This window comes from Psammomys obesus, unplaced genomic scaffold, assembly GCF_907164565.1.
Source record: "Psammomys obesus unplaced genomic scaffold, mPsaObe1.curated_primary_1811, whole genome shotgun sequence".
Lineage (NCBI taxonomy): Eukaryota > Metazoa > Chordata > Mammalia > Rodentia > Muridae > Psammomys > Psammomys obesus.
Window position 1 is genome coordinate 9399933 of NW_026586589.1, and position 70110 is coordinate 9470042.

General features: G+C 49.3%; 2 protein-coding genes across 2 annotated transcripts; both read right to left on the reverse strand.

The window, feature by feature from the left end:
• Nucleotides 1-12104: 12104 nt before the first annotated feature.
• On the reverse strand, nt 12105-30279 carry LOC129672808 (uncharacterized). Its single transcript, XM_055602447.1, has 15 exons — nt 30171-30279; nt 28912-29128; nt 26924-27028; nt 25841-25972; nt 25166-25250; nt 25017-25080; nt 24530-24615; nt 23738-23920; nt 20945-20998; nt 20517-20669; nt 19336-19403; nt 19121-19166; nt 16666-16729; nt 14197-14276; nt 12105-12162 (listed from the first exon to the last, which is right to left on the reverse strand). Exons 1-15 carry the CDS (start codon nt 30277-30279, stop codon nt 12133-12135), a joined length of 1476 nt encoding a protein of 491 aa, XP_055458422.1. The 3' UTR covers nt 12105-12132.
• Nucleotides 30280-33529: 3250 nt separating this feature from the next.
• Bpifb1 (BPI fold containing family B member 1) lies at nt 33530-52595 on the reverse strand. The gene is made up of 15 exons (XM_055602366.1): nt 52481-52595; nt 50439-50577; nt 49704-49811; nt 48732-48881; nt 47988-48069; nt 43947-44010; nt 42202-42287; nt 40962-41141; nt 40389-40442; nt 39850-40008; nt 38671-38738; nt 37573-37618; nt 36574-36637; nt 35719-35795; nt 33530-33691 (listed from the first exon to the last, which is right to left on the reverse strand). The coding sequence occupies exons 1-15, from the start codon at nt 52593-52595 to the stop codon at nt 33659-33661; spliced, it is 1425 nt and encodes a 474-aa protein (XP_055458341.1). The 3' UTR covers nt 33530-33658.
• Between the last annotated feature and the right edge of the window lie 17515 nt (nt 52596-70110).

Below are 70110 nucleotides of genomic sequence, written 5' to 3' on the forward strand. Positions count from 1 at the left end.
CTTCTAACTTTGTGCTCATCGAATTTTCATTTTGGAACAGTCTTTACCTTACCACATGAAATCTTTTCTCATACAAAAGCATTTCTCTGTTCATTAACCTTTTTTTTCTTTTCTCCAAACCAAAACCACACTTAAAATACATGTTAGATCTATAACTCCCTTGTATCTTTTAAAAACTGAGTGACTTTTACGTCTAATTTTATTTCTAATAGTCATAAGTATGGGCATCATGTGGTAATCATTTGACCTCTGTAAAAGAGGACCTATTTTATGACATAATCAAACACATGGGATTGAAAAATTTAACATGTTCTAGTATAACTTTGAGCAGGTTGTATAGTTTTTATTTTAATTTTATCTATCTATCTATCTATCTATCTATCTATCTATCTATCTATCTATCCATTTATTTGTTGTTTTGGAAGAGACAGGCGCTCACTATGTAGTCCTGGCTGTCCTAGAACTCATGAATGTAAGCAGGATGGCCTTGAACTCGACTTGCCTCCCCAGTATGGGGATTAAAGGCATATGCCACTACATCCGGCATTTGTATAGAGTTAAAAATGAAATTGCCTCAAAGTACTCTATATACATGCATAGCAATGCCTATACATGGATACTACATGTACACAGCTTACAAAATAGGAGTGGTAATACTAGCATTAGTCATATTACCTAGCGGCTCTCAATCTTATTTAACTTTTTGAACATAAACTGACAAACAGATCACATACACGGATTACATAAAGCCTTAGTAGCACATATGACAGCTGGCAGCATATGACAGCACATCAAAATAGCATAATATGATTACATTGGTCATTGAGTGGGACAAAGGATAGAGTGAGGTTTTGAAGTCTGTTATGTGTAGTTTCTTGAGTTTTTAGAAGAGCTTACGTGTACAGGACAGAGGAATTCTGCCACCTAAGTGTTTTTTTAAATTTAAATTTAAATTTTAAAATAATTTATTTGCTTTACATCTCTATTGTAGCCCCCTTCCTCATCTTCTACCAGTCCCACCCACCTTTTCTCCTTCTTCCCCCTCCCCTTCCCCTAGTCCTCAGAAAGGGGGAATCCTTCTCCCCTGCCATCAGACCCCAGCCTATCAAGTTTCACCAGGACTGCCTGCATCCTCTTCCTCTGTGGCCTGGTAAGGCTGTCCCACCAAGGGAAGTGATCAAAGAGCTGGCAACAGAGTCCATGTCAGAGACAGCCCCTGCTTCTTTTGCTAGGGAGCCCACATGGAGACTGAGCTGCCTATAGGCTACATCTGAGCAGGGTGCCTGGGTCCTGTCCATGCATGGTCCTTGGTTGGTGCATCAGTCTCTGTAGGCCACCCTCGGCCCAGATTTGTTGGCTCTGTTGGTCTTCTTATGGAGCTCCTGTCCCTTCTGGGTCCTTCTATTCCCCTACTCTCCTCTAAGACACCCTGAACCCAAAGTTTGGTTATGAGTCTCAACATCTGCTTTTAACCCCTGCTGGGTGGAATCTTTCAGAGGACATCTATGGCAGGCTCCTGTTCTGTTCCCTCTCTTCAACTGCTTCCAGTGCCTATTCTATTTGCCCTTCTGAATGAGAATTAAGCATCTTCCCTAGAGTCCTCCTTGTTATTTAGCTTCTTTGGGTCTGTGGATTGTAGTATGGATATCCTGTATTATATTGTTAATATCCACTTATAAGTGAGTATATACCATGCATGTCTTTCTGATTTTGGGTTACCTCACTCAGGATGATCTTTTCTAGTTCTGCCCATTTGCCTGAAAATTTCATGATTTCCTTTGTTTATAATAGTGGAGTAGTATTCCATTGTGTAAATATATCACAATTTCTGTAGCCATTCTTCAGTTGAGGGACATCTAGGTTGTTTACAGATTCTGGCTATTATGAATAAAGTTGCTATGAACATAGTTGAGCAAATGTATAGTGGAACATCTTTTGAGTATATGCACAGGAGTGGTATAGCTGGGTCTTGAGGTAGCATTTTTCCCAATTGTCTGAGAAGGTGCCAGATTGATAGCCAAAGTGGTGGTATAAGTTTGCACTCCCAGCAGCAATGCAGGATTGTGCACCTTTCTCTACATCCTTGCCAGCATGTGCTGTCACTTGAGTTTTTGGCATTAGCCATTCTGATGGGTGTAAGATGGAACCTCAGTGTCATTTTGATTTGCATTTCCTTGATGACTAAAGATGTTGAACATTTCTTTAAATATTCCCCTGCCATTTGATATTCCTCTGTTGAGCATTCTCTGTTTAGTTCTGTACCCCATTCTTTAATTGAATTATTTGGTTTGTTGGAGTTTAATTTCTGGAGTTCTTTATATATGTTGGATATTAGGCCTTTGTCAGATGTAGGGTTGGTAGAGATCTTTTCTCAGTGTGTAGGCTGTTTTGTTCTGTTGACAATGTCCTTTGCTTTACAGAAGCTTTTCAGTTTCATGAGGTCCCATTTATTAATTGTTGATGTTAGAGCCTGAGCTGTTGGTGTTCTATTGAGGACTCCTATGCCAATGAGTTCAAGGTTCTTCCCCACTTTTTATTCTAGTAGATTTATTGTATCTGGTTTTCAGATGAGGCCTACATGATCATGTGAATGATATCTTTGATATATTCTTGGATTCAGTTTGCAGGTATTATATTGAGTATTTTTGCATCAATGTTCACAAGAGAAATTGGACTGAAATTATCTTTTTTTGTTGGGTCTTTGTGTGGTTTAGGTATGAAGGTGACAGTGGCTTCACAGAATGAGTTTGGTAATGTTCCTTCTGTTTCTATTTTGTGGACTAGTTTGAAGACTATTGGTAATAGCTCATCTTTGTAGGTCTGGTAGAATTCTAATCTGAAAGCATCTGGCCCTGGGCTCTTTTTGGTTGGGAGACTTTTGATGACTGCTTCTATTTCCTTTGGGGATATAGGAGTATTTATTTTGTTTACCTGATCATGATTCAACTTTGGGAAGTGGAATCTATCAAGAAAATTTCACATTTCATTTAGACTGTCGAATTGTGTGGTGTATAAGCTTTCGAAGTAAGACCTAATGATTCGTTGGATGTCCTCAGTGTCTGTTGTTTATCTCCCTTTTTATTTCTAATTTTGTTGATTTGGATACTGTCTCTCTGCCTTTTAGTTAGTTTGACTAAGGGTTTGTCTATCTTGTTGATGTACTCAAAGTACCAGTTCTTGGTTTCATTGATTTTTTGAATTGTTTTATTTGTTTCTAATTTATTGATTTTAGCTCTGAGTTTGATTATTTCCAGCTGTCTACTCCTCTTGAATGTGTCTGCTTCTTTTTTTTCCCTAGGGTTTTCAGATGTGCCATTAAGTTGCTTGTATGAGATGTCTCTAATCTCTTTATGAAGGCACTTAATACTATGACCTTTCTTCTTAGCACTCCTGTCATTGTGTCCCATAAGTTTGGGTAAGTTGTTCATTTTAATTGAATTTTAGGAAGTCCTTAATTTCTTTCTTTACTTCTTCTCTGATTCTGTTGTCATTGAGTAGAGAGTTGTTCAGTTTCTATGTGTGTGTAGGCTTTTTGTTATTTCTGTTGTTGTTGTGGTCTAGCTTTAGTCTATGGTGGTCTGAGAGGATACAAGGTATTATTTCAATTTTCTTGTATCTTTTCAGGCTTGCTTTGTGACCTACTATATGGTCAATTTTGGAAAAGGTTCTGTGAGGTGCTGAGAAGAAGGTATATTCTTTTGTGTTAAGACGAAAAGTTCTGTATATGTCTTTTAGGTCCATTTGATTCATGACATCTGTTAGTGTCATTATTTCTTGGTTTAGTTTTTGTTTTGTTGACTTGTCCTTTGGTGAGAGTGGGGTGTTGAAGTCTCCCACTATTAATGTGTGGGGATTGATGTGTGGTTTAAGCTTTATTAATGTTTCTTTTACAAATGTGGGTACCTTGGTATTTGGGGCATAGATGTTCAGAAGTGAGATGTCATCAGAATTAAGATGAGTATGAAGCGTCCACCCTCATCTCTTTTGGTTAATTTTTGTTGAAAGTCTGTTTTATTAGATATTAGAATGGCTACTGCAGCCTGCTTTTGGGTCTGTTTGGTTGGAAAACCTTCCAGCCCTTTACGCTCAGGTAATGCCTGTGTATAGCTGAGGTGTGTTTCTTGTATGCAGCAGGATGTTGGGTCCTGTTTACCCATCCATTCTGTTAGTCTGTGTCTTTTTATTGGAGAGTTGAGTTCATTGATGTTCAGAGAGAGTAATGACCAGTGACTTAATTTATTATATTTTGATGTTGGTTGTGGTAGTGTGTGTGCTTTTATAGTTGTGATTTTGCTGTAGTCAAGTTATTTTTATCCTGTAGGGGTTTTATTTATTTATTTTGTGTGTAGTTAACCTCTTTTAATGGGAGTTTTCCTTTTAGTATCTTCTATAGGACTGGGTTTGTACATAGATATTGTTTAAATTTGGTTCTGTTGTGGAATATCTTGTTTTCTCCATCTTTGGTCATTTAAAGTTTTACTGGGCATACTAGTTTGGCCTGGCATCTGTGGTTTCTTAGGGTTTGCAAGATGTCTGCCCAGGCCCTTCTGGCTTTTATGGTCTCTGCTGAAAAGTCAGGTGTGATTCTGATAGGTTTGCCATTATATGTTACTTGGCCCTTTTCCCTTGCAGCTTTTAATATTTTTGATTTGTTTTGTACATTTAGTGTTTTGATCATTATGAGGCAGGAATATTTTCTTTTGTGGTCTAATTATTTGGTGTTCTGTAGGCCTCTTGTATGCTTATAGGCATATCTTTCTTTAGGTTGGGAAAATTTTCTTCTACGATCTTCTTGAAAATATTTTCTGGGCCTTGGAGCCAGGAATGTTCTCTTTCCTCTATTCCCATTAATCTTAGGTTTCATGTTTTTATGGTGCTCTTGATTTCTTGGATGTTTTGTGTCAGGAATTTTTTAGATTTAACATTTTCCTTGACAGATGCACCAATTTCTTCTATTGTATCTTATACACCTAGATTCTTTCCTGCATCTCTTGTATTTTGTTGGTTATGCTTACCTCTGTAGTTCCTGTTTTTTTCTTTAAGTTCTCTCTTTCCAGGATTTTCTCAGTTTGTGCTTTTTTATAGTTTCCATTCCAATCTTCAGATCTTGAACCATTTTTAAAAAATTTTCTTCACCTGTTTGTTTGTGTTTGCTTGCATTTCTTTGTGTAATTTATTCATTTCCTCTCTAACGGCTTCAATCTGTTTGACTGTATCTTCCAGTATGTTTTTGTGGATTTTATTTGTTTCCTTAATTATCATCTTTATAAGCATAGGTTTAAGGTCATTTTCTTGTATTTCAGTTGTGTTAGAGTATCCAAGGTTGCTTGCCTTGGGATAACTGGGTTCTGGAGATGCCATATTGCTTTGGCTTTTGTTGATTGTGCCTTTATGCTGGCCTTTTAGCCATCTAGTTGTCTCTGGCATTGTCTGGTAGTTTCTGGTGCCCACTGGTGTCCGAAGTGGTGATGCAGGAAGAGCCCCGGGCAGAAAGCTGGATGTTCCCAAAGGAGCCTTCCTCAGATTGGTGGGTATGGTCTCCAACTTGTGGGTGGTTCTCAGGGAATTGCCACTGCTCTCCTCAGGTGTATGACCCTGTGGACTAACTGGACTCTTCAGGAGCCCAGCGGCTCTCCTCTTACCAGGGGAAGTCCCAGGGACAGCTGACCAGCCACTGGCTTTCTTGATTTGAGGTTAATGAGCTGCAGCTACCCAGACACTGTGCTCAGACACTGTGTTTGCTGTATATAGCTATCTTGGAGAACTAGCGAGTCCAGAGGTTTGGTTGGTGAGTCTCCCTAAGGAGACAGGTCAAGCTTTGGAGCTGCATCTGGGCATGCTCCCATCGCTCCCAGTCATTCGGAGGCCCGAGGTTGGAGCTGTATGCCTCAGCACTCAGAACGTATTCACTGGCTGGTGAGGGTAGTGTGCAAGTGTGTGGCTACATGCTGAGGCCTTGCCCTGGCGGGAACCTGGAACTTTTCTGGGGTTTAGTCCGGTGACCTGAGTTCAAACCTGCTCGTTTCCCTCACCGTGGGGTCTTCTCTTGACTGCGAGACCCACTCTGGTGTTTTGGGGTCCACAGTTCAGTTTGGGATGGTGAGCACAGCGTGCAAGTTTGTGGCTTAGATGCAGGAGACAGGCAACGTCAAGAACCCAGGAACTTTTCTGGGGATTAGCTGGGTGACCTGAGGTTGGAACCACTTGTAGGTTTTCTTCTCACCTGGGAAACAGTCTCTGGTATTTTGGGGATGAGAATTTCAGTCTGTCAGTCACTGTGCAGTAACTGCTGTCTTGCTGATCAGACACAGTGTGCAATCTGTGCCACCATCTTGGATCCTCTCTCAACCTGAGTGTTTTTATGACCCTCCCTTTTCATTCAGAACATCTTGTCTTTTGTGGCTTTGCTGAGAACTGTGCTGCAGTTGGGTGGGAAAAATGAGGGTGTGTCAGAGCTTTATGTCTTGGGTATGTGGCTTCCTGGGGTGCTAAGGGGACATAAAGAAGTGTGGTTAAGGCATTTCTGCAGGCTAAAGAATAAGGATCTACCATGTGGGTTTTATTTTGGTTTGGTTGGAAAGCCAGTGTTACTTTGGCTACTTGTCAGTCAGCTGTGAAGAAGAGGCAGGATAAAGGGTAGCAGTTTGTAGATGGAAACATAGTACTTTTTTACTGTACAAAGCAGTGGCTATGTATGCAGTCCTGCAGGCAGGTCTGGACAAAGCACCCACGTGGAGGGCCATGGGTCAGGAGATAAATGCTAGTGCTGGGCCAGGAAAATGGAGTGGTAAGCAGAATATTTGACTGGGAAGCGCTCAGAGTGAAGGAAAATCACACCAAGAAGGGAAAAGACCATTTCTCTGTCTCTTTTGTATCCATGTTGCCAATACATAATACCAAAGGCAATGATGGCTTGCCTTGACAAATCCAAGTGGTGATAAAGTCTGCCTGAGACCTTGTAACAAACAAAAGCCTTATAGTTTAACAATGTATAGACAAGTAATCTTGATTTGCCACGTTATATCACATATGTACTTTGGATAAAAAATGAGTTGATATCATTATTTGTTAATGTGGCTATACTTTGTGACATTAAGAAAGGACTTAAAGTGAAAGGGAACTAGTAAGTAGGAGAAGAAAATGTTAAGAAGGAAGTAAACAGAAAGATATTTCAGCAAAGAAGGGCTTTTTTGCTGAAGAACCTACATCAGAGGGAACCTACATCACAGAGGCTGATGTATGTCCAAAGAGAGCTGTAAAGAATGAGATCATATGTATCCATCATATGTCTATCATACATCATAGTCATGTACATATGGTTAGAGGATATTAAAATATCTGATCTCAAAGTTCAGTGCGTTGATGGCAAACCTTGATTTAAGTCAATAGAATTCTATTAAGTTATTGATCTTTTCTCGACAACATTTACAAAAGTTGGCTTGGAGAACAAAACCTGTGTGTCCAATCCAGATTTATTTATTTATTTACTTGGTGTCCTGTCTCTGCTTTATATAAGTACTACACGGCACATACCTGCATTTTAAAGCATGGTTTAATCTTCAAAACTGATGTAACTGACATGCCTATAGTTCTGCATTGGTGTGGACAGAGGAAATAAAATTGCTCATATTTTGGCACTTGCCACCTAACATCCACTTCAGCCATTCCCAGAGGAACATAGAACACCTCTCAAAGGGCCCCAAGCTCTGGCAAGTCAATTGTTCTCTCCATCTGAGACCCAGAGGTTACACATTCTGGAAAGAGAAGAGACAACAGAGAGGGCAAAGTCCTCAGTGCTTTCAGAAGAAGCCACGGGGGGGGGGGGGGGAGAAAAATCCCGACTTATCTGGAAATGGCACACTGTGTAAAAAAAAAAGTTAAGAGAACCACATGGGAAGATGGCTTCAGAGCAGGCAAAGGGGAGCAAGATGGAGGCAGCAGGGCTGCTATGTCCCATGGAGCTGAAGTTAGAGGTGTTTGTCAGCCAGCCAGCGTGGGTGCTGCAATCTAGACTCCATCCACATGATGGAGCACCAAGTAGCTCAGTCACTGAGCTACAGCTCCAGTTCCTGATTCAGACACTGAAAAATATCCTTTGTTTTGCCTTTTCCTGGCTCTCGTCCTAGGTCTTGTAATATTAAGCATTTGTTTGAAATCCATCTGTTTCCAGGTGGAGTGGAATCATTTCTTGTGCTCAAAGAGCACTTGTCTCTTTGCTTTCCTTACACCTTCTCCCTCACATCACTGTCCAGGGACCAAAGGCTTCCTTTCCTCCCCTCCCCTGGCTGTTACACAAATGAAACATGGAAGCACTGTGAAGGTCCCTTAGATAGGACCACTGGAGGGGTGCCCTGACTGACATGCCCAGTATCCTTGCTCAGCACAAAGACCAGTCATTGCTTGTGTTTTCTCGTGGCAGTTAGGGTTGCTGCTTCTGAAGGGAACGATGAGAACAGATGACTGAAATGGGTCAGGCAGTTTTGAAGGCAGAGATCTTGATTCTTGTCCTTGGCTGTTCTGGTTGGAGGTCAGAAACGCCAGAAGTATTTTGGGGCTCGAGTTCCTGATCTTATTTCTTGTTATCTTTCTTCTCCATCTCTACAGCTGCCTGGAAACTGTAGGTGAGGGTGTGGCCAAACCCCAGTCCAGATACCTTGGGATGGAGAGGCACATGGATGCCATATAGGTAGAACAACTGGACCAACCAATCCCCACAACCCCTTTTCTTTCAGACGTTATAGAAAAGCCTTGATAGTAGCAACTCAATGGCACCCCATCTCCAGGACCTTCTCTCGTGCTTTATAGGAGATTGGCTTGCTTCTTATTTCTTAACCTCTTACCTAGGAACCTATGATAAACCTATTTCTAAAAACTTGCCCTCATGAAATTCATTCTTTGGATTTGTGAGACAAGAATCTGGAGACACTGACCCAGTGGAAGGAAGTCTGCCTGACTCTTAGCTACCAGCCCTTAAATTCCTGAATTAAGCCTGCTTGAAGCTAGACAGCCTATGCTATACTCAAGGAACCCACTTTCTCCAAGTTTTAAAGGGATTGAGAGGCCCATTTGGATGGATCCTTGATAGAGATGTCATTGATGTATCTTTGTTCATTATCAGAAAAATCTCTTGTTAGATAGTAACCTTATGAATCTCTGACAGCCATATACTCTTGTCCCAATGTAGGGCCAAACATGCAGTTCAGATCCCATACCCCTTAAAAGAAGTCTTATGATGTAACAGATGAGAAAGAATTAAAGGGAAGAAAATCTATGGAAATAGCCATCTTTATCAGGAGGAAGTAGCCTTTCTGCGCTGTGGCTAAGAGCACTAGGTGCTCCATCATGAGGATCAGAGTCTGGACTGAAGCACCCACACTGGCTTGCTAACAAACACCTGTAACTTCAGTTCTAAGGGACCCAGCAGCCCTGCTGCCTCCATCTTCCTCCCCTTTGTCTGCTCTGAAGCCATCTTCCCACGTGGTATTTTAACTCTTAAGGAGGGTAAACTCTTAATGATACTAGTTCCCTCCTTTCACATGGAATTCCAAATTGCAAGGAGGAGAAGCTGCGGTACCCTTCCCTTCTTTAAGGAATATCAGCAGGGCAGCTGGGTTAGAAGGGAAGGCTAGAACAGGCCTCTGCCCTTCAGAGGGCAAAGGTAACACCCAGGGAACAGACTGCCAAGTGCTTGAGTATTTCACCAACCAACCTATAAAGCTTCAGAGCGAGTTCCTTTTAGGAGCCTGGGGAATGCTTTTCTTTGAGGTTGGTCTTCAGTCCATTTCCCCAGTCCTGACCTTGAATACATCTGTCTCCTCTTCCAATCTCAGTCTTGCCTGTGGCTAGGGTCTCTCTCTCTCTCTCTCTCATACACACACGTGCACACACACTCACACACACACAAGCACACACATAGACATATAAGTAAACACGCATACATAGGCAAGCATGCACACACACTCTTTCACACACATACATATACACATGCACACACTATCTCACACACATGCACATGTATGTACACACACATACATACACATGCATGCACATACACTTTACACACACTAACATACACACATATACAAATGCACTTTCTCACTCTCTCCTTCCCTCTTTCCCTCCTTCCCTCTTTCCCTCCTTCTCTTCTTCCCTCTCTCCCTCCTTCCTGCCTTCCTTCCTTCTCTCCTTACCCTTTCCCTCCTTCCTTCCTCCATTCCCTATAGACCCAGGTTCTCATAGAAGATGACAAAGAATCAGGATCCAGAAGCATCTTCTGGCATTCCTGGCAAGGGTGTTCTTTGAACTGTGGCTTTGGGTCCCTGCCCTACCAGACCAGTTTCCGTTTCCTGTTCTCACCACTGCTGAAGAGCTGAGACTCTGTTTTGGATCCAGGAAAACCTTCAAGGGGTTGTTTGTGGTCTTGGTTATCAAGCAAAACACAGCTCTCACCTTAAGGGGAATAAGAGATGGTTTATTCTTAGCTACCATAGCCTAGGAATATAAATTTGAATTGCCTCTTAAATTACACTTTGGAGTGAAAGTGATTAAATGATTTATTTTTTCCCCTTTTTTCTGTCTGTCTTCCTTTGTTTCTCTTCTCTTCTCTTCTCTTCTCTTCTCTTCTCTTCTCTTCTCTTCTCTTCTCTTCTTTTCTTTTCTTAAGACAGGATTTCTCTGTATAGCCCTGGCTGTCCTAGAACTCACTTTGTAGACCAGGCTGGCCTCGAACTCACAGAGATCCACCTGCCTCTGCCTCCTGAGTGCTGGGATTAGAGATGTGCACCACCACACCCAGCTTATATAATTTTTTTATAGTCATAAAGCAAAAGAAGTCTGTGGACCCAGGGATTTGTCACATGCATCAATGGGGACAGCAGGTAGATGGGTTACAGAAAAGGAGAGAAAACTCTTCTGTGGGTCTCAGACACTATCCAATGATAATCTTTAGTTTTGGAGTTGGAAACTCATGGTCTGTTATACATTACAAAGTTTTATCTGATAGTTGAAGAGGTGTTTGCTTAGATACAGAGGTAGGTAATAAATGACTACTAAGGGAACTATACTTTTGGCTCTGGATTTGCAGCATTCTTACTCCCCACAATTACAAAATTCTAATCAGCCAATCAGCTTTGTTGAATCTTCAACACAGGTGTGCCTTTTTTCTCCCTGGGAATTTTCTGGGGAGGATGCTTCACCCTTAGCTTTGTTTAGTTTTCAGATGCCATGTGGGAAGCCAAGTTCCCTCCCGTGACCTGGGTTGTCAGGGGATGTGGGAGTTTTATTTCAGTCTGTAGTGGCCTTCCTGCTATGTACAGGCTGTGCTGGGGCCGGGAGTGGGGGTCCTCTGCTGTATCAGTTCTTCTCTGGTATCCATGCCACCATTAAGGCCCTGAGAGTAGGCTCTGTTGTGTCCTGTCCAGGTCACATGGGCTAGAGGAGCAGGTGGAGGATGTTTCTGGGACCATGTTCCACAGCAGTCATTACTCTGTTGTCCACCACACCACGAGGTCAGGGCTTCTGTCGTGGGACTGTCCCAGGGCTGTCCACCTTGAGGGTTTTCACCCTCTCTCAGCCCCATTCCTTTGCACTCAAGGCCCCCAAAATGCCTCTGGGCTCCTGAGGGTCCCCTTCCTAGCCACTCCCATTCCTTCAGTGTATTTCCATCTTCCTTCTTGGTCATCCCTGCAGGGCCTGGCCTTTGGAGAGTCAAAGGCCTTTTTCTCTCTCTCTTTTTTCTTTCTATTTTCTCTCACCTGTCCTGCTTTCTGGCTGGGTCTCATTCTAATCCAGACTGACATGGAACTCACTCTGTAGCCTAGGCTGCCGCAAACACATGACAATTTCTCTACCCTTGCCTCCAAGTTCTGGGATGATGGGTGTGATGGGTCTTTACTTCTGCAGAACTCAGAGATCTGAAGGGTCATAGGAGAGCTAGAGCTGGGAAGGATGCCCTCATCTAAACATTTCAAAGCAGCTTCCCAACTGGCAGGAAACACAGCAAACTCAGATCCAGACTCCCAGAGGAAACATCTTTATTACAGCTTCGAACTCCACCGGCACTGCTCCTGATCATGGGCTTTGGGGTATTAAGCATGCGCAGCCAGGGGCAGGGTCTGGCCCTGTGCAGAGCAGCTACTCAGGAATGGTCAGGTGGATGTAATCCTGTGGACAGAGCAGAGTGTCTCTATGTGCTCCACTTCTCACACAGTCTGCCCTGACACTCCACAGGCGCCCACACCTGTGACCTGTGAGTGGGATAAGGGCGTAGAGCAGAGGGGAAGTGAAGTCTTGGAGTGTTTATGAGGACAGGAACACACTGGACTTTGGAGCTCTTTTTGAGGTATAGTGACCAAGAAACCAAGGGATGAGTGAACGGATGAGTGAACGGACGAGTGAACAGATGAGTGAACGGATGAATGAACGGATGAATGAACGGACAAGTGAACGGATGACTGAACGGACGAGTGAACGGTGAGCAACCAGGGCAGCCATGCAGGGATGCGTAGGCTGTGCACTGTCCAGCTCCAGGTGGCACTTTTTCCTCCAACCCACACTCTGCATGGTGCTCTGTGTAGTCATGTCACTCACGACCTGAACAATGGCACAAGGCGGCCTCGAGGCGAATCAGCAAGTGAGCCTTGCTTTTCACAGGTCTGGTTATGAGGCAGTGTTTCAGTGGCTGGTGGCTCCAGCTGTGTCCTGGCTCTGTTCATTCAGATCTGTCAGCAGGCCCCACACACCCTGTCAGCACCTGATCTGATGGCCCCAGGGCTGGTGGCATTATTTTTAGGGCATAAACAAACCCTGGGTTACCTGGATGTGTTCCTCTAGGCCTACTCAAGCAACTCTCTTGGGTCTCTCTTGACTCTTTAAGGTCTCTAGGCTGATGTCAGGGATGAAGAGTAGGCTGGGAGTGGGGAGTGGAAGACACTGAGTGGCCTGCTGCCCTTCTCGCCTCAGGTTCCTGAAGGCAGGCTTCTGTGGTCAGGAATGGGGACGGGAGGCCAGGGCCTAAGTTGGGCCAAAGCCCAAATTCATTCATATATATAGCCTGGAACTCATGATCCTCTTACCTCCACCTCCTGAGTACTGGGATTACAAGTATGTGCCACCACTTTGGAAATCTTTTCAAGGTGAAAGATAAGAAAATGAGGAGTATGTTTGAGCCCTACCCTTCCTACCAACTCCTTTCTCCATCTCCCAAGATCCTTGTATCTGTCTCTCTGTCCTGTTCCCCCCTCCTGCTCCCCATCTGGAGTTTATCATGGTCATGGTTGGCCTTCAGGAGACATTTCATTCTGGGAGATGTGCTCTATTAGCTTGAGATTACATTTCTGCCTTCCAACTTTTCTTCAGCAATTGCCTTCAAATATTTTTTTATCTTTCTAAAAAAATTTCTAATTTATTTTATTTGTATCTATGTATGTATATGTTTGCATGTCTGTGTGAGTGTTTGCTGTGTGTGCAGGGACCAGAAGAGGGCATCAGATCCTCTGGAGCTGGAGTTGTAGGTGGTTGTGAGCTGCTACATGTGGGTGCTGGGAACAGAGCTTGGGTCTTCTAGAAGAGCAGCAAAAATATTCACTACTGGGACCTCAGCCCTGGAACTCTCCTTAAATGAACTTTCCACCCTTGGGAAGAAATGGGAGCAGGACAGGCTTGTAAGCAGATCCCCAGGCAGCATCTTAGGGCTCCCCTCCACTTCCTTTCCTTCAGGTTGGCTGTCTGGTCTCCCTACCCAACCCCTGCTTCTCACCCCTGGATGTTTGCAGACAGCAGGCCCTGGGTCCAACAGCACTGTTTGTAGGTACCGTGAGTACATCCAGGATACCTCAGTTCTAGGGCAATTGTAGGTCCTGGCTAAGATCATAGACTTTGAGGTCAGATCAAGACCCCTGCTTTGTCACATTAGCCTTGCTTTTCTGCTTTTCTGAGCCTCAGGTCTCCTCTTGAATGAAGTGGGGAGATAGCATTAACTTTGTCTGTGTAAGGGGAGATGTTCCCCATGAGCCCTGTGCTCTGGCTTCCAGAGGCACTCATGTCCGTCTCCAAGGCCTTAGTCACCTATAACTGCAGCGCGACATCTAGCATAGTTGTGAGGTAATAGGAGAGGCAGAAGGATTGGAAGCAGCCTCAGCTTCTAACTTCTTGCCTACTTGCTGAGCATCATGGGGAGACCCCTCCCACTGCACCTACCTCAGAGAAGTTCGGTTGGGCATGGCTGAAAGAGATGCCCCTGATGTCGGGCAGTGGGAGGCCATGTTCTCTGAGCCACCCTGTAAGAGGAAGGCAGGAGCTCAGGGCCTGGTGGGCAGGGCTGACTGGCAGGTATGCTTGGGAGGTTTCCAGACCCTAGCCAGAGGCTTTCTGTAGCCAACCCCTTAGTCAGGCAGCCCTGAACAGCAAGCAGCCCAGGAAAAGCGGTGGAGGTGATGTCAACATGATAATGCCATCTTCAGATGTGTTGGGCCACATTCATAGCTACCCTGGGACACATAGGCCATGTGAGCCACAGGTTAGGTACTCCTGATTGTCTCCTGGTCCCCCCACAATTCGCTTATACTTGTCTTTTAAAGGAACATTAAAAAAAAATATACCCTAGACCTGTGAACACATTCTTAGGAAGGTATCCTTTTCTGTGGTATTTTAAGGAAGATTCAGTTTGTTGAAGACTGAAGACTTCCTGTGAATCTACTCAGAAAACACACCCTACCTAATTCTCACACTGAAACTGAAAAATACTAACATTCTGGTAGAAGTGAAACATCTCGAAAATAGACGAGACAGGAGTCAGAATCAACTTGAAAATGCTAGAAATTTGGCTCTGTTAGACTGTATCAAAGAAGGCAAGTATTCACTGATATGCTTGCTTGCCAAATATCTAAAAACTAAGCCTCAAACCAATAAATCCACAGAGCTGGCCAGTGCACAATTAGTGCTTCTGTGAACTAATCATTTGTCTAGCTGATTTTCAATAAACTGAGTTGTGAAAAACTGAGGGTCTGGCATGACCTTCTCCTGTCCCACCACCTTCTGCTGAGCAGCCGCACCCATCTCCTCCAGCCACTGTGGGCTCGGAGTGATCTGGCATCCTCTTGTTGGCCTAATGCTCACTTGGAAGTTGGGTGGTGGGAGAGGATAGAGGAAGAAGAGCCCACACATTTGTTCTCCTTTTTGTTCTCAGACCTCATTGGGGTCCCAGCCTGAGGGCCCCTCATTCTAGTCTTCTCCATGGGGCTTACCCATGTCTCCCCACTACTGTTTCAAATATCTCTCCTGGGTTTCCTCACTGGCTCGCACTCTGTCCTCTGGGTGGGGGTGTGGTATGAGCAGCACCCTATGGCAGTGAGCAGGCTCCTGGCCTGGAGTTTAGACCTTGTATGACCATACCAACTTCTGGGCCTGGCCCACTTCCTGGCTTGTCTCTTGACTCCTGTGGTGTTTCGGAGTGTGCCACACAAGTGAGTGCCTGTGGTGGGCACAGAAAGAATTGTCTCTATCTCCTCAGCCCCTTGCAGGTAGCATCCTTGCCTGTCTGACCTCTCTGGCTGCCCTGCTGGACCTCCCATTGCCCCCAGCTCTGTGCCCCACCAGTCTCCCTTTTTAAACAGGTTCGCTTGCTTCACGCCCAGAGCCTTCCCTGGGAATATGGAAGGAAGGAAAGATGGAAGCCTGGCCAGAATTTGAGTCTCTGCCAACTTCTCAAAGTGATTGCTCTCCTAATGTGACTCAGAGCGCAAAAGACCCCCAGCTGAGAAAGCAAGGAGTTAAGATCCTAGACTCAGCTTGGCCAGAGATTTGCTGGGTCACCTTGGACAAGTCACCTAACCTCTCTGGATCTGTAGAGTGGGCTCATCTAAAAGATGAAAAGGCTGAGCCAGATAATCTCTCAGGGGTTAGTAGGGCTGGACCATTTAGCTCATATATGTGTATGTGTGTGTGTGTGTGTGTGTGTGTGTGTGTGTGTGTGTGTATACATATACATAGGATATATTTATCTCCTATTATTCTATATCACTTGGTGTGAGTCAGTGGACAGATGCTAGGAACACAAGGAGAAGCACAAGGACCTGTGTCCCTGGGAAGCTCATCATGTAGTGGGGCACAGGTACTGACCGAGTAACCATCTTCCTGGCTCACCTCCCCAGCTGTCTACACTGCTTTGTCTCAGCATCTGGGGAGCCCAGGATAACACAGGGGGTTTTGGAAAATTCTGGATTCCTCATAGCTAGAGGTGAGGGTGCTGTATTGTGACATTCAGCTTTCAGCTTCTCTGGCAGGTACAAATGCCCACTGTACTGATCATGTTTACAGTGCGAGCTACCCACTGTAGCCAGCCTGCTGTCCTCAGCCCATCTAGCTTTCCATTGGGACCACTGACAGCTGGCCTCATTCTCGCTGAGGCTGAGTGGCTCCTCCCCTCTGAAGGCCCCTTCACTGTGACTTTACATCCTCTCTGCAGCTACTCTTCTGGCCACCTGCCCATGCTCTGAGCTTGCATCAGTATTAGCATTAGCAGCCTCTGCAACTTGTACTGCCTCCTGCTTTGCCTGGAGGCCAGTCTCCACCCAGGCAGCTGTTTGTAGCTTCCAGGGACATGCCTGGCGCCCCCTCCAGCAATGTACTGTGATATGTGGCCTGGCAGAGAAGTATATCGAGACTCACTGTTGTGATGAGGCAGGAAGTGCCTCTTCAGGACCGCCCAGAGCAAGGACTTCAGGTGCTCTTCCTGCAATGGGAAACAGCAGGCAGCTCAGTTCCTCTAGCTTGGTACATTCCAAGCCAGGCTCAGGAGATGCTGTCATACAGAGGCAGTGCAGAGTCTGGGGAAGTCCTACAGACGCCACCTTAAAAATACCCAAAGTCAAAAAAAACAAAAACAAAAAAAACAAAAAAACAAAACAAAACAAAACAAAACAAAAAAAAAACCCCAAAGTCTTTCTGTGTAGGCTAGGCTGGCTTTGAACTTGCTCTCCTCATGCTTTAGCCTTCCTAGTGCTGGGATTACAGGTGCCACCATTTATATCCTGATGCCACTTTTGAAGGACTTTGGAGCCTTTGGGTCAGATTAGTGAAGGGCCAGGGGAAATACAGAGGGGGCCGAAAAGGAAAAACCCCAATAGGCTCCACTTCTGCAGGAGAGCTGGGAAGGGAACAGAAGGGCCTGTGGGAGCCCTGGGTGCAGCTTTGCAGGGACCAACTCTGGGTCAGTGTGAGAGACAGACTTCTAGGACTGAGAGTTACTGGGACATCTTGAAACAGCCTCCGTCCCTAGAAGTGTGCAAGGTGGTCTTGATCAGACTGCCAACTCATCAGGACACAGCAGAAGACTCCCTCAGATCCCTTTTGTTTGCTGGGAGATGCTATTGCTAGACACAGAATTTTACTTGTCTGTGGTGTGGGTGGCTTATGCAGGATACAAATTGTCTGACCATGCGTAGTCATTCCTGGTCTGATGGATGCCCTGTGATATGACATAGAAGAGCTTCCTGACCTGAGAAAAGGAATCTTACTGTCTCTGGCCCAGATTCTACACAAGTGAAAATGTTTTGACAAGTACCATAATATTCTGTAGGGCAGGTCTGGGTTGTGGGTCACCTGCCAGGCCTGGGTTCCGGCCCCAGGGAACTCTCTCCCTACAGCATTTCTAGGTTGGGACCCTCACTCAGCCCCACCACCTGTGGCTTTTCTTCTTTTGGGTTAGAGCCGGTGTCACACAGGCCTACAAAGAGGACTAGTGGGCCATGGGGAGGGGCACCCTTCTTTCCAAGCAGGAGCATGATCAACTCTTGGGGGAATAGTTGTGCGTTGCATCAGCAGTGGCTTGAGCTCAGGGACTGAAAGCTGGCTAGTTCAGCCTTGTTGCCTAGCTCCCTGCACCCCTGTGTTCAGTCCGGACAAAAAGACTGGCCCTTAAAGACCTTGCCCCATCTTACATGACTCTCCACCTCCTTCACCTTCTCTGACCCGTCAGGGAATCCCACTAGCTAGGTCCACCTTCAAAACACCCGACTCTTGTGTGCTCAGCCACCATGACCTACTGTGAACCTCATCCACCTTCTGCTGGCTACACGCTGCTGAGGGCCCCATTGCCTTCTCTAGTGTTGCTTCTCCTCTGCCTGCACTCTCTCAAGAAGGCTTCCATCTTAGTCTGAGGAAAAGTTGTCCCAGTATGACTGCAGTACGACCTGCCCTGCCATCTCTTGATGTCTTGCTCTCTGCTGCAGAGCCCTGGCTCTTCCCTGAGCCCTTTGGGGCTCACTCAGTCTTCTTGGGCCTTTGGTTTATCCCTAGTCCCCCCACTTCTGCTTGGAGTCTTTGCTTAAAGCTTACCTCCACTGGGTGGCAGTGGCTCACGCCTTTGATCCCAGCACTCAGGAGGCAGAAGCAGGTGGATCTCTGAGTTCAAGGTCAGTTTGTTCTACAGAGTGAATTCCAGGACAGCCAGGGCTACACGGAGACATCTTGTCTCGAGCCCCCTCCCCAAACTCACCTCAATGCATCCCTCAGATTCCTTTAAAATGATTTATTTATTTTATGAACATTGATATTTTGCTTGCATGTATGTCTGCATGAGGGTGTTGGATCCCCTGGAACTGGAGTTATAGCCAGTTGTGAGGTGTCATGTGGGTGTTGGGAACTGAACCCTATCTTTTGGGAAGAACAGCCAGTGCTCTTAACCACTGAGCCGACTCTCCAGCCCCCAGACTCCTTTCTAATGTTGCTGATCCCCACACCAACCCTGCTTCTCACTTCGTGATGCTATCACGTGTCTCCATGCTGTATAATTTGCTTTGCTGAGGTTTATATAGGCTTATTTATGTCTGTCAGCCAAGTGAATTCCCAAAGGGTGCAGACCTTTGTGTTGATACTTGACCCATTTGTGTATCTAAGGAGGGCTAGGTACATAGTAGGTGCTCAATTATTAATTTTTTTATATACATGAAAGCATGAAACAGACAAGCCCAGAGCTCCAGATGCTTTACCTTATAGGATTTGGGGGCTCCAAGGTGAGATGGGATTATGGACAGAGCATGACTCAGGCTTTCAACTCTATGTTAGTGACTTGACACCATTTACTCTGTACATTTAGGACACAGGGCTGAAGGAAGGGACTCACCTGCTTCTCAATGATGGTGGGATAAGAGCTCAAGGTGACTACAGCGCTGTCAGAGGAAAGAGAGTAGGTCAGTGAGTGAACTGGGGGCGGGGTCTAAGTGCCTACCCTTCCTAGCCTTCCTCGGGCACAGCAGGGGGCTGGTGTCCTTAACTACCCTCTTTCTCCCCACCCACCACTGCCAGCTGTCTTATATTTCCCAATCCAAAACCCGTTACCTGTGTGGCGTAAACTGGAGTTCCAGTTTCTCACTCCTTGAGGAGAATGCAGCCTTGGAGAGGAGTTGCTGTGAGGGATTGAAAGCAGGCAGGGCAGAGTTGGAGTTGTTCCTACTGAGGGGGCATCTGGCCCCAGCCCCAAGTCTAGCTCCAGCTGCATGAACTTGTGTTCTGCCCCATGGTCCTTACCCTGTACCCTTGTCACTGTCTTCCCCACACGGTGCCTATATGGGCATCATTGTGAGAGGGGACACTGAGGGGCTGGCTGCTCCGAGAGGGGCAGGGGAGGCCAGGCCTGAGCCTGAGGCAGGCTCCATGTAAAGGCAGCCTTGGTCCTGGAGTCAGCCTTTCCGGAAACCGGTGGGCTCCTTACCTGTGGCCATGTTGGCACGAACCCAGGGCCTCACATCAGGCAAGGGCTCTCTCTACCACTGAGCAACAGGCCTGATTTTTTTTTTTTTTTAATTTTGAATGGATTCTTGCTATGTTGCTCAAGTTGGTCTCAGGCTTCTGAGATGTGATCAGGCTTCAGGTGATCCCTCTGCCTCAGCTTCTCAAGTAGCTGGGACTATAGTGTGGACCGTCACAGCTGGCTCCCCTTGATTTTGTGGGATTGTTGTTACACTTCTGTAACTCATATGTACAGGTACAGGGCTTTCCGACACCACTGAGGGATAGTTGGCGCTTGGTCATACAATGATGCCATCGAAGACCCAAGGACCCTGTTACGTCCTTAGGATGCCGTCCAGCACATTTATGGTAGAGTGACTCTTCTGGCCCCTCATTTGAGGCACTTTCCAATTTTGAGGCCAGGGCATTCAGAATCAAGAATGGGGGGGGGTTTACACTTCCCAGAATTCTCCCCAATGTTTGGGGTTGTCAGGAGCATCTTGGCTCTAAGTTTTCTTCCAGCTTTGTGACTCAGCCATGTCTAAGGGAGTCCTTTAAAAGTCCTAACTGCACCCTATAGGAGGGTCTGGAGCCGAAACTTCTTCATAGCCTAGGAGGTCCTTGGGGAGCCCCAGGGAGAGAACAGGAGTACAGGAACTAGTTACTGTCCTGGCAGGGGACAGCTGCCCACATGTAGACTGGTAGCAGATGGTGGTGGGACTGGTCACAGCTGTCCCATCTCCCTCCCTCAGTCTGCAGGCTGGGAACCAAACCCGTGAAGTTCCACTCACCCAGGCAACTGCACCAGAGGAGGCATTGTTGCTCCCCTGCAGTGCCAGTGAGCCCTGCTGGGTGACAGTGGCCCTGAGGCCATCCATGTGGACAGTGGGGGGGTCCGGGGTGCTGATGATCAGGCCCAGGCTCCCTCTGGTCAGATTAAATGTCTGAATGAAGTTAAAGCGAAGAAGATAGAGGGAGGGTTAGAAGATGGCTTCTAGTTTGGAAGGGCCTCCCTCTCATGAGGCAGGGGAATGGCTTTCTCTTCTACCTCTTCAACATCTTGCTGTTGCAGTCTTCTGACTACTTCCTCTTGTTTCACATCCCTGACACTGTAAAGGGGTGTTGTGACTTCTAGAGTCCATAGCAAAACAAGTGGACCATGTCTAGGTCCAGCCTGCCTAGCCCAGGGTGCTGGAGGAGGGGCAGGCACCATACCTACCTCTGGCTCGGACTCTGGATTGCTCAGGGACAGCAGCTCCCAGAGGTCAGTTTCCTAGAAAGGCAAAGATGGAGTCCTTTAGAGTCTGTGGAGTCCTGAGCAAACTGGGGCTCCAGGAGACATGCACTGCCTATACACAAGTTAGCCTCACTCAGGAGGAGTCACGTGTCCGGCTGCTCAGGGCTATTTGTCTGGAAAGGTTAACTTTTCCGAATTTTCTCCTAACATTTTGTTGTAATTTTTTTGAGCCAGGGTCTTGTGTATCATGTATCAACCTTGCCTCAAACTCACTATGTAGCTGAACTCTTGATCCTCCTCGAAAGTGCTGGGATTATAGGTGTGCACAGTGCCTGGATGGAAGCCAGGGCTTCATGTACGTAGGCAAACTCTATCCACTGAACTGCACCTACAGCTTCTAACTATGAAAAAAGTCTATAAACACAGTGAAATGAAGAGAGTTTTATAGAGGACATTTCATGCTCGACAGATTCTTCCGTTAACAATTTCTGGCTATTGCTTTATCATATTCTTGCCCATCCATCTCTGCTCTACTGATTTTCAGGGAGGGGTTGGAAGTGAACCCAGGGCCTCACACATGCTAAAATTCAGGACTGTGTGGACAGAATGCTCCCCACTGTTTGTACTCTTCTGTGAGCAGAAAAAGCCCATCAGGATATACTTCAAGATGATAGTTACCTCTGAGCTCTAGTGGGTTGCTGCTGCTCCACTGTGTTTTGCAAATCACAAATCCTCATATAGAAGATTATGGAAATGTCTGAAGTAAAATTAACCCAATTTCTCTTTCCTTTCCTCTTTGACTCCTACTCTCAGAGGTAACTATCATCTTGAAGTATATCCTGATGGACTTTTTCTGCTCACAGAAGAGTATGAACAGTGGGGAGCATTCTGTCCACACAGTCCTGAATTTTGTTAGTGCCTCTCGATGCCAGGCCCTGTGGAACAACCCCGTTCTTACAAGGCAATGTACCTTAGTTCACACTGACCGTAGTCTGATTAAGTTTGCTGGTTGCTTAGTGATGGGCCGTGAATCAAATTTGATTTTTTTCACTGTGTAGCAAGTGACGCTATAAAGGACACCCTGCAGATATGTTCCTGCTCACCAGTGTAAGAATTTCTTCAGATGCAGGGTTCATTTGTAACCATACCAGAGCTGTCACACCTGTGTGGGAAGAGCAGCAGGGGACCAGAGACCTTACCTGTAGTTGACCACACACTTCTCCAGGCCGGGAACTCATTTGTGTAACTGTTTTAAACAACCTCCTTTGTGTGATGTAAAGTTTCTGGATGTGGCATGTTCCACTTGTGGTGTCGTGTGGGCACTCAAAAATTTCCAGATTTTGGAGCCTTTTGGAGATCAGATCTGAATTTTGGTTGCTCAGCCTACATATACATACATATATACTTATATGCATACACATTTTGCATACATATGTGATATTATATAAGTACACCCATATGAACTTTGCATATATAATTTTATATTCATATGTAATATATATATATATATAATTAAAATGAGATTAGTGTTTTGAAAGAGTAAAAGGGGGAAGTAATGGGAGAGAGAGAGAAAGAGAGAGGGAGAGAAGGAGAGAGAGGGAGAGAAAGAAGAAGAGAGAGGGAGAGGGAGAGAAGGAGAGAGAGGGAGAGAAAGAAGAAGAGAAAGGGAGAGAGAGAAAAAAGAAAAGGAGAGAGCACCTTCTTAGATCTTTGGATGCTGCAGTCTTGAAGGGGCTGTGTGAGGAGATGACATTCATACTGAGACTACCAGTGAAGAGAAGAATGTTCCAGGAAGAGAGACCAGTATGTTAAAACACTCAGCTGGGAACCAGTGCAGCCCATGTGGCTAGAACGCAGGGAATAAAGAGACCGAGCTGGACAGAGACCAGAGATCTAACTTCCCAGGCCCACAGGCAGGAGCCTGGCTTTTACTCTGAAAATACTGAGAAGCTGCTGTGGAGCACAGCGGCCTTGCTTATTGCTCCCATCAGCCCTGGGAAGCTTTCGTTCCCCAGGTGTTTCTGTGTGTGCCTCCTCACCACTGCAGGGGTCACCTTCAGGTATGCCTTCCCTAGCAGCAATATCCAGGTGTCCAGCAACATCCGGGACTGCTTTAAGCAAAGCCGCCTAGTTATTTATGGTAAGAATGTAGTGTTAGAACCCAGCCTTTGCCCAGGCCGCACACAATATTGACAGGGCTTCCTCTCACAGACACTGGCAGGCACCTACTGAGACACTGTCTGTGAGTCCTTAGCCAACAGATCAGACTCTCCCAGAATCAGACCCTCTCATTTGGGAAGTGAGAAGTTACTGGTGGCCTCACACCCGACTCTCCACTCCTTCCCTGCCTCCTGCTTGCTGTAAAACCTCCCCATCCTCAGAAAGATATGACAACATAGCCCACCTCTTCCAGAAAGGTGCTGAGCCCTTTTTCAGGAATCTGCCAGGTTGTTGCCCATTGTCTGTCTGTCTGTCTATCTGTGGTGTTAATAACTCTTCTAATAAACTCTATACTCCCCAGTAATCCATCTCAGTATCCCTCTTGAACACCCATCCCCAAACCTATCATTTTCTTGCTTAGTTTTCTATCCCCTTATGGAAATTTGATCTCTTCATGGTAGGGACCCTGTGTGCACCACAAATTAAGAGCCGGTCAGGTTAGGCTGGTCAAGTCCAGAGTAGGGAAGTGACTTTGGCTCTGGGGCCTTGGTTTTTTCATGTAAGAAACGGCAGGAACATTCTGTCCTTCCCCACTGTCCATCTCCTAGCACTCACTGAGGGGTCCTGGGGCTCCACGAAGATCTCCTGGATGGTGTAGAGACAGGACAGGATGTCATTGTAGATTTCTAGCCAAAAGGCAAGGTCTGCCATGCTGTTCTCAGTTAATCCTGGGAGAGGCGGGGGAACCACATGCTCTGGCCTTGGGGCCCGCTGGTGTGGGCCACAGGGAGTCACAAGCTTCAGAGAGATGATGAAAGAAAGACATTCAGTGGGAACAGCTAGCTCCCCTGGTGGACACCTGGTCACAGCTCACCACACTGACCACAGCAGCTGCAGTTTTGTTTGAATCTACCAACAGCGTCACCAGAAGGGAGCCATCATGGTCACTATCTGACCACTATCTGAGGCCCAGAGAGGTGGTGCCACTCATTCAAATCCCACATGAGAGGAGAGGTAGAGCTGAACCCTGGAGCCTGGCTTTTTTGCCCCCATCAAGCTCCACTCCATTCTCTGAACGCTGCCCCTCTTGGACCTTCTTGTCCTTCCTACCTTCCATTACAGAGACATCAAGGAGCAGTGGACAGGAGCTGGGCAGTCTTCAGCCATTCTCTGTCCTCAGTTTCCCCATCTGGGAGTTGACTCCACTGCTCTCCCATTGGGTCTTGACTCACTTGCTGGCCTCCCCACTCTTTCCTCTTTCTCCAACCATTCCCTTTTCTCAAACCTCTCTTGCCTGTCTTCCTCTTGCCCCTTTGCTCCACCCTGGGAAGCCCTGTTTCTCCTTTTCCTTGCCTGTTCTCTCCCAGCAGGTTCCCTAAGGGCCCATGGCAGCCTAGGGTTGCTCACCTGCAGTCTCATCAGGATGGCTTCTTCTGTGAGCTCTGTGCTGGCCAAATAGTACTGGAAATCATTAGGACCCGAGACGATAGGAGCTATGGTGCAGAAACGAAACCCAACTCAGCCAGAGGCAGAGGTGGGAAGGATGCTGTGGTAGGCAGAGAGAAATCCCTTCTCCTCTGCTCAGCTTTAAGTTCCTTGCTGGCTGATCATGAGCCTCTTGGAACAAGGAACATTTGTTGCATGATGGCTTTGTGCCTGGCTGTTGGCATTGTTCTAACAGCCCTTATCTGTGGGCCTTCCATTGATTCTGCTTAGCAGATAGGAAAACTGAGGCTCACAGAGGACGTGACATATGAAGCTTACAAACTATATTGCTCCTCTTTTTCCCCATGAGGAAGTATCCCTCCCGTGGGCAGGACTGTCCTGTCTCTGGGCATTTGCTATAGACAGTGCCTGGAGCATGGCAAGGGACAGCTGGCCAGCAGCAACGTACGGAGAGTGATGTGTAGCAGGTCCTCCAGCAGGAAGTTGAGCAGGTCTGTACTCGCAGGACACACCTAGAGGGAAGGGAAGAGGGGTTCCTGCTGGCCCGAGGCCGAGGTGGAGGGGCTGGGGAACCCATTCCTTCTCCTGGTGACTCACTATCTTCTGGAGGAGGAAAGGCAGTGATTTCTCCACGGTTTCAGTCACCAGTTTCAGCAGTTGGTTTGGCAACTGGGAGTCTTTTCTAGGGGAGGGATGACAGGTAGGGTTAGCCATGTACCAAAGGCATGGGCGGGAAAGGGAAAGCTGCACACTGCTGAGGAAAGAAAACTCCTTTAGGCAGGCCAGCAGGAAGGTCCACGGGGGTACCTGCTCCTTCCCTGGCACCCCCACCTCCTCTCCTTTCTCTTCCTCCTGTCTTCCCCCATCCATGTGCATTCTCTCTGATTTTCTGCAACATCTCCTGATTTGTAGTCTCTCTTTCATAAAAGCCTTTGGAATTTTCAAGCAGGAAGTGGTTCCAGTGTCAGTGGAGAGATCATGTCCGGCTTTCTGGAGGTTTTGTGTTGTATAGACAGAAGAAGGATCCGTCCCCTTAGTAACTGTAGCTGACCAGGACCCCCTGTTGGGGAGCAACTAAGAAGTGGTTGAGTAGTAACCACGACCTTCAGTGTGGAGGCAGGGGAGGCTGACAGGTGGCATGTACAGGCTGTGGCTTTGAAGGAGAGGTGGTGCCGGCCCTGGATTTCAGAGAAAGACCACTGCAGAAAGGGCCAGCCAATTCAGGAAGAGCCACCATCTGCCGTGCTCAAGGGAGGCTCAGAAGGCACTCACCGGTTCAGGACCTTAATGTGCAGGCTCCCAGGCGGTGTGTGGCACTCCTCGAAAGCCACCTGGGTCTTGTTCCCTATCTGTTCTAGCCGTACTCCAATGCGTATGTTCTTGATGGCTTCTAGCCACAGGATCCTGTAGGGACAGTATGTCTGGGCAGGCTCTACAGAGTCCAAGGTTGAGACCAGAAGTCACAAACTGGTTGTTTGTTGCTGTTGCCAGCAGGCTCACATTAGAAACTAGGAGTGTTCTATGAAATACAGAATCTGCTGACTGACTGGGCAGCCCAGGCCAGGGTCCCCACAGGGCAGCGGACACTTGCACCGAGTGTGGCCTTGAATGGGGCACATGCTCTCCCAACTGGGTCATGAGTCTTACTATTACCACACTATCCCAACCAAGGCAATGCTATGTTCTTTAGGGAACAGAGACACATTCTCAGGGCCCCTTGACTCTATCATAGTGTCTCCTTAGGCTTAGAGCTCTCATTCAAGCGCTAAGGGGTCTTCTTAGCTTCTGACATCGGATGAGATCAGCTGCATTCCAGGTGCAGTGGTCATAGAACATTCCGTTAAGTGATAAGTTACACCAAAAAGTCCTATTAACAAGAAAGGCAGGAGCTGGCATTTTCTCAAAGGGCATGTGACCCTCCCTACCTCACAAGCCAACATGGGTCTGTGTCACTGCCTCTGCCAGTGGCCACAGGTACAACACTCACAGTTCAGAAGTGTGCAGGTGGACACTTGGCCTACTGCAGTGGGGAACTGGAATTATGCCCCATTAGAGATTCATGCCCAGGAAATGGACACTCTTGCTTCAGTTGCTCAGTCCAGGAGTCCCAGACCCTTCCCAGACTGTCCCATTAGTGCCAGTGTGCCCACATGCACAAATGGCATAGGCGAGGACCCTCATTGCAGACTCACTGTGCAATCCTGGACAGGCCTCTCAACCCATTCTATGTCCCAGTTCCCCTGTAAGTCAGTCTTTGAAACATGCCCAAGTGGAGAGGGCTTGTGGTGTGGCCACTGTGTTAGTCTTCCTCCTGGCAGCCTGTGGGGAGGAAGTGCTATGGCTATGGGTACTTACTCCAGGAACGAGAGGTACAGTTTGCAGCGCAGTGTGACCTGCAGCAGGCTGTCACTTAGAACTTGCACGGTGACTTCCGGTCCCTTGGCATCTGTTATGACCAACCTATGGAAGATTTGGGAGTGATGGGTCTGGCTCCGTGAGTATCTGAAGTAGCTAGAGTGGGAGCTGACAGCAGGAGCAGTGGAGAGAGCTTTGGGGCAGCCCATCCTTGCTCACTGGACTGCCAGAGACCACAGAACTCTGTTTCCAGTCTCTATGCCTCGAGGACAGGCTATACCTTTATCTGGGTCAGCCTCTAACAAACCAGGGGCTGTATCTTAAGTCTGTGCACACATAACCACCTGAATCCAGGTGAAAGTCTTTGGGGCTGAGGCTGTGGCTCAGTGGAAGAAGTCTGGGGAATAAGGCCCTATGAGCTTTTCAAAAGAAAATCCAACAGGCAAGAGTGGGGAAGCAGGAGTCCTGGCAGACCCATGGTCTCTGCTGAGCACCCTCAAGCATTGTGCTCCCTTCTGAGGCCTCAGGTGTACCCCTCCCCGGACTCGGAGGGGTCAAGGTTGCACTGTGGAAGCCAGTGTCAGCTGCTGGTTCCCCTGGAGCCACTGGGGCTGGCAGCAGCATGTTCTGTCCCAGGGGAAACCAGGCCACCAGCTCGGAGTCTTCCAGAGGGGATTTCTTTTCCTGTTTGTTTCAAAACAGGGTCACATACAGCCTGAGCTAGTCTCCAACCTCCAATGTAGCTGAGGACAGAACTTTTGATCCTTTTCCGCAGCCTGGAGGGTATTTTTAGGATCAGACCATGTGGTGTTTTTCTTTGTCCCTCCCAAACCATGTCCTGGGAGAAGGTAGGCTTGTAGCCATGGCATGGTTACCCAGGTGGGGTGGGGGAAATCAGTGGACAGTGCCAACACTTGGCATGGCTGGGATGGTATTTGCCCATGCCGCCTCCCAAGCCTCCCTGGGCAGTGCCTCCCCCCACTATAGTTCCCTGACTTCGCACTCCATTTCACCCCCACCAGAAAAATCCCTTTCTGAGCTGGGAGTCTCAGGATCTATGGGTATTTCCTTGCTCATGTTGGGGAGGGACTCACACATTCCTGGCTGAGCCTTGTCACCTTGAGGGAAACCTGCCACCAACCAAAGCCAATACCATTCATTTAGGTGAGTTCTTATCTGCTAGCAGGCTCCAACCCAGGGCTCTCAGGGCTGGACAGACAGCATGGTAGGGCATCTGGGAACTGGCTAAGGGACTATAGACCTGACACCAATGCTTGTCATGTGAGAGGTTGGGACAGGTGTGGCCATATTTTCATGGGTTGCATTGTATTCCTGCCTCCAAGTTCAAACTGAAGCCATTCCTGGCCCCCAGAACCCCAGACCTTATTTAGAAAGACACTGGCTGCCGACATGATTAATAAGGGTGAAGTCACACTAGAGTAGCCTAGACTATAAGCCAACATGGCTGTATCCTTAAAGGAAGGGAATTTGGACCAAGGAGGATGTGAGCTGGCATTATCAAGAGTCTGGTATCAGCACCAGTGATTGTTAGTGGATGCCAGGAGCAAGCGCTTAGCCATGCTTCCAGGAAGTAGCTGCAGACTGCTGCCCTAGTCTCCCTCTTCCACAGGGCTTTGGACACTTTAGAGTGGCAAAGTTACAGAGTTGGGAAGCCTGGAAAACTCACATCCTTCAGATGCAGGTGACCGACCGAAACTCTTTTGGAAACACTTCAGATTTGTAAAGTGTAAGAGCAGGGGGCCACAGAGGGTGCTGTACTGCTAGCCTGCTTCGGTATAGACCCTGCTTCCTTTCTGGAGAGATTTGGAGAGGTCTGGAAAGATAGCCACACAGGAGGACACCTGCTCCATACATCTGAGCTGGGGAGAACTGTGGACCCTAAGTTGCTTGCCCACCTCTGCTCTACTTGACAGGGAAAGGCCTCCTGAGGGAGAAGGGAGGCAGAGGCTACATTGCCGGCCACTCACCCGGCTGTTTGCAGTAGCTTCTTCAGCTCAGGCACAGTCTTCCCAGAGAGCAGGTCCCCCACGAGTGACAGGTCCAGCCCACTCTTCTTTTTGACAAAATCATTTTTGACGAAGGGCAGGTTGTCCAGGACAGACACCGCCTCATTTGGGGATCCAGCCACAGTCATCATGATCATACGCGTAATGACCCCATGCTGTGAGAACAGATCTGAAATGTCTGGGGACAGAGCATCTCCTCAGGGTTCGGCCAGCCAAGCAGCAGATACCCACTGGCACCTATATTCAGCCAGCAGACAAGATAGCTCTTCAGTCGTTGTGAGGAGACCAGAGCTCAGGTATTGCCCAGATTGGTTCTGAACTCCTGGGCTCAAGCCATTCTCCTGGCTCAGCCTCACCTTGCCACCGAGCTCAGCTGGCAAGTCTTAGTTTTCTGGGCTCAGGGAACAGTGTGGCTCCTGCTGCCCCGGAGTTGACATGGTAGTCAGGGAAAAAGACAAACTAGTACTCAGATCAGCAAGTAAAGTAAGTTTTGGAAGTGTGACAGAGAAAATGAAACAGGTGAAAATGAAGTGTGACTCCGGTGAGGAGGGTCTGCTCCAGACATGAAGGTCAGGGAGGTCTCCTCTGAGGAGGAGGCATGGGGCAGATATCCCAAGGAAGTGAAAGAATTCATTGTGGAAGGGTCCGGGAAGAGCAACAGCATATGCCAAGGCCTTGAGGTTATGAGTATGGTGAATTTGCAAAACAGATCCTTGAGCTAGGACAATAAGCACCTCATAGAGAAGAGGCAGAGAGAACAGCACACAGACAGACAGACAGGTTAGCACGTGCTGTGTCTGGACAAGGCCATTGAAGAGGTTTCATCAGAGGTCTGTGGGAGAAAGGAGAGACCTGACCGCTACTGGGAGATCAGAAGAGGAGAGGAGGCAAGGACTTTGTCTTCCAGGCTGTCAGAGTACACTACATCGAGAAGGAGAGAAGTAGGGGAAGGGCCCACACCAGCCAAAGAAGCAGCCATGACCTCTATGTGGTGGGCAGGGAAGGTGGTGGGGAAGGCCCTAGAGGTATATGGATTTGAATGTTAGGGTGAGGCCTGCTCATGGCAAGTGGGAGGCACAGCAGGCATTAGAGCAGAGGAGGAGCAAGGGCAACCGTGGATGGTTGGTAAGTGGGAGGCCAGAGGAGAGGAAGCCCAGGGCTGTCCACTACTCTGCTTTCTTAGAGGTCATGCTTCTCCAAGCTCGTTCCTTGAGATTCACCTGATTCAAGCTGGTCCATGTTAATACAGAGGAAGAGAGGACCATGGGTCATCCCTCGGGCTTGGGGCAGTTGCCCCCAGCATACCAGCAGTGCCCACAGCAGCAGCATTCTCCCGTTCAGAACCTGTGACCATGAAAGCGAGAGTTATGTCCTCTCCAAGACCTGTAGAAGACATAAACTGTGTTTCCGCTCTGCACCCCCTGGAGCCAACTTTTCCTGTCCTGACAGTGCTGCTCTGGACCTGACTCACTCATGGTGACACCATAAGTGGCAGCACTTGGATCTGACCCCAGCATGACTGGGAGCTAAGAACCTCTCCTCTTCTATTTCACCACATGATGGCAGGGGCACAGCCAACATCTGTAGCAAACACATGCAGGTGCTGTCTTCCTTATCCTTACCACTCCCCGAATGGGACCTTCTGGATCTCTCAGGCCTGTGTCACCAGCTTTCTTATGAGGACCACTCTTATATGCCCAGCTCTGAAGCAACGGGTGGGCACGTGATGGGAAGGGAAGGCCCCTGGCCAGGGCTTGGCACACTCAGGAGTTCTTCAGTGAAAGAGTCACTTTTCTTGGCACTGAGCAGCCAGAGGCTTTTGGCCAAAGGTGATAGAGCCTGGGACTGAGGTCGGGGTGGGAATGCTGCACGCTCCGAATGCAGAGTGAGCTCAAGGAGGAAGTGGGCTGGGCCTGAGCCCTTTCCCTCTGTCACATCTCCAGCTTTTAGGAGGGGTATGGAGGCTGCTAATGCAGGATGTGAGTGGCATGGAGCCCAAGGGGGTGAGGATGTGATATGATGTTTTTGTGTGTGTATGTGTGGGTGAAGGGCAAAGCTGAAACTGGCAGTGTCTGTGGCCACCTTGTCACTACTATTCCCATGTCACCTAGGCTTTCACCTCATTTCTGCCCAGACGTGGTCACCAACGTTGCAGACAGGTCCTGGAACAGTCGCCAGCCATGTTCATTTCCTTCTACGCCTCATTCAGAATATGATAAACCCACCTATGGCTCTGGGGAGATGGTGAAAGTCACTATGGCAACAACTGGGCAGATGTGAGCACAGGGCCTGGTGCACAGCAAGGATTAACAAGCCATTATGATCATTTGCACTCAATATATAAGCGAGCCAAGACACAGAGGGGTAAGAACCTCCATCAGGGTCATGCCCAGGGGAAGCTGGGGTTTGATGCCAGGGTCCAGAAAGGGCACTGAGATTTGGTGGTTCTGCCACAGCAATTCTAGCCCTGAGCTCTCTGCCACCTACCTGTGCAGAGGCCCTGCTTTGTGGGGGCCCAGCACCCCTTGCTCCTGCTTACATCTGGCTATGTGAACACAGCTCCTTCATTATTGTACGGTGCAGCCACCCCGTGGCAGACAGGACTGCCTCCAGCTGGCTTGGGGTTTTCTACAGAATTTTCCCCTTTACAACTCGGCACAAGCAGGGCAGGTTTTAGCTCCATTTTTCTTTTCTTTCTTTATTTTTTAAACTTAGGTTTTTTGATTTTGTTTTGAGATTATGATATCATTACATCATTCCTCCCCTACCTTCCCCACCCTTTCCTCTATGAGTTTCAGTTTTCACCTGGAGATTTAGGGCTGGGAGCTGGTGGACGATGCAGTTCCAGGAAACAACAGATACCCAGGAAATACAAGGTTGACCTTAGCTCATCCTGAAGTACTCTTTTCAGCTAACAGCACATACTGGCAATGAATTTCAGTGGGATTTGGTGGAATATATTGGAGAAGACTAAGTTCTTTTTTTAAAAAAGATTTTTTTTTTTTTTATTTATGTGTGTGTGCCTACATCGAATCCAGGTCCCCCGGAAGGGCATTTGTGCTCTTCACCACTGACCCATGTCTCTGAGATGATGGAGCCCATGCTGATCTTCAACTAGCAACCCTCTTGTCTCAGCCTTCTGAGGGCCTATGATCGTAGACGGGTGTTGCTAAAGGACCATTTATAAGATATAACCTGGATTTTTCTCTTTGCTGTTTCTGAGACTCAGATTGAAGAGGAATTTTTGCTCTCTATTGAGGAAGGATACTGAGGCTCAGAGCCCTGCCTGTGGGATTTGGGAATTCTTAGCTTTAGGGCCTCCTGTCTATGGGTCAGAGAGGGCAGTTTCAGGGTCCTGTCAGATGCAGGCCAGCACAGAAACAATTCCCCGCTTCACCTCAGAAAGAATAGAACAGGAGAGGGTGGATGAGGAAGGAGCCTGGAGGAGCAGACAGTGACATGCTGCTGGGTGCTAACCAGTGGTGGTGGTGGCCTGCCACAGCCCCATTTTGTCACCAGTTTGGGTGAGGGTAGAGTGTGGCCATAGGCTATGGGGAAGGTAGGTGATTGGTCATCTCTAAGATCCCTCTGGTATAACCCACATGGAACAAATGATCTTGGCTTGGGGAGTCCCCAGAAGAAGGCTGATACCCAGCTTTGGACAGAATGTGTCTAGGAGATGGCTTGGAGGATGTGACCAGCTGCTGTGGGTGCCCAAGTTCCTTCCTATGGAGGCCTGGGAGCATAGGAGAGCTTGAGCCTCAGAGCCGTTTCTTTTCTGCTACCCTAGGAGGCCCCGGGGGATGATGGACCTGGGGAGCCTTGGTCATAGTCGGGGAAGAGTCTTCACGTTGGCCTCTCAAATCTGCTGATGACATGGGCCGGAAGAAACCTCCTTATGGGGTCCAGGTGGCACTACAGACCAGATGTCTGGCAGAGATGGTGCTCCGACGCTGAGTACTGTCCCTTCGCAGGCACTACCCCTGCCTTCCTGTAAGGGCTCTTGTGCAACTGAAGGCAGAGTGTGGAGCACGGTGCAGGCTTAAAGAACAGAGGCCAATTGTCTTGTCCCAGAACCTTGGGGCTTCTGGGAAGTCATGGAGACAAATGGCTGTCATGCGTGTCTGAGTAGGAAAGGCCTTGGTGATAAGGTATTCCCTGAGGTCAGGTAATAAGTGCCTGTGATGCCAAGTGCCATTGCCTGAGTGCCTACCAGGCATCTCATTTAATCTTCACCTCAGCTCTGTGAGGTGAGAATCATTCTCTCCACTTGACAGAGATGGGCATCAAGGATGACCTAAAGGAAGCCCTGTCCTGATTGTCTCCAGAACCACGGGGTCAGAGAGCATTGACCCACCCTGCCAACAAGATCAACCAAGTGGGTGTCCCCCCTCAAAAGGAGGTGACCCCAACCATGGCTGCTATCCTCCTGTCATCATGCAGTTTCCATATGACAAAGACTTGTTTAGGTTGGTTCAGAGGTGTCTGAAACCCCACCCACATGTCTCTGTCCATATCTCAGGCCTGCCAGAGTCAAAGTGACTCCCATGCTGGACAAAACCACCCTGACAACAGGAGCCACTGGCAAGTGTTTATTGATTGCAGGGAGATAGTTTACATAGCTGGCTTCCACACTCCCAGCTGGGGCCTGGCCTGCGCTGGCCAGCTACTCTTCAGGAGTTTATCAGGAGGGAGGAGAGCCAGGGTTCTAGGAGGAGGCTGGAGTGAACTTGAGGAAACCCTGGAAATGAAGAGGAGTCAAACTGGTTAGTTTTGTTTTTTGCTTTGGTTCAGTTTTTTATGTACTGCTTTGTGTGGTGTGTGGGGGGGGTCGAGGGGTTGCCCTGCTTTTTGTCTTCCATGAAGGAAGCACTGGCGATGGGAGAACAGTCATGGGTCTCCGAACACACTTGTGCAGAGTGTAAAACAGAGTCATAAATGGAGGGTTTGAGTGTGAACAGCAGTGTCTTCCAGCACTCGGTGGCTCTGGCAGACGTATTTGTGTGCAGTGGCTGGATTCTGTAAGACAGTCACCCCCAAGCCCACAGTGGGGCTCAAAGAATACTATAGATTCCCAGCTGTCTCCAGAGGGACCTGGACACTTGAGTTTTAAACAACTGTCTCTTTAAAAACAAATCAAAACAAAACTAAGTAAATGATAAGACTTGCTCTGATCTATGCCCCAAGGTCATGCTCTGATCTTTTCAGGGTTCCCAGCAAAGTACAAGTGAACTGTGAGCATAGTCCCTGTCGCCCGCGTTCTACCGTCTCCTCTCACATACTGGCTTTAACTCACATCTACTTTTTTTTTTCTTTTACTCTTCCCATTCATCTAAATGTGTGGTGTCACCCAACTATAGAATACAATCAATGCATTGCTGGCTACAGAGAAACCAACGGAGCAAAACAGGACATTTGGCAATAGGGGGAATATGGGTTTAAATCTGTGGATTTCTCCATAATTAAATGGCTCAGGAGCTCTGTGGTCCTAATGGGCAGCTTGGGGGCAGACTGGGACTTGAGAGAGTCATAGGTTTGTCCCAAAGTGCCTCTGCAGATCAGGGCTGGATGCCCCATCATAGATGGCTGGTAGACAACTTACCTGCTGGCTTTCTCGTCACTATGCGTCTACTTTAGTATCCCTCCCTTTAATGTCGACTGAAGTTCTAAGGAGCCAGAGGTTTCCTTCTGTTCTGTTCATTGTTGTAGCCAGTGTCTGCACACAGTAGGTGCTTAAGAAATGCCTACTAGCAAGCTGACCAAAATGGGCATCTCATTGACAGGCTCATGTAGAAGTTGGGGCTAAGGCAAGAGGTCATTGGGGTGTCAAGTGTAGATTTTGATTCTGCCATCAGTAGGCTGTGTGGCTTTGGAAAAGATCTTGCTGCCATCAAGTCTCAGTTTCCCCATCTTTAAAAGGTGATCACACCAGGATTCACCTCCTGAGCTAGGTGTGAAGCTGACAGCATTGTTGGTGCGACACATCACTTTTAAAGCCCTCACTGGGTGTGAGGAGCCTGGCACTGCTACAGCCCCTTCCTGAGAGGAGGCCAGGGCTGTTACTTGGTTCCAAACCTCTAGTGTGTGTCAGGCCTGTCACACTGGGGACAGCTGCATGGACAACTCAACAGCAATGCTGGTCTGCTCAGCCAAGGTCACTTCGCCACACTGGCGTGTGTGTAACCTGAGGTCCACAGTCCTTAGGTAATACCCCAAACCCTAGACCTCTCCCCACCTTTCCCAGAACAGTAAATATCTCAGCCTCAGGGCCTTTGGACCTGCTGGTCCTTTTGATATGACGCTTCTCCCTCTTTCCACAAAGCTCACCATCTCGCCCTCTCAGGTGCCAGAAAACATCACAATTTCAGAGAGGCCTTCCCTGTCCACCCATCAAAACCAGCATCCCCTTCCTACCACCACTTTCTCTTCTGAGCCTGCCTTCTTTTTCTTCCCAGCCCTTATTTACTTGGTGCTGTTTATTAATTTATATAGGTGTCTCTCTTGCTAGAATGCAGGCTCCCCCAGGGGAAGAGTGTTTTCTGTTTCTGTGGCCTGAAGCGCTGGGAGCCATGCCTGGCACATATCGCACCATCAAGAAATATTCCTGAGTAAGTGAGTGAAGGATGAATGATGACAAGTGGGGTAGAAAGGAGCAGGGACTTTTCACTTACAGCTGCCCACACCCCGACAAGTGGCCACAGGGCCGGGGTAGTGGCATGTAGGCCACCTCCAGCCCTGACAGCTTGCTTCTTCCCACATGCCTCTCACCTTGCTCACAGACCACTCAGCTTTCTCGTATCCCAAAGCCTTCAGCATTGATATGGGGACTCCAATTCTCAGTTTGCCTGAAATAACAAATGTGATCAGAGAGTGTGGGCCACTGTGGGCCTGGGTAGCAGTGGGCATGCTCGGAGTTCCTGGAAGCGAGCCTGTAATCTGGCACATAGGACCTGCCCGCTCTTCTCCTGCTTTCCTGTCCTCTATCCCAGCATTCACCTATCCCTGCCTGGCCTTCTGCACCACTTCTGGTTGTCCCACAATGCACCTCATATCCTCTAACACTCTTGCACAAGAATAGTCATGGCCCCATCACCCACTGCAAACATTTCTCTAGCCTGAGCTTCCATTGTAGTAAAGCAAAATTGAAAGGGTGGTGATGTCACAGAGTATCACTTCTCCCCGACCCTCCCACACATCCTCGCACCCCTGAGGAAAGTACTCTTATTATCCTTTTCACAGGTAGGGAACTTTGGCTCCCTAACAGGAGGATCGGGCAGCTTGTCCAAAGCCAGGCAGCCAGCAAGGGGGGTGAGGGACATGAGCTCAGTCTGCCTAAGGCCTCTTGAGTAAGCTCTGGCTGACTGTGGGCACCTGGTTCCAGTTGGCCTTATGAATCTGGTGTCTGCCAGCTTTTCCCTGCCTGCTTTAGACCTGACATTAATAAAGGACCAGCCTGGATGGGGACACAGGAGAGGTCTTTTCCAGCTGGTGACCAGGAAGGCTCCCGGAGCAGGAAGAGTTTGAACTAGGCTTAGAAGATGCGTGGGTCATGAATACAAGGGGCCCCAGCTGAAGGCAGGAGGTGCAGCAGCCTAAGAGAGGGTCTTGAGATGAGGGGCTCACCATTCTCATTGGTCAGCAGGGTGGATTCCAGGACCTTGATCAGGGTGTCCTTCATGACTTCAGGCTGTGAGGGAGAGGAAAGGTGTCACCAGGCTGCCTGCCAGGTCCTCTGGGCCACTCCAGGCTCCCTGACTTGTCCCTTATGACAAAGGCAGCCAGCAGACATCTTGAAATACCAGGTCTCCTGCCAGGGTAAGACCAGATAGGCTGGGGAGTGTCCTCACTGCTCTGGGGTGTGGCTCATTGAAAATGCCCTACACTCAAGGGCTTTTGATATGACACTTCCACAGAAGCACCCTGGGGGATTCTGCTTTTGAAGAGAAGCCAGATAGTCACAAACCTTCCAGTAAAATATTGTTTTTTTTTTTTTTTTTTCTAAACAAAAATTTTTAGAAACCAATGAAGGGCCAGGTGTGTTAACGAACACCTACAATCCTAGCAATCAGAAGGCAGAGGCAGGAGGGCTGTCACAAGTTTCAAGTCCAGCTTGATGTACATAGTGGGTTCCAGGCTAGCCCGAGCCAGAGCTATGAAGTGAGACCCTGTCTCAAACAAAAAACAAACAAACAAACCACAGACAAGCAGCAAACCCCACTTCCCATAACAACAATGATAACAACAACAACAACAAAACCAAAGGAAAACAAAACAAGACAAAACCCAAGAGGCAGTCAAGTTGAGCTCTCTGGTTCAGACTAGAGACTTGGGAAACTGAGGACCAGAGGAGAGGGGGTACTCAGGGTCAGTGGAGGGCTTTGTTTTATAATAGAGAGTGGGTGCAGATTTGCACATCGTTGGTGTTCTCAGTTATATCTGCATATAGTAGGTGCTCAGTAGAAACAGGATCCTGTAGGCTAGACTCTAGAGGGTAGTGAGGAGACCACCAGCCCACCCTAGGGCTTCCTGTCATCTCTTGCAAAGCAAATGCTGGTCAGCTTCTCATTTTAGAGTGGCCCATTCTAGCCCCAGTGCCCTTAGAGATAATCTGTTAATACTTACATCGAACAGTTTAATATCTGAGACCATCAGCTTGATGCGCTCAATACTGTAATAGAAGATGCCCATGAGAGAGGTCCCTTGGGGTCTCAGTCAATAACGGTTTGTTAATTGAGGACCTGCTATGAGCAAGGCACAGGCAAGCTCTCATGAGACAATGGTGAAGCAGGGAAAGTCCTTGCTTCATGGTGTTCATGTTCTGAAGCAGGTGGACACTGGCCCAAAAGACAGAAAACTACCCAGGAATAAGGGCGGGTTAGTGCACTAGTTAGCACAAGGCCTTTCGGAGGGGTGGCCCTAATTCCCATTCAACTACTTGTGTAGAAATGCCAGCCTGGGTTACAGGACTGTCTGATTTTTATATCTCTGCTATCTATGCCTGTCCATCATCATCATCATCTATCATCTATCTTTATCTACTTATCATTATCATCTATATATCTATCATTATCTATCATCTATCAATCTATCTATCTATCTATCTCTCTGTCTATCTATGTATCTATCTATGTATCTACCTACCATTTATTTATCTATCTAACTTACTGTCTATCATCTATCTATTTTCTACCATCTATCTAATTATCTATCTTATCTGTCTGTCTATGTATCTATCTATCATCTATTTACCTACCTCTGTCTCTCTTTTATCATCTCCTACCTAGCTATAATCTCACTCTGTATGGGCTAATTAAAACGCTCCCCTGAGCCTAACTGTATCGCTGGAGCCTCTAGCTGGAGTCCCTGGACTCAGTCTGGGACAGAAGGTGGTAGACCTTGCAGGGCTAGTGGGGCCACTGAGGCCACTTTGGTGCTGGGTCCCAATAGTTCACTATTTGGGGCTGTTTCGAAAATTTTCAGAATGGGCTGTCTCTCAAGCCTGGGGTGGTGCTTGGCAGGCGAGCCCAGTGGTGGGGTTGGCTTGCTCTGTGTCTCCTGTAGAGTCCCTTCATTTTCCTTTTGGAATTCAGCCCTTAAGGCAGATCAGGCCTGGCAATTAGCTCTCTCTGTTATTAGCTCTCGCTCTCTCTGGTGCCCCCTGGTGGTAAATTCGAGAAACTGAGTGCTGGGCTGGCACTCAGCAGTACTTCAAACATTTACCTGATATTATTGAAGTTGAGCCTAAGCCGGTTACCTTCCATGAAAAACAGAACTTCATAACTGGCTTCCTGCAACGAGAAACCCCAGGCCCCAGTTTTTGAAGGGAGTGCCTATCTCTAGAGGGAAGATTATACGGGAAAGTTTTGCTGTCAAGGTAATCTTGGCTACTGGCTCCGTGATCTTGGGAAAAAGTTTGACCTCTCTGGGCCTCATTTCCCATGCCCTAACCCCTGTTTCACAGGTGACAGTTTAGGCCTGGAGAATGACACTGCCAACACAGCCAATATTTACTGGTGGCTCACGGTTCAAGCTCACTGGAACCGTGCCAGGCAGTTCAAGTGTTTTCTTCAATGAACCATCCCCCTTGAGGGGATCCTGTCAGCCCTTTGGAGCACGGGGAGGAGACAGAGGAGGTCAGCAGCTCCAGTAGGGCCTAAGCACTGTTAGTGTGATTGCAAAGCTCAGAGGCTAACTCGGGCCTGATATCCAGGGCTCTAGACTTGCATCAGCTTGACCCCGAGGGCCGAGTGCTGGACTCCATTATAGTGTACCCTAGAGAACCAATTTTCCCTGTGGGAGGGGTCATCAGGGAGTGAGGCTGGTGTGGGAAGTGGGTTCCCACTGTCTGTCAGTGCGAGGCCAGAGCATCAAGATGGACTCTCTGGGAAGCACCGGTAACTCTATAGTCCGTGAAAGACACCCCTGAAATTGTGGGGTGTAGAGCTGCACGTAGGGACCCTGTTGTAAGGAGAAGTCAGCTCCTCCTACATACAGCAGGTACCGCGTGCTGTCTCTGGGTAAGCCTGGCAGGCTTCCCTACCGAGAGCCCGTCCATGAGCCCGCACTTCTCCAGTCTTCTCTGCTCTCTGGAGTGCATATGGTTGCTCCTCTACTCTGCCCACACCCGGGGGTGGGGTGTCCCTGTCTCTCAGCTGCTGGATGTTGCCTGTTCTCTGGAAAATGCCCAGAATGGACTGTAGCTGCCTTGATGGGAGTTATGGTCCCTCTATCCCTAGGGGCTGCCAGCGGTTAGTGACTGGCTGATGCCCCCCCCCCAAAGTTCTTAACTCTTGGTTCATCACTCCCTCTCCTCTTCCAGCTACCGGGAGATACCCCAGTCCATAACACTGAACAGGGAGACCCCAGCCTTCGTCCCCTACCACAGACTCTTGAACTCACAATGCCAAGGGTAAAGAAGGGCCGGACATCTGTATTGGTGGGGAACACTTCCAGGACAACATTTTGGGCTGCCGTGGCACCACCCTCGTCCAGCACAATCTGGGGGCTGGTACGAGTGAAGATCTTCAGCATCTGCGTGGGCCCCAGCTTGTCTGCTGCCTGGAAAGACATCAGACCCACACACGTGGTCACGGTGCACAGGCCCTTCTGACCCCTGTGGTGTTTCTCTGTGCCCCAGCTCTGTCCTTCCCAGCGCCACCTCCCTTCAGAGACTCGCTCTGGTTTCCTAGCCTGCAGCAGGGGCTTAGCACTGCTTTCATCACCCAGGGCCAGTCCATCGTCACTGCACTTGCAATGGGCTGTCACCCAGGTCATCATCAGTTTCAAGCTTCTCTACTAGACTGAAGAAGTCACTGGGCATCCAGGGGGCCTGGTACCCCTGGTGGGAAAGAAGAGAGCCCACATCTCTTCTCCACTGCAGAGACCCATGGGCTGAGTCAGCAAGCACCCAGCAAGCTACAGGTGGCCAACAGACCCACCTCTGCGTTGATCTCCTTGATGTTCATCTGTAGCTGGCGGGCCACATCAGGGATCTGGAGAGAGGGAGAGAGGAAGAGAGGGAGAGAGGGAGGAAAGGAGAGAGGGAGAGAAGGAAAGAAAGGGAGAGAGAGGGAGAGAGGGAGAGAAGGAAAGAGAGGGAGAGACAGGGAGACAGGGAGAGGACTCTAGAGAGTCAGTTGTATTAATCACGCTGTAGTAATAGGATCAGAGCATATGTTGACATCTAGGCTCAGGAGAAATTTGGACCCCAATCAGTTAGTGATGCCATTGGGGGTGCAGGCACCACCCCTGGGTTCCTCAGTATCCAGAAGGCCCTTGAGCTCCCCCAGGATATTTAGAGGAGGAAACAAGTATATCTGGTCCCCGAAGGCAGAAATAGGGCCCAGGTTGGCTGTTAAGGGAATCTTTGGCGCCTAGCATTGAGTAGCAGAATCAGGATCTCTCTGAAAGGAGGGCAGAGCGGACCACCACTGGCAGTTCCTACCTCAGCTCTCCTTTCAGCGGGCAGATGCTGTGGAGGTGAGTCACCCTCTGCCCACAGTGGGGCTTACCACGAATTTGAGCAGGATCACAAGCTCCTCCTTGGGGACCATGGTGGTCACAATGGCATTCACCAGGTCCTGCCTTACGACCAGGCTGAAAGGTAGGCCATCTGGGGTGGTCTCCATCAGGGAAGCCACAGAGCTGTTGAACCAGTTGGTCACCCTAGCCTTTGAGTCCAGAAGCTTGGCCTGAGGAGACACAGAGCAGGGGATGTTTTGAGGACTTCGACACTCCACTGTGTCCCATAACTGCCTGGAAGGGAACAACTGTGCTGAGCGGGGTTGGGGGATGGCAGGGGGTTAGGGAGATGGTGGAGGATGGTGGGGTTAGGTGTCTCCCAAAATTTCCGTGATGGAAGAAACCTCATCCCAGTGCAACAAGGTCTCAACCTCTCAAGGTGGATCCTTCAGGAAGTGACTGGGCCTTGATCAGTGGTTAGCGCTGTTACAGGAGTAGCCTCGATACTGTAGGTGGGAGGGGGCCATTGTGAAAATAAACTCAATCCTGGCTGCCCTTGCTCTCCCCCTCTCCCACAGGTACTGTGCTTTGGCAACACAAAATAGATTAAGACAGACACCGTTCTGTCTGCTTCCCATCTTTGTATTTGTGTCAGGAAGCTTTGATTGATGAATGCAGTGGCTTTATCAGTACCTGGCAGCCTCCCTCTAGAGTGTCTTAGATTACCTCTACCCTTCCTCCCTCCCTCGCTTCCCCTTCCCTCCCTTTGGTTACAAGCTAGGCCTGGGTAGCATGCACCCACAATCCCAGGTGCTCTGGAGATGGAACAGGGGATCATTTGAGCTGAGCTGGGCCAGTCTGGGCAGCATAGGAAACACCATCTCATTAAATGTGAAGCAGAAAGACAGAAGGAAGGATGGAAACAAACAAACAAACAAAAAAACTTGCCCAGAGCTACACAGCTAGTCATGGATCCTGGAAAGTTACCCGTATGATTCTTGAGGCTGCCTCTGTCCTGAGTTCATGTTGCAATGCCATTAGAAGTTTGAGTTTTGACAGGAGCTTACTTGAGAGAAATACCTAGGCACCCAGGCACACACAGGGTCAAGGGCCAAGGCCAGGACCCCAGGGAGAGATGAAGTTCTACCTGCTGTATATCACAGGATGCTTAGCATATGACATCATCAGCCATGTGCCCTGATGGTGTGTAGGTTTTGGGCCCTGTGTGGTCACAGAAGAAGAGAAGCTGTTCTCTAATGTCCCCAGTTTGCTCTGAGGTCTGGAACTCACCTTCAGGTTGAGCCGAATATTACTGTCTTGGATAGCAGAAGACAGAAGGCTAAGTTCCAAGGCTCCGGGGCTGAGGGGAGTGGGTGCTGCTCAGGGCAAGAAGAAAGTCTGTGAGGGTGGAGGGTGGGGTTGGGTGGGGTAGTTCTCTACTGCTACCAGCTAGGGACCTGCTACAATCGGGAAAATGATGCTGTTGGCAGTGACCACGGCGGTCATTACACGGACCACTCAAAATACCAGCACAGAACTAGACTTCTACGTGTCCAGCTGGAACACAGCCGTTCCTATGGCAAACCTGAAATGCTGTTTATAACCTGTGCCGCCTCCACCTCCCTCTAACCCATTCCCCAAGGCAGGTGGGGTCTGGGCATTGAACTCAGGTGTGCACCCATTAGTTCACCCATCGTCTGTGTTTGCCTTGGTTTTCCCAGCTTGATGGTGGTGGAAACACCCCATCTGCCCAGCTGTTGGGTGGGGAATGAGAGTGCGTGGGCCTGTCCCTGCTCTGCTTCAGTCTCTGTCATTGAGATCAGAGCAGCTGGATAGACAGACTGGGAACTCCCATGTAATTAGTATCTTCTAGCCTATGATCTCTCTCTTTTTCTCCCTCTCTCCCACCACACACCTGGGGTCAGGAAGATGAAGTTTTAGCCCTCCCTAACATGGATCTTCTCTGTGAGTTCAGAGTTGGCATATGCCACGCGCCTCAGGTTTCTCTTATGTGCAGTTGGGCCATTGAGGAAGTGAAATGGTGCCTATAAGATGCCCATCTCTGGATTTAGCCCTCATATGCCCCAGGGGTTTAGTGATTTATTCTATTAACCTTGTCTTGTTCTGGCTGCCCTTTGATGTGCCTCTTTAGATCCTAATCAGCACATGGTAGGGTTTCTTCCCCCTTGTTGAGCTCTACTCTGAGAGGGTTAAGCAGGACCGATTTCCAAGGTTGAGTGAAGAAGCCCATATCTTCTCTTTGCTACTTTCAGGGAGGAGAAATGACATCCATTCTGGGCACACCGCTCACCTCTGCTCTTGTTCCCTCCTCTCAGTATCACATAGTAGTCTACCATCCATCCATCCATCCATCCATCCATCCATCCCTCCATCCATCCATCATGCAATGCAATTATTTTAAAGCAACTCTGTGTCAGGCAGAGTATCTCTTATATGCCCAGAACTTTCCTGAAACCTTTAAGTGCTGACCACAATCCTTTGAGGTTGGGAGGTAGAAAGCCTCATTTTACGGATGAGGAAACTGAGGACAAGGAGGTAGAGTGACTCCCCCAAAGTCAAGCAGCAAGTCAGCAGCAGAGCTTGGCTTTAACCAGGCTCCACCTGGGTATCTAAGATGTACATAGAACAGTTGTTCTTGACCTGTGGGTCATGACCCCTTGGGGTCACTTGACATCATTGTAAAACACAGATATTTACATTACACTTCATAACAGTAACAGAATTACAGTTATGAAGTAGCAATTAGAATAACTTTAAGGTTAGGGGTCACCACAACACAAGGGGCTGTGGTAAAGGGGAGAAGCTTTAGGAAGGTTGAGAACCGTGTCTTGTGCACATTAGGTGCTCATGAATTTGGAGCTACAGTGTCTGGGCAGGGCTTAGCAGGTGCGGGTGTACCTGTGCCTGACAGAAGGTGCTGATCAGGCCTGAGGGGGGCGTGGCCTCTGCTGGGTAAAGGTGGGGCCTGGAGGCTGAACCTGCAGTCAAGGCAATGGAGACAACAGAGCCCTTACCTGTTGCCAGCTTCAGGAAGGATTCATACATGTCTTCGAAGGCTTGGTGGATCACAGGGCACAGCTGCAGTAGCAGAAATTCAGGGCCATCAGTGAACAGGCAGTCCCTTCCCCAGCTTCCTGGCCCTGGATTCCCACAACCCTGGTCTCACGGCTGTGCTCCACCTAGTCAAATGTTCATCTGTGGAGCTGAGGATTCACAGGTTTGTCTGCCTCTTCTTTGTCTGTTTCTTTGGCGAGTTTCTGGCCCCAACACATCCTCATGCCACCACGGAGTTCTCTGCCTAACATCAACAGTCGCTCTCGACACGGGCCCACTAGTTCTGATGTGGCAGAAGAGCCAGACTGAAGTCTAGTGGGCAGAGGCCAAGGGTGCTACCAAACGCTCCGCCCTTGTAGCCCAGCCACGTGACCTCGTCAGCAGCATGGATTTATTGGTTCTTCTGAAACGGGGTGGCGGGAATGCCAACATTTGCCTTGCTGTCTTCAGGACCCACAGACCTTTCAGCTAATGTTTAGCTGCTGTAATGGAAGGACTGGCTAGCTGGACACCCCCTCCCATATTCTTGTGTGAGGGCAGTGCGCTTTCTTGGGAGCAGTGGTTCCCTGCTTCCGTCGGCTTTTCTAACCCATGATCCAGAGATGGGGAGGAACAGGTGGAGAGAGGGGCAGCTCCCACATCCTCACACAATACCCCCTCCTTCGCCTCCTCCCACCCTGGCCACACATCGGAGTCTGGGACACAAGGATCCCACCAGACCCGCTGCTTCTGAATCTGGGGTTGGGTAAGACATTCACGTTTTCAGAGCTTCAGAGAGTCGTGCTGCACAGCCTGGACGAGAGCTCCTTTCTCTAATGCACTTGGTGCCTTCCTTTATATCCCGTGACTCTGACTGTGGCCACTACACCCTACCTTAAGTCACTCTGCAAATCCACAGCTTGGAATTAGTTCAGAATTCCAGGTTCATGCCATTTCTTCTGCTGGGAAATTTCTATTTTTTAATTAAAGTATGATTCTGGGTAAAATTTTGAAAATATTTGCATCTGGGCCCTACTCCAAGAAACTCTATATTTAAACAGAAAAATAAAGTTCTTAAATATATCTTCTGATCATATTGGCCTGTAATCTCCACCCTTGGAATATGGAGCCAGGAGGATCAGGAATTCAAGGCTAGCCTGGGCTACATGATACCCTCGCTCTCACACCCTCAACATTCTTATATAAACATAGAGAACAGGCTATGCCTTTTTCTAAAAAAAAAAAAAAAAAAAAAAATAGAATAAAAGAACTTGCATTCTCCTGTGCCAGACGGCCTAGGTCTGACAAATTGCTGCCATTGAAATCCCTGAGCCTGTGCATTTATTGTTACTCAGCAAATTCTGACATTGTGGAAAGACATGTATGTCTTTGTCTATTTTTCTAACACAGCATGCTCATGACAGTAAGAAAAGATCATTTAACAAAGCAATGTCTTTCCATGTCCCTTTAAAAACACCATTCTGGGTATGAACCTCAGCTAATGTTCAAAGGTTTAAAGTTCTACTAACAATAAACCATTGGCTTGACTATGTTACATATGTCTATTTATTTTCCCATTTCTTATCTTTCTCTGGACTTTCCCTTTTCCAAGAAGAACCAGGAAGCCTCCTTCCTTCCTTCCTTCCTTCCTTCTTCCCTCACTGATGATTGATCTCAGGCCTCACACATGCTCAGCAAGTGCTCTGCCACTGAGCTACATCTGCAGCCCTTTTGGCTTACTTTTTATTTTAGTGAAAGATCTTGCCAAGTTGCCCAGGCTAGCCTTGAACTTTCTCTTACTGCAGGCAAGCCTTAAACTGTGATCCTCCTCTCTTAGCCTACTAAAGAGCTGGAATTACAAGCCTACTCCAGACTACTCAATACTGTTTCTTAAATTAACTGTTGGGAGCGGTGCCTCTGGCAGCTGCTTTGATATTTAAATCTCAGCGGAGAGACTGCTTTTATGGGACCTTCTCTAAAGGCAGGGTAGAATTTGCAAGTCCATCTCCTTTTGTTTGTGACAGCAGGTAGGATAGCTTGTGAGGATCACACCTCTTCCTCAGGCTCCTCATGGAATTTAAACCATTGTTCTTAGATGTTTCTACTCTGGCTCAGAAACTCTACAATAAAATGACAGGCCGACAGTTACTGCAGAAGAAGGCTCCAAGAAGATGATGCTCTAAGCATCCTGTCTCAACTCTTGTGTAAACAGGACACAAATAAAGCAACTAGATACAATGTTGTGCAATGGGAGGAGCTAGAGAACAGGAAAGAGTGGGAGGAGAAGGGGCGAAAGCACGAGGAGAGCAGAGCTGGAGGAGAGAGCTTGGAGGACGTGGAGCACGAACCAGACCTAAGATTTCACAAAAAGCAAGTATAATGTGGGAAATCTAAATGTTAGGAAACAGAGGGCTGGAGGCAGAGGAGGAGGCAGAGACTTGAGACTTGCTGCTTGCACTGCTTGCTGCAGCAGCCTGCCTTTTGCTGTGGCTGTCGAGTCTGGACCTTTAAAAAAGTTTCCTGTGTGCTGTGTGTTTATTTTATTAATATTAATCCTCACTCCCGACTCAAGAACCATTGGACTCTGCTGGCTGGCTCCGGCAATTAACCCTATGAAATATAGGATTCAGGGGCTGGAGACATGGTTCAGCAGCTAGAGTGTAAATTACTCTTCCAGAGGACCCAAGTTAGATTCATGGCATCTACTCCAGGAAGCTCAAACCTGCCTGCAACCCCAGCTCCAGAGGTCAGACACTCCGGCCTCCATGGGCACCCACACGTGTAGAATATACTCCCTCCCTCACACACACCCATATACATAAGATTAAGAACAAACTACATCTTTACAACAAAATAAAATATCATTTGAGATTTCTTCTTCTTCTCTCCTCCCCCCCCCTTCGTGCATACTAAGCAAGTGCACTATCACTGAGGTACATCCTTAGCCCTTAGGTTTTTTGATAGTTTGAGACAGGGTTTCTTTGTATAGCCCTGGCTGTCCTGGAACTCCATCTGTAGACTAGGCTCACCTTGAACTCAAAGATCCACCTGTCTCTACCTCCCAAGTGTTGGGATTAAAGGTGTGAGCCACCACTGCCCTGGATAATGTATTTTAAATTAATGACAGAAATCAAAATGTGGGTGAATCCACTTACAACATTTCAGGTTACTTGTGGTATATTACGTGCATATAAAATGAGAGCCACCAGGGTGGCATGGGGCCTTCTGTTGTAGAAGGCTTGCTTAGCAGGTGTAAAACTCTGAGTAATATCCCAGCACCCCACCCCCACTCGCCACCGCTGAGCCCGAGTTTACTAACTCAGAAATAAACGTAGCTGGATCTGGTGGGCTGCAGCGCCTACAAACCACACCCGGACAGCTGAGCAGGGCCGTGCCGCAGCCTACTTATCACTGTATTTCAGGACAAAATGCTGGATGTTCAGGGATTTCTAGCTTGGTTTTAAAATTAAAAGATGCATACTTACATAAAGAAGCGTATTAAAATACACTTAGTAAAGACAGAGGCCCATCCCTTCCTAAGTATTTTGCGCTGCATCCACTACTGTCTTTGCTCTTGAGTTGCTGTCTATGTCTCTCTGGTGGCGAAACTACACGGGGACACACCGCTGTGCCCCTCCTCCCAGTTCTGCCTCATGACGTCACTCTAGTAGACTTAGGCCAGCCTGCCGGTGGGACTTATAACTGGGAAGTCAGCAAAAACTACACGTAGGGGTCCTTCCCCGCAACCCTTGAAGAGACAAGTGGTAAACTCTTCACCAGCCCACGACAGATTAAGGCCTCCTGAATTTTTGGCTGTTCTGTTACTGTGACCTTGGCGATCCCGCTGGGTCAGTGGCTCAATTCATTGGCTCACTGGTTCTTTGCTTTGCCGAAGGAAATTGCTCAGTCCCGGAAAGATCCCACCCAAGGAGACAAGACTCATTTGGCACCAGCTTGCAGTTCCATCTTAGTCCTACAGGGGGTGCCATCTCCACAGGCCAGAGGCCTGATTTTTTACTCACGTGGCTTTTCACTATTTGGGGCAGCGTTGGCAGCAGGAGATTCATGACATTATTTGCCAAGGAGTTCACCACGAAGGAGAGCCTTTGGCAGAGGAGAGTGGGAGATTAGGAAGAGAGGCTTGTCCCCGCTTTAGGGAGGTGATGGGATCCTGGGAGGAAGGAGCTCACTCAAGTTCACGGGGGTGTTAGCCGAGACTGTGGCTAAGGGAAGATGCCAGCCTGGCTATTGTCTTTATATATCTGTGCTGACATTAGGATGCTAAGAGCTGGCAGGTCCCCTGGGAGGTGACATTGCACTTTATGAGTGGGTCATTCTTGCTGCCTGGGAGATGTTCTTAGCAGCCTTGTCTGGACTAGGAAAGTGAGACATGGGAAGGCAACTTGTCCAACACCACCCAGACAGTCAAGGAAGAAGGGAAGCTTGCTTGGGCCCACCTAGGTCTGCTTGGGTGTTCTGGGAGCCCTCGATGGAGGTGCTGCTCTGTCTGCAGGTGTCTGCCCACCCCACCCCCTGTACCCACCCCTACACCCACTTCTGTGTTCACCCTTCAGCCCCGGTATCATGCCACCCTTGCTGTCTTCGTCTTTGTTACCCAGAACTGCCTTTGGCATCCAGATTCCCTGGAAGGAGCCCCAGATCTAGAGTCAGGAGGGGCACATGTCTGTCCTTCCAGTGCTGTTCTTGTGCAGTGGGCAAGGCCCCCCGCCTGCTTCTCCTACCAGCATATGGAGCCCAGTACTCACTTGCGAAGCAGGCTGAGGCTCAGGGTGCTCTCGCTGCTGGAGCAGTCACTGAGGTTCAGGTGGGCGGGGCCACTCTTGCTCTTCTCCACCCGGATGAGGGCTTGGATCTCAGTGTTCATTTGGAACTCCACTATGCTCTTGATCAGTGGCCTGTGGGGACAGCAGCAGTGAGTGCTCCCGAAGCCCGAGTGGGAGCCACAGCTGGGTGTCTGTCCCTCGCTGTCTTTTTGGCTGGTTCTCCTCATTGCCCCTTCCCCATGCCAACATCTGGAGTCCTGGTGTTCTCTCCTGATCGCACCCCTTGTGGATGCCGTGGGATCCCAAGGCACACACTGTGCCCCACTCAGGCATCCTCTGGGCTCATCAGGCGCGAGCAGTGCATCCCGCCTTGTCCCCTGGCTGGCCTCTTTCAAACCTTGTCGTCTTGGCTGCTGGCTGTTCCTCCCAGATTGATGTGGGAGCAGATCCTGAAGTCATCTCTCTCTCTCTCCCCCATATCCAATTCACCAGGAATCCCTGCCTTCATCCGACACATAACTAGAGTCTGTTCACTCCTCTGCTCACCTGTCCCAAATCTGGGCCTAAGCCCTCACGGTCTCCTCTAGAGTTGTTTCCGGTCCTTCTGTGTGGCATCCTGCCATCACTGCCCCACACTGTTTCCCCCTCAGCTCTTTCTCGGCCCAGACCTTCTGTTGCTCTTGGTACTCTCATACTCCATGAAAGCCAAGTTCTCATCTTGGCCCATAAGGCCCTGCACCGTCAGGCCTTAGCAGCTTCCTGACCTCACCTCTCCTCACCCTGCTCCTTCCCTTCTCTTTGTCTTTTTTTGAGCAAGGCAAGTACATTCCTGCCTCAGGGCCTTTGCGCTTGCTACTCTAACTTTGGGATTCATTTCTAGATATCTGTGTGGAAGGAGGAGAGCGAGTAGGTAAGACAGCTAGGTTAGCTGCATCTGATTCAGGGGATACTCACGTGTTTAATCCAGCCACCATGTCCAGGGGGATTCTGACCACCAGCTCCTGGTCATAGGTCGAAGGCTCCACGACCAGCTGGAGGATGTTAGCAGAGGTGACCTTCATCCTGGACAGGGTAAAAGGGAGATGCGGATCTCAGTCAGATGAGTGTTACGCCCAAGCCTGGTCCTGTCCTCTCTCCTGACTTCCTTGCAGCTGACAAGAACCTGGACCCCAAACCCACTTTACTTACCCTCTCCATCATGGTCCTACTTCTGTCTCGCCCCTACACCCTTGCTTGCCTCTCTGCAGGTTCCTTGGCTTTTAGCCTCAGCCTGTTGGGCTGACACTCAGCCCCTCTGTGACCTGACCTACTGTCCTGTCACTCTTTACTGTGAGGGTTTGAAATGCAATCATTCCGAGTGACTCTTGCCCCTCCATGGTTTGGCTCCACTGGTCCCTTTGCCTGGAATGTCAGTTTCTTGGTATCTCTGGATGAGCCATGACCTCCACTAGGGAGCGCCTCCTGGTCCTGTCACTCTCTCTTCCAGGGCCACCTTCCTACGGGGCTGCCCTCCTAGAGTACCAGTGACGCTGCCATATGGTCACCACTAGCCATTCTGGGGGCTTTTCCAAAGAGGAACTTAGTCTGGTCCATCTTCACTACTGTTTGCTGCCTGACAACTGAGCAAGCTGCGTACTTGGTTAGATGTGTGGGGAAAAGATGGCTCCCAGGGCTCTCGGGCCCACTCACCAAACGATGTATCTCAGAATCGTGCGCATTAGGCTTTCCAGCATGGGGATGTTCCCAGACCTGTCTCGCATGGCACTGAGCAGTGGCAACTGCTGGAGGATGGCAGTCGCATGGTGCTTCTCCAGTGCCTGGGCCAGGTCTGCAGACAGATCCAGGGGTTAGAGGTCAAGAGGAGGGGCAGGGAAAGTAGCCTGGCAGTGGCACCAGCTTGAGGATGGCCATCACTCTGGACTCCTTGGACCTGACATTAGGTGAGGGGTCCTCCTCTTCACCCCGATCATCTCCGCTGAGTCTGTGTGCTCTAGAGGGCATTGTCCCTGCGTGGGCTATTTTCTCGTGAGCAGTGAGGCTGGAGACAGTGGGAACCAGCACACTCAGATGTTGCCTGTCACTGCTGGGACTCTGTACTGTGTCCTCTCCCTAGCCAGTGCTAACAGCTTTTTGAGCTGAGCATCCCACTGGGGACAGTTTTGCCACCAACATACTGATCTTCTGGCACCCACACTGTTTGCCCTGTTGTCCAGCCCGCTTAGGTGTGGAGCAGAGGAAGGAAGAAATGGCAGTGGGAGCCCTGGGGCTGGCTGGCCCTTGCCAGCTTTTCCCCAGAGGCCAGAGCCATTTCGTAGGCAGTGTGCCGCAGCCGTGCCGGGCTCACTGTTTCAGAGTTCTCGTGGCATTCCTGTCAAGCGTTTGCCTCCTCTGTGCTAATGGGGCTGGACCCATTACAGTTTTCTTTGCCAGCTGGCATTCTTCAACCTTATCAGTATAGGCTTTCGAGGGATGAGGAGTGGCAAGTCCCTGAAGCGTGCCGCTTATCAGCCCCTGTGGCGTCACCGCCCAGGTGACATTGAGCTGCCAGTCAGCAGGGCTCCTGAAGGCTGAGAGTAAGTTCCGAGGGCCCCTGGCAAGCATCCCCGGGCCATCCAGAGATGGTCCCTTGGGAGATAAAGCACCTCCTCCCTGCAGGGACACCATCCGAAGGATGTCATCAGCTCAGGGCAGGCGTGGACTTGGCAGCTTCTGCTTGCCAGCAGCGGGTCAATGCTAGCCTAGCACGAACTTGCGGGCTTCCTTCCACCCAACAGTTAGCCACAGCCAGTCCCTGGAGGCCTGGGAAGGGGTCTCTGACTCTGGGTGTGTTCTGTCCCTGGGTGCCCTTTAGAGCGAGTCCTTTTTCCCCCTCTTAGCCACATCCTCCGTCCTCTGATGCCCCATTGTGGTCCTCTACATTCAGCAACACTCTCCAAGATTAGGGTTTGGATTTTGTCTTCTGACCGAGCTATCGGATACAGTTGCCTAGTGGTTCCTGGCCCTCAGTAGTCACCTACTTGGGTGGACCCACTGACTTTCCTGCAAGGGATCCTGGGAATCTCCTCCCAAACTACTGCTGGTAATAACTCCTTGGCTGCAGACTTCCACCATTGCTGCTCTCCCCAAGCTCAAATGCCACGTGCTTGGGAGCCACAGCTCGGGCCTCAGGCCATCTGCTTCCCCAGCCTTTGGAACAGTGCTTGTCCACTAGGTAATTGCGATATCTCCATAGAAGACGTGTCAATGCCTGGGTGGAAGGTGCCGCCAAGTGTCCTCCCACACATAGTACTGTGTCCCATGCCAGAGGAGAGCTGGGGAGAAGTCTACCTAGAGTTCCTATGACCCTCCTCAGTTCCTATAGTGTTGGGTGATCCTGTAGGCCCAGGAAGGAGGGTCTTCCCATGTGTTTCCAGAGGCCCAGAGCCTGGCCTAGAGCCATGGAGCTGGAGTAACAAACCCTTGTGTGGAACTGAGGCCACTAGACTCTGCCCAGTAGTGGTTTGTTTTTGAGTAATATCATTTGAGGGCATCTTGGCATCACGGGCTCTTGAGATCATAATATCCCAGATCTTCATACCCCAGTCACTGCTTGTCTCATGGAAGCCCTGGGCTCCATCCATGCCTGATACACTTCTCTGATGAGGAACTCTTTTCCTTTATTGGAGGACTGCTCCATCTGCCCCTTGCTCGATGGTGGTGAGACCTGAGTTGGGGGTGGGGTCATGACTTACGCTCCCTGATGACTTCTGGGCCGAGGTTGAGCACTGCAGGGGGCTGGGGGTCAGCTTGGACCAGTGTGGCTCCCAGCAAACCATAGAGGAGGGTGAAAATCCATGGGATGGCCATCTTCCTGGGTGTTGATGGGAAGCAGGCAGCCGGTAGCAGGGCCTGGGGTAAGCACAAAGGGTTCTGCTAGCTAGACAGAGGGGCCATGGGAGGCACGGAAAGCCTTGTGGCCTGGGGGACAGTGTCCAGGAGAGGCATTCAGGGCAGTGGTTGAGAGCCAAGGCTTAGTTGTACAGCCCTGAGGAATGAACGGAGGCACAAATACGTCTGTGCTTTAAAGTTCTCCTCTGGCAAGTGGGCATGATGGAGCTTTGCTTTACAGAGTCTCTGGGATTAACAGTATCTAGAAAATCGTTCAGCACGGTGTCTTTCCCACAGGAAGAACTTGGGAGACATTAGCAATTTCCTTACAGAAAACCCACTAGCAGAGGTCCAAACAGCCGTTTTGTCTTGCCTCCTCTCCTAGCCGTGGGTACTTCCTGGGAGAAGTGCTGTGGTGCTGGGGTGTCAGCCTCCACAGGGCAGAGGCAGCGCCTACTGCCACACTCAGTCCTCCGGCCCACAGTGCCCCCGTGGAGCTTCAGATCCCCACAGACTGTCTTGTTTGGAGAAAAGGGACTTGTGCCCTTGCCTGCCTCAGAATGTGACAGAGACAAATGTGACACTGGGTGATGTGTCTGCTGTGGGCTGCCATGAGACGCTGGAGTCAAATCAGAGCGGCTGTGAGTCTGGGAGGCGGGACCTTGTTGCCTGCCCCTGACTGTGTCCCTACACCCAGCACAGCTCCAGGCACACAGTGGGGCTTCCTGCATAACTGCTCAGTGACAAACTGGAGCCTGAGCCTTCTGGAGATCCCGGGAAGCCAGAGGATCCCCATGCCCCAGCGTCAGCAGCCTGAGGGAGAAGGGGACACATGGGCCTGGGAGTCAGATGGACTCCAGGATGGTCTTCTTTTAAGGCCGCCTCAGTAACTGGCGAGTGACTTGCCCCTTTGGAACCTCTTGAACGGCTGGCTGATGGGAGATGACGTTAGCATTCAGGAGGGTAGTCGGGAGGGTAAGTGCACCTGTGGCCTGGTGGTGCTCATGAATGCTATGGAGTGTGACAACGAGTGTGCTGCTCCCGGCATCAGAGGAAACCGTGCCACCATCAAAGCCGGAGGGCAGAGCTCACAGCCTGTGTCGGTTGACAAGGCAACCATACCCTCAAACCGTGTTTTTGTCTTCCGAACACTTTGGCGCCTGTCTGCCCAGTTCTCCTGCCCACTGCTCAGCCTCCTGATCAGAGGGGTTCTGAACCCTGTACCTGTAGCATTGTCTCTCCTGGGAGATACTCAGCCTGTCTTCATCCACCATTTGGTCCTCAGCTCTTGCCCTCATCATGCATGCCTTGTTCTTCTTCAGCACTCACTCAGCTTTGCATCCCACATGCCATTTCTTCCAGGAAGCCTTCCCTGACTCCCTCTCTGTGGTCCTGGGCCTTCCTTAAATACACTAAGCCTACAATGATCACCTGGGAGTTCTTTGAGGGCTGATGTGACCAATGCTTCTCTTTGTCCCCAGCAACAGCTCAGCACATGCAGGCGTTGCTCAGCCAGTGTATGCAGAGTGGGCTGAAGCTCCTGGACTGAGGACTGGGAAAGACTAACATGCCTTATGCCTCCGTCTTTGTTCATGGTGTTTGGATGAGAGCACCGGCACCTCTCTGCCTCTCCCTTTGGCCCCAGGAGCCACCGCTGTCAGGGGAATTATTAGGCTCAATTTCCCCTCAGCAGGTGGGCTGCCCTCAGCAGGTGTTCCTTGTGAATACCCTGCCCAGGCTTTTAGCCCCTCCCCACATTTTACCTGGATGTGCTGGAGTCCTGGTCTGCCTGCTCCTCTTCCGGGTGTTGGGTCCAGAGACCTAGTCTTATATCCTGCAATCCTGACTTGGGCAGCCACCCTAGCATGTGGGCCAAGATCTCGTACTGGGCCGAGGTCTCCAAGGTAAATATTTGTAGCTCTTAGTGAACCAAAGCCCTTCCTGGAAAGCAGTCTAAGAACTCCAGCTTCCTGAGGTTTGGAGAAAGGAAGGTCCACGCTGGCTGAAGGGGCAGAAGGAACTCTGGGGCGCATGTCAGGAAGGCGGCTCAGGCACACAGCAAGCCTTACAAGGGGCTCCCTGCATCCTGAGCAAGAAGGCAGTTCGGTTCAGCATGACTCAGTAGCTGGTGTTGGTTCAAACTTCTGGAGTCTGACCCTGAGTGGTTGATTTTAGGCATATTTAATTAAGCACAGCACAATTTGGTGAAAACTTTTTCTTGTGATTATTAACTCATTGTCGCAGTCACAGCAAAGCGTACATAACAAGTCTCTCTGAGAAACAAAGTAAGCTAAGTGACTACACGGACACGCTTGTAAAGTCTGTGAAGATGGGCTGAGAAAAACAATTTTACCGTAACGGTCTTGGGGAGGGCCTGGTGCTGGAAAAGTCTCCAGCCACAAGAAAGAGCAAGAGGTCACCAGGCTAGTAAACACGTCCTCTCCCAGCCTTTTGAGTGGGCAACGGGCTATGCATTCCTTCCCCTGAAGGGTCAACCTTGTGTGTAAACCTTGTGTGTTTAACATTCTTTGCTCCCCCAGTGCTTCTCCGTGGGCACAAAGATCTCCGTGCCTATACAGAACCACCACGGGCAGAGTAGCAGTCACGGTGAATGAACATCTCCAACATGGCACACGTCACCTCATGTTTCCATCAGTTAGGTTGGTGGGCATCATCCTCATGACCCCATGGCCAGCCAGTCATCCTGACAGCAGTGAGGTGGAGCCAGCCTCTACAGTCAGCAAACAGAAAAGCCAGGGATCTGGCTTCGAAAGCCATCTGGGGACATCTCCACAGCCAGGTAGACACACGTGTGTTAGGGGACAGAGCAGGTTCAAGTCTTGGCTTCACCTCTTTCACAGACAGACTTGGGACTCTGTTTTCATACGTGAAAGGGGCACACTCGAGCTCCTCTGTCTTAGGGGGTACATAATGGGGACACTGAGCCTACTCAGAGGACTGGTCAGTAGCAGTGCATTTGGGACTGTTGTCGTCATTCCTGCTTACAACAAAATGAGGCTTACAGAGAGGCGATTAGACGGGTTAGTCGGGGCAGCCTCCCGGAAAGGAGGGAGGCACGGCCTCGCCCTCTCCTGTGCAGCAAGGATTCCACTGATTCCTTTAAGAGAATGGGTTTGAATCCCGCCTCTGCCACGTCTCTTCTGTGCTTCCCTGGGCGAGGTGCTTCACTCCTCCATAACCTCCTTGGTACATGGTGGTGCTGTCCACCAGGCTGGTGAGAGTATCAGCTGAGGCGTGGGCCATACACCCTCGTCACAGGCTTTCTCTCGGCCATTTCGTGACCAGTGCACCCCTCTGCCTCATTCACACTGCTGGGAATGCAGTGAGTGTTTGTGGAGTGGAAGAATAATGAGCGATGGACCAAGGGACACCCCACCTGGACACAGGCTGATTTCACTTAGCCACACAGTGACAGAGGGGAATTAACAGCCCTGATTTTCCCAGGAGCACCGAAGGCTCCGTGATTTGCTCAAGGTCACAGAACCAGAGTGTCAGAGAGGGGACGTGAGCCCACTCGCCTAATGTCGGCCACACGCTCCAAACCACACTGTCCAGGTTACTCCTGGTTAATGTTAGGGTCAGCAGGGCTAACGATGTGATCTTTGGACCCACTTGGGCACATGTCTTGGCATCGATCTGAAAGTGGTAAACTATAGATTAAGGCTAGGGGATCCGTTGTAGAGTCTTGTTTTCCTTTGTAGTCTGACGAGAGAGGGGCATTGTCCCTGAGGTCACACAGTCCCTGGCTGGTCATGGAGGGAAGTGTGGTTTGCATCCTGCTGTGTCTGGAACATGCAATAGGTCCTGAGTATCCAAGGCAAGCTGTTCCAGAGCCAGGAGGGCTCCCTGGAAGGACCCTGCCAATGCCTTGGGCACATGTGCAGAGAAACACACTCCCCTGTTTGGTTCCTCAGCTTCCATGCCTGCTGCCCAGGGACAATGTCCCTCTGTGGGGTGGTGGAACTGGTGCCAAGGCCAATGCCCATATCTGTTTCAGCTTCCTGCTTCCTGCCTGTTGGCTCAGACTAGTCAGGGTTGAACAGGCATCACCAAACCTTGGGTTGTGTACCTGGTCCCTTGTGGCCCTGCCCTGCACCTCTTCCTCTGGTCTCGTCTCTCTCAGATCCTCACATCCTTGGTGCATTCCTTTCCCTGGACTCCTCACACCTTACACAAGATCTTTTGTGGGCCTGGGGAGATAACTCAGTGGTTAAGAGAACTGGCTGCTCTTACAGAGAACCTGGGTTTGATTCCCAGCATCCACATGGCAGTTACTGTTCGTAACTGCACTTTCGGAAGAGCCGACACCCTCTTCTGGCCTTTCTGTACATGCAGACAAAACACCCGTATACATAAAATAAAATAAAAATTTAAAATTAAATAAAACCTCCAAAGCTCCTCTGTGGTCCTGGCCAGAAGGAAACCTTGGAGTTTAAGACCTGACTTTCACCCTCTCCTGTGCTGTGAATTGTGGCCTCTACTCCCTTCTGAAGAGAAATGGCTAGATCACTATTTCCTGAATGGCAATTCTACCACCGTTACAGAGCTGCCCTCACTAGCCACCTTCAAGGCTCAGTCCAGAAGGAACTGTCTGCCCAGCCTGGTTCCTGTCAGCTTACCCTCCTGTGAGTCCTCAAAGCCCATACTATATTCCCGAGGTTTGTTCCCTGTGACTGGGGGTGTCATCTGTCCCTCCATTACTCCTTCGTCCTCCCTGCTTTTAAAAGTTATGTATTTATTTGGTGTGTGTATATGTGTATGTGTGCATATGTGTGTGCGCTCAAGTGCATCTGTGCACACACATGCAGACAGCAGAGGTTAATGTCAGGTGTCTACTCTGTTGCTATGCCCTTTATGACTTTGCATTTCATTATAATTATTATCATTATAGTTTTTATTGCTGTGTCTGTGTCTGCGTGAGTGTATGCCATGTGTGTGGAGATGCCAGCAGAGGGCAGAAGAGGACACCAGAGCCCTTGGATGTGTAGTTGGAGGCAGTTGTGAGTCACCTGGTGTGGGTGCTGGGAACCAAACTCAGGTCCTCTGGAAGAGCAGCAAATGCTCTAACTTCTGAACCACCTCTCTAGCCCCCAGGTCCATCTTATTGTTGAGACTCATTGAACCTGGCCCTCACTGATTCAATAATACTGGCTGGCCAGTGAGTCCCCAGAGCCCACCTGGTTCTGGTCCTGGCTAGAGCTGGGATCACACACATGCTGCTGCCCAGGCTTTTGTGTGGGTGGTGGATCCAAACTCAGGTCTGAATACCTGCCCAGCAGCAACTTCATGCACGGAGCCATCTTCCTGCAGCCTCCCTTCCTCCATTCTTAAAACGTCCCCCCTTGTCCCGTCTGTGTCTTCACCTTTATGCCCCTCTTATCAAAAATCCACTTCTACCCAGCAGCCAGCGGCCCTTTGTAAACTCTGTAGTCTTTGTAAAACTTGCAAAGCCTGCAGTGCTCTTGCAGGAGAACCAAGCTCTGTAAGACACAGCACGGCTACCTGCTCATCTGAGCCCTCATTCCTCACCAGGTTGCCCTACTTTCCTTTCCTGCCCACCTCAGGGCCTTTGCACATGCTGTGCCTTCTCCCAGGCCTGACTCCTCCTCCTCTTCCAAGGCGCAGTTTCTGTCCTTGAAGAGGCCTTTGCTAGAGCAGGGTGCTTCTGGCTATACACGGGTAGGTGTTCACACCAGAATTTGCTGGAAGCAGACCTGAAAACTCATGTGTGCTAGGCCCTGCAACTCCACAGATGCTATGTAACAAGGAGATGCGCAGGCTCGTGGGAGGTGACGGTGGGGTGGTGGTGGATGGTAAATACACAGCTCTCAGTTCTGCTCTGCAGGGGTCCTCATTCAACTAGTGGTAATAAGGGCAATTGGAGGGGGAAGAGCTTAGTTGTGATGGCACCCCTCCCCCCATTCCTATCTTATACTCCTTCCCTCATCCCACCTCCCTTCCCCCTTTCTATTTTTGGAGATGGTTTTCTTATGTCCTCCAGGCTGGTCTTGAATTCTCCATTTTCCTCCTCTGCCTCCCAGGTGCTGGGATTACAAGCATGACCCACAACATCCATCTCTGTGAAGGCATTTCTTAAGGGGCAGCTGTGGTCTCCCAGGAAAGAAGAGGAGGCCTAGAGGGAGAAGGCTCTCCCAAGACCACCTGGGAGCTGGAGGAGTTACTGGAGTGTGATTCACAATGGGCTGAGTTCTGTACAGGCCGATGAGCTGCATATGTGTTTGGGACATCACTGCTGTGGATGGTGTCCAGGCTGGTGTGGATACAGCAGAACTGGGTTCTTGCTTGCCAGAGATCATGGTTTGGGGAGGAGATGAGGTGACACCAATAAGGCAGCGACTGAGGAGGGCCAGAGTGGGCTGGACAGTCCAATGGGAAGGGTGGACAGCAGGGAGCTCTGCCTTGGACTGGAGGCAGCTTGGGGAGCTCAGCAGAGAGGTTTAAAGAAAAGAAGGGGGAGATAGAAAGACCTGGAGGGGAGAGGAGCTCCACAAGGAAAGCAACAGAACCAAAAAATCTGGGCACAGGGGTCTTTTCTGAGACTGATACTCCAACCAAGGGCTGTGCATGGAGATAACCTAGAACCCCTGCACAGATGTAGCCCATGGCAGCTCAGTCTCCAAATGGGCTCTCTAGTAAGAACAGGGTCTGTCTCTGACATGAACTCAGTGGCTGGCCCTTTGATCACCTCCCCCTGAGGCAGGTGGGCAGCAGTGCTAGCTCACAGAGGAAGACAATGCAGACAGACCTGATGAGACCTGATAGGCTAGGGTCAGATGGAGGGTGGGGAGGACCTCCCCTATCAGTGGACTGGGGAAGAGGCATGGGAGGAGAAGAGGGAGCGAGGGTGGGATTGGGAGGAGACGAGGGAGGGGGCTACAGCTGGGATACAAAGTGAACAAATGGTAATAAATAAATAAAAATAAAAAACCCCCACAAACTTCCACAAAGTGCTGCTGAGGCCCAGTGCTAATCACATTCTGCCCGCAGAAAGCTGGGGTGCCTTGTCACAGTTGGGGCGCACATTCTTCTCTCTCCTCCACCTACTCCATTCTCAGATGGTGAGAATGAGGACAGACACCAGTCATCCAAGGCAGACTGGGTTAGGTTAGGGCTGAGGAGAGAGGCCATGCCATTCAAAGCTGGTTGCCCAGGTACAGCAAGAAGCGGAGTGGAAAAGACCATCAACCTCTGCTCTACTGACCATCAAGCAGTCCCAGAGAGGAGAAAACAGTTTGGTGCTCCCCCCTTTTCTAGATGAATCAGGGTCTAGGAGAAGAGCTGTGACATGCCTGAGTTCCCACAGCCCCAAAGCAGGTGCCAGAAACTAGACCAGCTCTTCCCCACTTTGTCACTTGCTCTGCCGCTTTGTCCAGCAAATGTGGACAGCCTTTCTGGAGAAAGCTATGGTTGCAGAGGGTGTGGGAAGGCATGGTGTGGCAGGTTGGTCGGGGGGAAACCAGTGGGCTTGCCAGAAGAGATAAGAGAAGAAAAGCAAGACTTCAAACTGCTCTAGGCTGTTCTTGGCATCAATGAGGATTCACTATTGTGCCAAGACCAGTCATGGCTGTTGATGTCCTCAGGGGTCTGGGTCCAGTGGAAAAAGATGTGACAATTGATTAAGCAATGTCTGCCATGAGCAACACAGAGAGGCCTTTCACTTCTGCCTCCTGCCCCCTCCCTGTTGAAGACTGTCCTGGTAAAATCCTAAAGACATTACAAAGTGGAAAGAAGAACCTCTAAATGACGCAGAGTTTGCCACGGCCTCCATTGGCTTGATTTTGAATAAGTTGGTTCCTATATCCAGCCTCAGTCTCCCCAGATGCAAACAAAAGATGCAAGTTCTGTGATACCCTTGGTCAGGTTGCTTTGTATAAGCCTGTCCATCATGGAGGGAGCTCAGCAGAAATTCAGGAGAGGTAGGACTGTAGCACCCGCCGTGTGTTCCGAGACAGGTTCAGCCCTTGGTTCATGGTGGGCAGGTGTGTGTGGCCGGGGCGCTCTGGTGAGGGAATTGCCCAGTAGTTTGGGAAGAGAATTTAGGATGCTAGCTGCAGTGCGTCACGTGTACTATGCCCAAAGCAGAGCTGATGTAAGTGTCCAGTGATGGGATTTATTCGGTCCCCAGCCACCAGGCAGCGGTCACCAAACAACACTCGGAGAGTGAGGCAAGTGAAATTCACCGGGGGAGTGTTCCCAAAGGATATGACCCCCTGCAATAACATCTGGCTGCTTTTTCTTTTCTTTTTGGTGACGTGATCCCAGGTTCCTTTTATGATCTCCTTGGAGATTCTGAGATTTACACAAAGCTTTTTTTTTTTTTTTTTTCATCAGCAAACCACCACACTACACAACTTGAAAATGAGTAGAAGGATGTTGGCAGGGGTCAAGGCTGTGCAGGAAGGCCTCCTTTTCCCAGGGCCTTTGTCTGTGTACTCCAAGTTAGCTGGAGACTTTGCCACCCCACCACTGATAAGTGCAACAAAAGCACAGTCACATCAGCCCGGAAATCCCGGTTCTGGAACCTTCCTGGGGCATAATCCCTCTTTTGTAGGGCAGGAATAGACTAAATTGAATGCAAAAAAAAAAAAAAAAAAAAAAAAAAAAAAAAAAAAAAAAACCGTGGCTAAACTAGGCTCAGTTCCAGCTCTGCCTGGAAATGAGGACCAGGGCTCTGCCCTGATGGGGCTCCCAGTCAGGTCCTGGCAGGTGCTGAGTGGCCTTGTAGAGTTCACGGCAGGCAATGGTGGTGCTGTGCCTTTTCCTCCACTGGCAGCATGTGATCGGAGGAGGCTAGAGACCAGGTGCTTTAAGGACAGGACCCAGGACAACGTGATGCCTGCGTCAGCTGTAAGGAGTTCAGGTCAAGCATGGCATGCTAGCATGGAAGTTGGCATGGGGACTGTTGTCAGAGCCCGAGAGTGTGGGACCCACAGGCTGTGTGAGGACAGAAGGAGCACACAGCAGAAGATCGGTGCTGACAGAGGTTGGCACCTTTCTAGGGTGTGACTGTCCCCGGGATCCCTGTCGAGGTCTCTGGAGAACACAGGCACTGAGAGGCCAGATCAGAGATGTTTAACCGAGAAATGGGTATGGGGGAGGGAGGCATTCCATGTGAGGCCCCACAGGGGTGAGACAGTGAGCCTGGGGGCTTGTCTGAACTCTGTGGCAAGCATAAGGTAGATAGCAGGGGTCTTTGGCTCATCCTGGGATGCTGCAGTCTATACCAGAACCTCCCTTGGGTGGGACACTTGTCTGATTCTGAGTTGTGCCTTGAGGACGGCTGTTCTGTCTTGAGCTCCAGGTCTCTTCAGAGTGCTCTCTCTCTTCTCCAAGCTTCTGCCTCTTTCCTTCTGTCTCCTTAGTTCTCTTCCTTTCTTTCTCAGTCAGTTGTCCTGTCCTATTTCCCTACCTGTCTCTTTCTCCCTACCACTCTCTTCTCTTCTTCTGTCCTTTCTCTCTCTCTTTAGGTGCCACCGCAGAGGCCTGGACAGAGCTGAGGTCTCATGGAGAGCAAGGTTTTGGCACCTGGATAAAGCAGGCCACCCCTCCTGATTATGTGGGTTGAGATAAGTGTTTCCCCTCCTCTCTGTGTGCTACAGCCTGGGCCTGGCAGACCTCTGGACACACAGCACTGTCTAACCTTGACTGAGCAGCACCCCTGGGGGATGGGCTTGAAAAGCTCTAAGTGTTGTTGGCTTAGAGCAGGGCCTGGGCTCAGGTGTTTTCTTTTTAATTTTTTTTTTTAAGATTTGTTTATTTTGTTTTATATGTATGAATGGTTTGCCTGCAGGTTCACCAGCCACACCCATGTGCCTGAGCCTGTGCAGGCCAAAAGAGGGCACTAGATTCTTTGGAATTGGAGTTACCCATGGTTGCCAACCACCAAGCAGCCTTAGCCTTCTGCAAGTCTTCTAAGTTTCTGAGTCACCTCTGCAATCCCAAGGGTCTCTTTGCCTGAGCATCTGACACCATTACCACACTCGCGGAGATTGCCGTGCATGTCCCTGGCTGGAAGAGGGAAAAACCAGGTGTCTGGAAGCTTACAGGCATTTGTGTGTTGGGGGCCTAGGAATTGGGGGGGGGGGTCTCTGAGATGAGGGTGTTTCTGAGCAGATGGGTCCTTCAAATTGAGAGTTGCTCTCATCTCCCCAGGCTTGGCCGTGGTGGGGATGGCTCTCAGGGTAGCTTCCTCCGCTCTGCTCCAGCTCAGGACAGCAAAGGACCCACCAGTGGCCCAGGGCAGGCCCAGGGAGGCAGCTGAGCCTGAGACTTCACTGTGTGGGCTTAGGAGGTCACCCCCAGCATCTCTGTGGAATTTCTGTTTCTTTAGAAATCTCAGTGTGTGTGTGTGTGTGTGAGAGAGAGAGAGAGAGAGAGAGAGAGGAGAGAGCCCCAGCCAAGACCTGAGCTGTCTCGCCAGCAGATGTGTGAACAGAGTTCTGTGTGCCTTGGACACAGCAGGGGACTCGTTCTTCTGGACTAAGGTTTTTTGGGTGAGATGTAAAGCCACAGTAGTTCATATTCTCAGTGTGAGGACAGGAACAAGGAAGCAGCTAAAGAGGCCATCATGGCACTGTCTATGAGGTTTTAGTCCCGCTGAAGATTGGGTGGTCTCTACACCCTACAGTCAACACACCCAACACACACACACACACACACACACACACACACACACCCACACCCAACACACACACACACACATACACACACACACACACACACACACACACACCCCTCACTTTTCAACTTTCATATATCTGGATTTACAACCAACTTTGGGGGTTGATTATTCACAGAGGGTAGTGGGGTGCCCAGCGTGCAGAGCAGACTGGCCTTGCTGTTTCTGAATGCTCAGCAGCCACAGGCTGGGCCTGAGCCTGCTGGTTCAGTTATAACCCACAGTATACAGGTAAAGACCTCAGGGTGGTGAGTGACTTATTCAAGGTCACATAGCAACTAGGACAGGAAGTCAGGATTTGACCTGATGTCCGCGTGACTCCAGTGCTTGCACTCTGGTCCTTCTGCCAGCGTCTGCTGGACACCTGCATTTAGCTACCATCCTTTCCTGCCCACAACCACCTTGGACAACCCCCACCTACCAACTGCTGAGATTCTTAATTGTCAACATGCATTTTGGTCCATGAAGTCACGTTGGGAAACTCGAATAAGTTCAGGGTCCTACTCCTGACTGGAAATTGTGCCCCGCTTCCTGAAGTGGAGAGTGTCACTTTCCATCCACAGGAAGTTACAGGAGAGCTATAGTGACGCGATGCTGGTGATAACTGGGCATAGTGGGTATTTAGTGGTGATGGTGCCGCGACCTTTGTTTCTGTGGTTTTCATCTGCGCAGCCCCACACAGGTGCCTGGACGTGTGTGGATGGGGCCTGGGCGAGCCCTTGTTAGAGAGAGAGGTAGGGAATGGCTTTTTAAAGCGTCAGTGCAAAGGTGAGCATGCTTTCGGCCTCTGGTGACCAACCCCTCCTCCACACATTGGAGGCAGAAGCCAGGCTAAGCAGGCACCCACCCCTTAGCCACACTCTGGGCCCTTGTTCTCTCTTCTCCACAGGGGGAGTTAAGCGAATAATTGGAGATATGTTGGAAATGCAGGAACATCATGCCTAGCTTCTCTCAGTTTTCATCACAAGGACTGAGAAAGGAGGAATGAAATCACTTGCTTATTGCCACTCGATGGTGCCAGGATAGCACCCGGCAGTGCCACAGCAGCACAGATCCTAGAAAAACCTCCCCAAGATATCCAGCATCAGCAATGCTTTGAGCACATCCCACACACGTAAAACCCGGATTGCAGGCTCTCACCTTGGGGTTCCTGTGTCCAGCAGCCGAGCCTCTGAGGCCAAGCGAAGCGGGTTCTCTCACCTCTGCACCTGCTCTGCGGCCTGGGTCCTCCCAGGGCTTTGAATATCCTGGTGTTTGCTTGGCCTGACCCCCTAGGGGCCAACAGGGTGCACAGGGGAACCTCCCTCCTGGTTCCCTTCACAGGGTTGGGTTCCTGTGCTAACATTTACTCATTCGGTCACCAGGTCATCCAGGAGAAAGAGGCAACCAGGAGTTCGGCCCCTAGACAAAGGCAAGCCAAGTTCACCACTGAAAAGTGAGGGATGGACCTTGGTCCTGCCCTGGTCCCTCTGGTGTACTCTCTCTCACCCCCCACCCCTCTTCATGTGCGTCTGCTGCTCCTGACAGAGACTGTTCCGTTTCTCTGCAGAGTAGACCTGACTTCTGGTCATTCTTTGTTCCATCTTTGGCCCCCCTCCCCCAAGTCTCCCACAAATGGAGAGTCTGGCTACCTCTCCTCTCTACTTCTGGTGTTCAGGCCTTCCCTGAGGTCTCCTCATTTATTCTTCCGAGGCTTTCTGACTTCCGCCCAGCCTGTTAAATTGATTTCTTGTCACTGTAACCAGAGCCCTCCTTCCTGACCCAGTGACTTACTGTAGGTATTTTCCAACAGGCGCTGCTAGGTCACCATGGAAACTGTACTTGCTTTATTCTTCACACGTCTGCCTATGGTACTGGTTGAGGTATTTAAAAAAAAGTTACTGATATCTGTGTCCTTTCCCTCGATACCCTGGTGATGTTTTAGAGCCCGGAGTTCAATATTTGTTAACAGTCTGGTTTCAGCTTAGAGGGGCCACCATATAGCTTTCTTTGTTCAATATCCGGGTTCATCTGATACTAGTCACCTCAGGTACCCTGCTGAGTTGGACCCAGGGAAATCAAAGACAGGCACCTGCTGTGGAATTCAACACCACCCTTGGGTCTCAAAGCAAATGGTGACAAGGAGGGCTTAAACTCACAGTACAGATTATGCGTGGCGTCAGCTCGAAAGATTAGTTGCCTTTGTCAAAGCTCCCCAGAGACCAAAGGAGGCCCACAGACATAAAGTATGGTGGGAATAAGCCCTTGGGGAGATTGCAACAGTGCCTGACATAGCTGGTACCAATCCTTAGACAAGAGAACTTTCTGGAAGCAGTAAAACAGTCCTGGGGGCTGTGAAGTCTGCGTAATGCTCATGGCTGCCACTGTCATAACATCATGGTTGACATTTATCATTATGGTGAAGAACATCAGGTTAGTTAAGTGCCACACAGAAAAACCTAATGTAAAGTGTTGCTGGCAAGGTGATGACAAAGGCATATGCCCAACTCCCCTCGTCAAGATTCAGAATGTCTCCATCACCCAAGAGAGGTTCCTTGTGACCCTTCCCAGCCAGTACCCTGGAGCTCCCACTGCTGGGTTAGGATCTAACTTTTTTCCAGCATAGATCTTCTTGATGGTTTCAAGCACACCTCAGTCATGCTCGCTCATGTCTTATCTCTGATAACGTTTTGATCCATTTGGGCTGCAGCTGATCCTTTTGACAGGGGCACAGTTTCCCATTGTATGATTGTGCCAAAGTGTGGTCATTCGCTCTTCATTCAAGCGCCCCCCCCCCATAGGCAGTTTCAAGTTGTGGACATACTGTCTATAAATGTTTTATGCAAGTCAATTTGTGAATATGTTTTCATTTCTCCTGGGGTGAAATTGCTAGGTCATGGGGCTGAGGGTTTGATTAGCTTTATAAGAAGCTTCCAGAACCTTTTCTAAAGCAGTTGTACCATCGTATACTTTCACCTGCAGCATACAAAGGTTCTCTGTCAGCCCATAAGACCCTATCAGAGAGACAGAGACAGGGACAGACAGACTGAAAGAAACGTGGACAGAGACAAAGAGACACACAAACACACACACAGAGAGAGAGAGAGAGGAAAGCTTAGAAGGATGAGGGAAACAGAGATACACACAGAGAGAAAGAATCAGACAGAGGCACAGAGAGACAGAGGAAAGATTGGATGGGGGAGGGAACAGAGACAGGCAGACAGAGAGCTTAGTGTCCGTGTCTCCGAGTTCTTGAAACCTAGGCACTCACATCCCACCAAAATGTCACCAAGGTCCTTTCTAGCAAGTCTCCCTGAAGCTCCAGCTACCTGTTCTGTCACTGTCTTGCCGTCTGGACTGTGAACTCCATGAGGAGGACACCGAGGGATCCCTGGCATCTCCAGCACCCAGAGCCCCACTCGGTAGGATCAGGGACATGTGTTACAGCATGCACAGCTGCAGCAGAGCAACTGGGACAGCGCCTACACTTGCTGCCCGTTTAATCTCACAGGGACAGACATCACACTCAAATTAATCCCCTCCAGACCCTGTGAGGAAGGTAACACTATTGTGACAGAGTTCGGGAGACTGAGGTTCACTGTCAAAGTGAGAGGTGACCTGGTCTTCTCCATTATTTAGACCCCTCCTTGCAATCCCCTCCTTAAGGGGCTGTAAAGATTACCTTCCTGCACTTTTTCCTGTTTGGTGGGCTTCTCCTACAATGATCTTACTGACTAATGTGTTTATGTGTGATTGTCTGCCCTTCCTTGTCCCACCGGTGGTAGGCACGTGACTTTTTGGTAAATGAGGTCATAGGTTAGTTCCCAAGGTACACCGGATAGGATTACAGCTGATACAGTAAAACCATCGATCGTAGGGGTTGCATAAGGAAATCAAGACACACATTTCTATTGTAAGCAAAGTGTAGTCTTATTTGTCATATCTCCAGAAGACTGAAAGTTTGTGACTGGGAAAGGAGTCAGGGTCTTGTCAGGGCCATGTGCAGTTAGGTGTTCATTAAGCCTGCTCCGTTGCTGTCTTGCTTTCTCTTGACGTCTCTGTGTGAGGGGAGACACCAAACCATACATAAGCAATAAAGCATTAGCAGATAGTTTTGCCAGATCCCGAGACTGAATCAAAGCGGCATGGCTTATATTTTCTTCTATCATGAGATAGATGCCTGTCAACCATGATGCAAACCAGTCATGAAAACCCTCTGCAGAACCAGGCGCAGATTTATAGGCATGTGAACTGTGGAGGACCAAGGGCACAATTTGCCCATGGTCAGGCAGATGCACACAGAGCTGTGTCTCCTGTGTGCTGTCAGAATATCAAGGGCCATTTGGTTCTGTGAGACAGCTGTTTTCATCATCTTCCAAGACTTTTTTTTTTTTTTTTTGTGAGGACTGATGATGTTCTAAGAATATGAAACAAAACAAAGAAACAAAGTCTAAGAAGGAAGCCAATGAGGAAAATATATGAATACAGTATAAGATTATTATCATTGCGTCTATGTGACTATAAAACAATGTAAAAATATAACAAAGCAGACCAGAACATAAAGTAACATTACAATGGCTGGGGGGGGGGGCTTAGAAGTGAGACTGACTTGTGCTTTTAAGAAGTTACTATGTAAGGAGCTGAGGAATCCCTGAGTGAGTGAAGTCCTTGGGTATGTGTATTTTGACATTGGCATTGCTGTGTTGAGGATTCCAAGGCCAATTGACCCATGGTAAATTGGCAGAGCTGTCACCCAGGCTCAAGAGGAATGGCAAAGTTTTTCTGGTGTGTGTGTGGGTCTGAGTATGAGCATTTATGGACTATTGAACAGTGTGTGTGAAGACTGGCAGCTGCAGCTTCCTCCTCCCGCTGTTACAGTCTGAGCCTGCTTCCCACAGAGACCTCCTGTGAACTACATGATTGAAACATTGAAAAGTTGGAATGAGTTCATTGCAAGACTAAATTATAGTATAGAAATTCAGGTTTATTGGAAGCAGCTCTCAGCAGACATGCAGGGGAGGGAGGGAGGAAAAGTAGGATGGAGGGAGGGAGAGATTGAGGGAGGAAGGGTGGGGTGGAGGGAGGGAGGAGAGGGAGAGAGGCATGCAGAGAGAGGAGAGAGAAGGAGGAGGAAAAGAGGAGAAGAGATACATAAAGAGAGAGGCGAGGAGAGAGAGAGAGAGAGAGAGAGAGAGAGAGAGAGAGAGAGAGAGAGGAGAGGAAGCCAAAATGTCTGGATTACACAGTGAAGGGCCTCTGGGGGGAACCCTGCTCCTGGGCTAGAGAATTCAAGGTAGAAGTCAGGGTAGCCAGCCACACCTTGCAGCAGGTAGGGACCTAGGGATGCCTGAAACCAAACACTAGTTAACCCCAACCCCCCATCCTCCAACCCCCCATCTCCCCATGCTGTACCTAATAAATACACAGAGCTTCCAGTTTGCGGTGGTAGCAGAACCCGACCTGGTCTTAGCGTCACTATAATGTGTCTGTCCTTTCTGCATTCCCTGGCCATGCCTAGCCAAGGTTCCAGGGCCTGAGCTGTGTGTCATCAAGATATTGTTCTTTTTTGTTTGAATAGAATTTGAAAGACTTCACAGTTCATACTGCAAGTGACCTTATCCTCAGGATATTCTTGAGGCTGTGGAAACTCAGGAGGGAGAAGAAATGGATGGAGAGACAAAAAGGAGAGGGGGAGGGAGAGGGGAAAGGAGAGGGGAAAAGGGAGGAAGAGAGAAAGAGGGAAAGGGAGGGGGAGGGGAGAGGGAGAGGGAGAGGGAGGAGAGTTTAATCCTAGAGAACACATTCTTGAATTCTTGCAGTCTTATTCTTCCTGAGAGGTGTCAGCAAACACCAGAAGATGGTTATATCTATGACGAGGAAGCATTTTAAGAACACTCATGTGTCAGTCTTTTTACGATTTTTTGGATTGAGGACTTCACAGTCTTTTTTTTTTTTTTTCTGTCTTCAGAAGGCACAAGTGGCCAGAACAAAATAATCAGCCTGTGTTTTGAGGTGCGGTGAGTTGGGGTGACAGAACCTTGTATTACCCTTGTGCCCACCACTTGTTTTCAGTGGGTCTTTATCCTTTCTGGGTAGCTCATGTTTTCACTGCTTCTGTGCCACATGGGATGAGGTATGCAGGTGACATCTCAAAGCCTCAGAGTAAGGTGGGAGGAGAAAGACCTCCGACCCACGTCATCATTAATTAATTAAAGCAAGCTTTCTTATCCATATACACAGGCTGCCTCCCCCTTAGGTGGTGAGGAATCATTGGAGGTGAGGAAGACAAGACTTTTATTGGTGGGCAAAGTGGATGGGAGCAGAACATAAGTGTGAAAACTTAGTTCCTCCTGAACCAAAGACAGGGTTGAAAGGTGGCTATAAGCAACTTTTTGAAACAAAGATATGATTGCCATTCCTGGAACAGGAAGTACAGAACAATTTGTAGTTAAGGTGGGGCACAGCTCAATCCTTGAGAAACAGGTTTAATCATAAACAGGAATGAACCCAGTTTGTCTTTACTATAAGGTGGCTTTTAAGCCCAAGTTGGAGGCAGGCTGGTTCTTCACACAATTGCAGCTGCTGAAATTTGCAAGCACCCTGAGTCATAGAGTTTAACTCATGCATTTTAGGTGAGGACTCCCAATGTCATGTCTTGTCTTTCTGTCACATACAGGCTGGTTCCCAAAGCTGGTCTGATAATGATAACTTTTGACTCAGCATTCCTACCAACAGTAGTTACTCATTTAGAGAGGAGTGCTGGTTTCAGTATTGAAAAAAGAAAATTACCATTTT

What these genes read in the sequence shown, in the direction of transcription:
- LOC129672808 (XM_055602447.1), bottom strand. Translation starts at nt 30,279, where the DNA reads ATGCTGCTGCTGTGGGCACTGCTGGTATGCTGGGGGCAACTGCCCCAA. An exon ending in AAGCTACTGCAAACAGCCGG is followed by an intron (nt 27,029 to 28,911) that starts GTGAGTGGCCGG and finishes AATCTTCCATAG; the next exon opens with GTTGGTCATAACAGATGCCA. An exon ending in CTGTACCTCTCGTTCCTGGA is followed by an intron (nt 25,973 to 26,923) that starts GTAAGTACCCAT and finishes CTGTCCCTACAG; the next exon opens with GATCCTGTGGCTAGAAGCCA.
- Bpifb1 (XM_055602366.1), bottom strand. Translation starts at nt 52,595, where the DNA reads ATGGCCATCCCATGGATTTTCACCCTCCTCTATGGTTTGCTGGGAGCC. An exon ending in CCCAGAAGTCATCAGGGAGC is followed by an intron (nt 50,578 to 52,480) that starts GTAAGTCATGAC and finishes ATCTGTCTGCAG; the next exon opens with ACCTGGCCCAGGCACTGGAG. An exon ending in ATATTCGGCTCAACCTGAAG is followed by an intron (nt 41,142 to 42,201) that starts GTGAGTTCCAGA and finishes GTGTCTCCTCAG; the next exon opens with GCCAAGCTTCTGGACTCAAA.